This window comes from Cylas formicarius, unplaced genomic scaffold, assembly GCF_029955315.1.
Source record: "Cylas formicarius isolate icCylForm1 unplaced genomic scaffold, icCylForm1.1 PGA_scaffold_26__1_contigs__length_5699629, whole genome shotgun sequence".
NCBI lineage: Eukaryota > Metazoa > Arthropoda > Insecta > Coleoptera > Brentidae > Cylas > Cylas formicarius.
This window is the reverse complement of record NW_026844301.1, coordinates 2,160,625-2,232,713: the sequence shown is the minus strand read 5'-3', so window position 1 is coordinate 2,232,713 and position 72,089 is coordinate 2,160,625. Positions and strand designations below refer to the sequence as shown.

The 72,089-nt window shown below is 37.0% G+C and overlaps 1 protein-coding gene across 1 annotated transcript; it reads left to right on the top strand.

The window, feature by feature from the left end:
• Positions 1-32,271: 32,271 nt before the first annotated feature.
• Positions 32,272-40,766, top strand: LOC132697635 (uncharacterized). The gene is made up of 3 exons (XM_060663178.1): positions 32,272-33,690; positions 40,336-40,498; positions 40,651-40,766. The coding sequence occupies exons 1-3, from the start codon at positions 32,272-32,274 to the stop codon at positions 40,764-40,766; spliced, it is 1,698 nt and encodes a 565-aa protein (XP_060519161.1).
• Positions 40,767-72,089: the final 31,323 nt, after the last annotated feature.

Genomic DNA, 72,089 nt, shown 5'->3' with positions numbered 1-72,089 from the left:
TGAACTTTATATGAAGACGGACATTCTCCTCTTGGCAGACGTTTTTGAGAGGTTTCGGGAAACGTCACATAAGACCTATGGACTTGATCCTGCTCATGCGTACACACTGCCGGGATATGCGTGGAACTGCATGTTGTATAAATTGAAGCAAAAACTCGATCTACTCACTGACGTCGACATGATTTTGTTTATCGAGAAAGGAATGCGGGGAGGCCTTAGTCAGTGCTCCAAGCGATATGCGGAAGCCAACAACAAATATATGCACAGGTACGATCCCTCCAAAGTTGATAAATACTTGATGTATTTCGACGTCAATAACCAATACGGGTGGGCAATGGCTCAATACCTACCGTACGGAGGTTGTAATTGGTTGGATGAACAGCAAATCGAAAATCTTGACATTTTAAATATATCCAACGAGTTGGACGTCGGCTACATCTTGGAGGTCGATTTGGAAATACCCAAGGAGTTGCACGACAAATTTGCAGATTTACCTCCATGTCCCGAACATCGCTGCCCTCCAGGATCTGAAAATCATAAATCACTGACTACCTTATAGGACAAGCAGGAGTATGTCATTCACTATCGTAATCTGAAACAGGCGCTACAACTGGGAGCTAAGTTAAGAAAGGTACATCCAGCCATCTCGTTCAGCCAGTCGCCTTGGTTAAAAGCCTATATCGACCTAAACATTGCACTACTTCAGGCTGCCAAAAACGAGTTTGAAAAGAACTTGTTTAAATTGATGATCAATGCTGTGTTTGGAAAAACAATGGAAAACATACGGAACCATTCCAAAGTTAAGCCTGTGAAAAACTGGGAAGGTCGCTACGGTGCGGAAGCTCTGATTGCCCGACCCGAATTTATAAGTGCAACTATAATAAGTAAAAATCTCGTTCTTATTGAATTAAAAAAATCTGAAATATATTTTAACAAACCTATCTACGTTGGGATGTCAATTATGGAGATAGCCAAGACAACAATTTATGACTTTCACTACAACTACATTCAAGAAAGATTTTCCAATTCCCGAGTTTTATATACCGACACGGATTCTCTTGTTTACGAGATATTATCCATAGACCCGTACGAGATTTTAAAAAAGGATTGTTTCCGGTATTTTGATACATCGGACTATGCGGAGGATAATCCGTACGGTATACCCACAGTCAATAAAAAGGTTCTGGGTATGATGAAGGATGAGAATAATGGGCGAATTATGTCTCATTTTATCGGACTTAGAGCTAAAATGTACGCCACAAAGCTATATAAGACACCGGAGGAAGAGGAGTCCACAAAACAAGAATTGATGGCTGCAGAAACAGATCGAGAAGCATTTGAACGTGAATTTAAAAACTTGGGTGTAACGAAGAGGATCAAAGGAGTTAAAAAATCCTTCATCAAAACTAAGATAACTTTTGAAGATTTCGTCGATTGTTTGCAAAATTTCGACAAAGTGGACGCAAAAAGAAGAAGAAGAAGACCCTCCTCGATAAATATTTGTTATTGTATATAGTTTTCTTTAATTAAACTTGGGCACACCGGGTGTACCTGACTATTAAGACACTATGTATAAGTCACTTGACTTGTTTACCGTCGATCCTATACTCCCGATCACGGCGTCATCCCGTCCTAGGTCCTAGGAGGTGGGGTTAGGGGGGGGGGGCGCATCGCGGTGATGCAGCTGCTGATAGGAATACTGTAGAGAGCGCGCACGTGCGACATCTACTAGCAACGGGACCGACCCGGGGAAAACCGGCGGTACATAATTAGCTCGGCATTAAAGTGACCGTTCAACGACGGACGGGTTTCGGGTTCGATCTTCGACAGGAATAAGATGAGTCATCATTTTCAAGATCAAACACATAATTACACATTGGTTTTAATATGCTCGTTAGCTCGGCGTTAAAGTCTGCGGTGGACAAGCGACGGATCCCGGGTTCGATCCTCGGTAGACGCGAAAAAAAGGTGAGCCACCTGACTACACATCTGTTGAGTGGTTGTGAGAGGGTTGTGAAATGGGTTGGGAGGGTTGAGGGGGATGGGGGGTGATGGTTGTGGGAGGGGTTGCGGGAGGGGTGGGGTTGAAGGAGACGGTAGGTTGGTTGGTGCTAAGAGGGTATGGATCGAATGACCTTGACCGGGACCAATTTCCACTACAATGAACCTTAAATTTTCTTATGGGAATTTACGTGTAAAAACGGCCGAAATTGCTGTTGAAAGCAGGTATTATATCTACTGGCGTCTGACTAGAAATCAGATTCTCTATCACCATAGGTTCGCCTCTGCAAACGACCATTGGTTTGCTTGAAATATAATTTTCGTAAATAGCAGCTTATCCCAGAAAATTTGGTCAATTATGGGGATTGAGTGCATAAATTTAAAACAATATAATGCCCTTATATTTCAAATGGCACATCACCGGAAATAGTTCTACTTTCAAACAGATTTAGCCCTGGTCTGTCGGTTAAGGCGTCTGACTAGAAATCAGATTCTCTATGGCAGCGTAGCTTTGAAACCTACCTGCTGCAAACAACCATTGTTTTGCTTGAAATATAATTTTTGTAATTAGCAGCTCAGATAAGAAAATTTTGTCAATTATGGGGATTGAGTGCATAAATTTATAACAATGTAATGCCCTTATATTTCAAATGGCACAACACCAGAAATAGTTCTACTTTCAAACAGATTTAGCCCTGGTCTGTCGGTTAAGGCGCCTGACTAGAAATCAGATTCTCTATCAGCATAGGTTCGCCTCTGCAAACGACCATTGGTTTGCTTGAAATATAATTTTCGTAAATAGCATCTTATCCCAGAAAATTTGGTCAATTATGGGGATTGAGTTCATAAATTTAAAACAATACAATGCCCTTAAATTTCAAATGGCACATCACCGGAAATAGTTCTACTTTCAAACAGATTTAGCCCTGGTCTGTCGGTTAAGGCGTCTGACTAGAAATCAGATTCTCTATGGCAGCGCAGGTTCGAAACCTAGCTACTGCAAACGACCATTGTTTTGCTTGAAATATAATTTTCGTAAATAGCAGCTTATCCCAGCAAATTTTGTCAATTATCGGGATTGAGTGCATAAATTTATAACAATGTAATGCCCTTATATTTCAAACGGCACATCACCAGAAATAGTTTTACTTCCAAACAGATTTAGCCCTGGTCTGTCGGTTAAGGCGTCTGACTAGAAATCAGATTCTCTATGGCAGCGTAGGTTCGAAACCTACCTACTGCAAACGGCCATTGTTTTGCTTCAAATTTATAATTTTAATTAACAGCTCAGCCCAGAAATTTTTCTTAAATAGGGTGATTGAGTACATAAATTCATAAAAATATAATGGACTTATATTTCAACGCATACCACATCACCAGAAATAGTTCGACTTTCAAACAGATTTAGCTTTGATCTGTCGGTTAAGGCGTCTGACTAGAAATCAGATTCTCTATCAGCATAGGTTCGAAACTTACCTACTGCAAACGGAGATTGTTTTGCTTGAAATATTTATTTTTTAATTAAGAGCTCAGCCCAAAAATTTTTCTCAAATATGGGGATTAACTACATAAATTTTAAAAAAAAATTCCTTATATTTCAACGCATGGCATATCACCAGAAATAGTTCGACTTACAAACAGATTAAGCCTTGGTCTGTCGGTTAAGGCGTCTGACTAGAAATCAGATTCTCCATGGCAGCGTAGGTTCGAAACCTACCTACTGCAAACGGCCATTGTTTTGCTTCAAATTTATAATTTTTAATTAACAGCTCAGCCCAGAAATTTTTCTTAAATGTGGGGATTGACTACATAAATTAAAAAAAAAATGGCCTTATATTTCAACGCATGGCATATCAAAAGAAATAGCTCGACTTTCAAACAGATTAAGCCTTGGTCTGTCGGTTAAGGCGTCTGACTAGAAATCAGATTCTCCATGGCAGCGTAGATTCGAAACCTACCTACTGCAAACGAAAATTTGTTTTGCTTGAAATATAATTTTTGTAATTAGCAGCTCAGCCCAAAAAATGTGGTCAATAATGGGGATTGAGTGCATAAATTTATAACAATAAAATGCCCTTATATTTCAAATGGCACATCACCAGAAATGGTTCTACTTTCAAACAGATTTAGCCCTGGTCTGTCGGTTAAGGCGCCTGATTAGAAATCAGATTCTCTATGGCAGCGTAGGTTCAAAACCTAGCTACTGCAAACGGCCATTGTTTTGGTTGAAATATATATTTTTTAATTAACAGCTCACCCCAGAAATTTTTCTCAAATATGGGGATTGACTACAAAATTTAAAAAAATATAATGGCCTTATATTTCAACGCATGGCATATCACAAGAAATAGTTCGACTTTCAAAGAGATTTAGCTTTGGTCTGTCGGTTAAGGCGTCTGACTAGAAATCAGATTCTATATCAGCATAGGTTCGAAACCTACCTACTGCAAACGACCATTGTTTTGCTTGAAATATAATTTTCGTAAATAGCAGCTTATCCCAGAAAATTTTGTCAATTATCGGGATTGAGTGCATAAATTTATAACAATGTAATGCCCTTATATTTCAAACGGCACATCACCAGAAATAGTTTTACTTCCAAACAGATTTAGCCCTGGTCTGTCGGTTAAGGCGTCTGACTAGAAATCAGATTCTCTATGGCAGCGTAGGTTCGAAACCTACCTACTGCAAACGGCCATTGTTTTGCTTCAAATTTATAATTTTAATTAACAGCTCAGCCCAGAAATTTTTCTTAAATAGGGTGATTGAGTACATAAATTTATAAAAATATAATGGACTTATATTTCAACGCATACCACATCAATAGAAATAGTTCTACTTTCAAACAGATTTAGCTTTGGTCTGTCGGTTAAGGCGTCTGACTAGAAATCAGATTCTCTATCAGCATAAGTTCGAAACCTACCTACTGCAAACGACCATTGTTTTACTTGAAATATTTATTTTTTAATTAAGAGCTCAGCCCAAAAATTTTTCTCAAATATGGGGATTGACCACATAAATTTAAAAAAAAAATGGCCTTATATTTCAACGCATGGCATATCACCAGAAATAGTTCGACTTTCAAACAGATTAAGCCTTGGTCTGTCGGTTAAGGCGTCTGACTAGAAATCAGATTCTCTATGGCAGCGTAGGTTTGAAACCTACCTGCTGCAAACAACCATTGTTTTGCTTGAAATATAATTTTTGTAATTAGCAGCTCAGATAAGAAAATTTTGTCAATTATGGGGATTGAGTGCATAAATTTATAACAATGTAATGCCCTTATATTTCAAATGGCACAACACCAGAAATAGTTCTACTTTCAAACAGATTTAGCCCTGGTCTGTCGGTTAAGGCGCCTGACTAGAAATCAGATTCTCTATCAGCATAGGTTCGCCTCTGCAAACGACCATTGGTTTGCTTGAAATATAATTTTCGTAAATAGCAGCTTATCCCAGAAAATTTGGTCAATTATGGGGATTGAGTTCATAAATTTAAAACAATATAATGCCCTTATATTTCAAATGGCACATCACCGGAAATAGTTCTACTTTCAAACAGATTTAGCCCTGGTCTGTCGGTTAAGGCGTCTGACTAGAAATCAGATTCTCTATGGCAGCGCAGGTTCGAAACCTACCTACTGCAAACGACCATTGTTTTGCTTGAAATATAATTTTCGTAAATAGCAGCTTATCCCAGCAAATTTTGTCAATTATCGGGATTGAGTGCATAAATTAATAACAATGTAATGCCCTTATATTTCAAACGGCACATCACCAGAAATAGTTTTACTTCCAAACAGATTTAGCCCTGGTCTGTCGGTTAAGGCGTCTGACTAGAAATCAGATTCTCTATGGCAGCGTAGGTTCGAAACCTACCTACTGCAAACGGCCATTGTTTTGCTTCAAATTTATAATTTTAATTAACAGCTCAGCCCAGAAATTTTTCTTAAATAGGGTGATTGAGTACATAAATTCATAAAAATATAATGGACTTATATTTCAACGCATACCACATCACCAGAAATAGTTCGACTTTCAAACAGATTTAGCTTTGATCTGTCGGTTAAGGCGTCTGACTAGAAATCAGATTCTCTATCAGCATAGGTTCGAAACTTACCTACTGCAAACGGAGATTGTTTTGCTTGAAATATTTATTTTTTAATTAAGAGCTCAGCCCAAAAATTTTTCTCAAATATGGGGATTGACTACATAAATTTAAAAAAAAAATGGCCTTATATTTCAACGCATGGCATATCACCAGAAATAGTTCGACTTACAAACAGATTAAGCCTTGGTCTGTCGGTTAAGGCGTCTGACTAGAAATCAGATTCTCCATGGCAGCGTAGGTTCGAAACCTACCTACTGCAAACGGCCATTGTTTTGCTTCAAATTTATAATTTTTAATTAACAGCTCAGCCCAGAAATTTTTCTTAAATGTGGGGATTGACTACATAAATAAAAAAAAAAATGGCCTTATATTTCAACGCATGGCATATCAAAAGAAATAGCACGACTTTCAAACAGATTAAGCCTTGGTCTGTCGGTTAAGGCGTCTGACTAGAAATCAGATTCTCCATGGCAGCGTAGATTCGAAACCTACCTACTGCAAACGAAAATTTGTTTTGCTTGAAATATAATTTTTGTAATTAGCAGCTCAGCCCAAAAAATGTGGTCAATAATGGGGATTGAGTGCATAAATTTATAACAATAAAATGCCCTTATATTTCAAATGGCACATCACCAGAAATGGTTCTACTTTCAAACAGATTTAGCCCTGGTCTGTCGGTTAAGGCGCCTGATTAGAAATCAAATTCTCTATGGCAGCGTAGGTTCAAAACCTACCTACTGCAAACGGCCAATGTTTTGGTTGAAATATATATTTTTTAATTAACAGCTCACCCCAGAAATTTTTCTCAAATATGGGGATTGACTACAAAATTTAAAAAAATATAATGGCCTTATATTTCAACGCATGGCATATCACAAGAAATAGTTCGACTTTCAAAGAGATTTAGCTTTGGTCTGTCGGTTAAGGCGTCTGACTAGAAATCAGATTCTCTATCAGCATAGGTTCGAAACTTACCTACTGCAAACGGAGATTGTTTTGCTTGAAATATTTATTTTTTAATTAAGAGCTCAGCCCAAAAATTTTTCTCAAATATGGGGATTGACTACATAAATTTAAAAAAAAAATGGCCTTATATTTCAACGCATACCACATCACCAGAAATAGTTCGACTTTCAAACAGATTTAGCTTTGATCTGTCGGTTAAGGCGTCTGACTAGAAATCAGATTCTCTATCAGCATAGGTTCGAAACTTACCTACTGCAAACGGAGATTGTTTTGCTTGAAATATTTATTTTTTAATTAAGAGCTCAGCCCAAAAATTTTTCTCAAATATGGGGATTGACTACATAAATTTAAAAAAAAAATGGCCTTATATTTCAACGCATGGCATATCACCAGAAATAGTTCGACTTACAAACAGATTAAGCCTTGGTCTGTCGGTTAAGGCGTCTGACTAGAAATCAGATTCTCCATGGCAGCGTAGGTTCGAAACCTACCTACTGCAAACGGCCATTGTTTTGCTTCAAATTTATAATTTTTAATTAACAGCTCAGCCCAGAAATTTTTCTTAAATGTGGGGATTGACTACATAAATAAAAAAAAAATGGCCTTATATTTCAACGCATGGCATATCAAAAGAAATAGCTCGACTTTCAAACAGATTAAGCCTTGGTCTGTCGGTTAAGGCGTCTGACTAGAAATCAGATTCTCCATGGCAGCGTAGATTCGAAACCTACCTACTGCAAACGAAAATTTGTTTTGCTTGAAATATAATTTTTGTAATTAGCAGCTCAGCCCAAAAAATGTGGTCAATAATGGGGATTGAGTGCATAAATTTATAACAATAAAATGCCCTTATATTTCAAATGGCACATCACCAGAAATGGTTCTACTTTCAAACAGATTTAGCCCTGGTCTGTCGGTTAAGGCGCCTGATTAGAAATCAAATTCTCTATGGCAGCGTAGGTTCAAAACCTACCTACTGCAAACGGCCAATGTTTTGGTTGAAATATATATTTTTTAATTAACAGCTCACCCCAGAAATTTTTCTCAAATATGGGGATTGACTACAAAATTTAAAAAAATATAATGGCCTTATATTTCAACGCATGGCATATCACAAGAAATAGTTCGACTTTCAAAGAGATTTAGCTTTGGTCTGTCGGTTAAGGCGTCTGACTAGAAATCAGATTCTCTATCAGCATAGGTTCGAAACCTACCTACTGCAAACGACCATTGTTTTGCTTGAAATATAATTTTCGTAAATAGCAGCTTATCCCAGAAAATTTTGTCAATTATCGGGATTGAGTGCATAAATTTATAACAATGTAATGCCCTTATATTTCAAACGGCACATCACCAGAAATAGTTTTACTTCCAAATCAGATTCTCTATGGCAGCGTAGGTTCGAAACCTACCTACTGCAAACGGCCATTGTTTTGCTTCAAATTTATAATTTTAATTAACAGCTCAGCCCAGAAATTTTTCTTAAATAGGGTGATTGAGTACATAAATTTATAAAAATATAATAGACTTATATTTCAACGCATACCACATCACCAGAAATAGTTCTACTTTCAAACAGATTTAGCTTTGGTCTGTCGGTTAAGGCGTCTGACTAGAAATCAGATTCTCTATCAGCATAGGTTCGAAACCTACCTACTGCAAACGACCATTGTTTTACTTGAAATATTTATTTTTTAATTAAGAGCTCAGCCCAAAAATTTTTCTCAAATATGGGGATTGACTACATAAATTTAAAAAAAAAATGGCCTTATATTTCAACGCATGGCATATCACCAGAAATAGTTCGACTTTCAAACAGATTAAGCCTTGGTCTGTCGGTTAAGGCGTCTGACTAGAAATCAGATTCTCTATGGCAGCGTAGGTTTGAAACCTACCTGCTGCAAACAACCATTGTTTTGCTTGAAATATAATTTTTGTAATTAGCAGCTCAGATAAGAAAATTTTGTCAATTATGGGGATTGAGTGCATAAATTTATAACAATGTAATGCCCTTATATTTCAAATGGCACAACACCAGAAATAGTTCTACTTTCAAACAGATTTAGCCCTGGTCTGTCGGTTAAGGCGCCTGACTAGAAATCAGATTCTCTATCAGCATAGGTTCGCCTCTGCAAACGACCATTGGTTTGCTTGAAATATAATTTTCGTAAATAGCAGCTTATCCCAGAAAATTTGGTCAATTATGGGGATTGAGTTCATAAATTTAAAACAATATAATGCCCTTATATTTCAAATGGCACATCACCGGAAATAGTTCTACTTTCAAACAGATTTAGCCCTGGTCTGTCGGTTAAGGCGTCTGACTAGAAATCAGATTCTCTATGGCAGCGCAGGTTCGAAACCTACCTACTGCAAACGACCATTGTTTTGCTTGAAATATAATTTTCGTAAATAGCAGCTTATCCCAGCAAATTTTGTCAATTATCGGGATTGAGTGCATAAATTAATAACAATGTAATGCCCTTATATTTCAAACGGCACATCACCAGAAATAGTTTTACTTCCAAACAGATTTAGCCCTGGTCTGTCGGTTAAGGCGTCTGACTAGAAATCAGATTCTCTATGGCAGCGTAGGTTCGAAACCTACCTACTGCAAACGGCCATTGTTTTGCTTCAAATTTATAATTTTAATTAACAGCTCAGCCCAGAAATTTTTCTTAAATAGGGTGATTGAGTACATAAATTCATAAAAATATAATGGACTTATATTTCAACGCATACCACATCACCAGAAATAGTTCGACTTTCAAACAGATTTAGCTTTGATCTGTCGGTTAAGGCGTCTGACTAGAAATCAGATTCTCTATCAGCATAGGTTCGAAACTTACCTACTGCAAACGGAGATTGTTTTGCTTGAAATATTTATTTTTTAATTAAGAGCTCAGCCCAAAAATTTTTCTCAAATATGGGGATTGACTACATAAATTTAAAAAAAAAATGGCCTTATATTTCAACGCATGGCATATCACCAGAAATAGTTCGACTTACAAACAGATTAAGCCTTGGTCTGTCGGTTAAGGCGTCTGACTAGAAATCAGATTCTCCATGGCAGCGTAGGTTCGAAACCTACCTACTGCAAACGGCCATTGTTTTGCTTCAAATTTATAATTTTTAATTAACAGCTCAGCCCAGAAATTTTTCTTAAATGTGGGGATTGACTACATAAATAAAAAAAAAAATGGCCTTATATTTCAACGCATGGCATATCAAAAGAAATAGCTCGACTTTCAAACAGATTAAGCCTTGGTCTGTCGGTTAAGGCGTCTGACTAGAAATCAGATTCTCCATGGCAGCGTAGATTCGAAACCTACCTACTGCAAACGAAAATTTGTTTTGCTTGAAATATAATTTTTGTAATTAGCAGCTCAGCCCAAAAAATGTGGTCAATAATGGGGATTGAGTGCATAAATTTATAACAATAAAATGCCCTTATATTTCAAATGGCACATCACCAGAAATGGTTCTACTTTCAAACAGATTTAGCCCTGGTCTGTCGGTTAAGGCGCCTGATTAGAAATCAAATTCTCTATGGCAGCGTAGGTTCAAAACCTACCTACTGCAAACGGCCAATGTTTTGGTTGAAATATATATTTTTTAATTAACAGCTCACCCCAGAAATTTTTCTCAAATATGGGGATTGACTACAAAATTTAAAAAAATATAATGGCCTTATATTTCAACGCATGGCATATCACAAGAAATAGTTCGACTTTCAAAGAGATTTAGCTTTGGTCTGTCGGTTAAGGCGTCTGACTAGAAATCAGATTCTCTATCAGCATAGGTTCGAAACCTACCTACTGCAAACGACCATTGTTTTGCTTGAAATATAATTTTCGTAAATAGCAGCTTATCCCAGAAAATTTTGTCAATTATCGGGATTGAGTGCATAAATTTATAACAATGTAATGCCCTTATATTTCAAACGGCACATCACCAGAAATAGTTTTACTTCCAAACAGATTTAGCCCTGGTCTGTCGGTTAAGGCGTCTGACTAGAAATCAGATTCTCTATGGCAGCGTAGGTTCGAAACCTACCTACTGCAAACGGCCATTGTTTTGCTTCAAATTTATAATTTTAATTAACAGCTCAGCCCAGAAATTTTTCTTAAATAGGGTGATTGAGTACATAAATTTATAAAAATATAATAGACTTATATTTCAACGCATACCACATCACCAGAAATAGTTCTACTTTCAAACAGATTTAGCATTGGTCTGTCGGTTAAGGCGTCTGACTAGAAATCAGATTCTCCACGGTTCGATACCTACCTGCTGCAAACGACCATTGTTTTGCTTGAAATATAATTTTTGTAATTAGCAGCTCAGCCAAGAAAATTTTGTCAAATATGGGGATTGAGTGCATAAATTTATAACAATATAATGCCCTTATATTTCAAATGGCACATCACCAGACATATTTCGACTTTCAAACAGATTTAGCATTGGTCTGTCGGTTAAGGCGTCTGACTAGAAATCAGATTCTCCATGGCAGCGTAGGTTCGAAACCTACCTACTGCAAACGGCCATTGTTTTGCTTGAAATATATATTTTTTAATTAACAGCTCAGCCCAGAAATTTTTCTCAAATAGGGGGATTGAGTACATAAATTTATAAAAATATAATGGACATATATTTCAACGCATGGCACATCACCAGAAATAGTTCGACTTTCAAACAGATTTAGCATTGGTCTGTCGGTTAAGGCGTCTGACTAGAAATCAGATTCTCCACGGCAGCGTAGATTCGAAACCTACCTACTGCAAACGACCATTGTTTTGCTTGAAATATAATTTTCGTAAATAGCAGCTTATCCCAGAAAATTTTGTCAATTATGGGGATTGAGTTCATAAATTTAAAATAATATATTGCCCTTATATTTCAAATGGCACATTACTCGAAATAGTTCTACTTTCAAACAGATTTAGCCCTGGTCTGTCGGTTAAGGCGTCTGACTAGAAATCAGATTCTCTATGGCAGCTTAGATTCGAAACCTACCTGCTGCAAACGACCATTGTTTTGCGTGAAATATAATTTTTGTAATTAGCAGCTCAGCCAAGGAAATTTTGTCAATTATCGGGATTGAGTGCATAAATTTATAACAATGTAATGATATTTCAAATGGCACATCACCAGAAATAGTTCTACTTCCAAACAGATTTAGCCCTGGTCTCTCGGTTAAGGCGTCTGACTAGAAATCAGATTCTCTATGGCAGCGTAGGTTCGAAACCTACCTACTGCAAACCGCCATTGTTTTGCTTCAAATTTATAATTTTTAATAGCAGCTCAGCCCAGAAATTTTTCTTAAATATGGGGATTGACTACATAAATTTAAAAAAAAATGGCCTTATATTTCAACGCATGGCATATCAAAAGAAATAGTTCGACTTTCAAACAGATTAAGCCTTGGTCTGTCGGTTAAGGCGTCTGACTAGAAATCAGATTCTCCATGGCAGCGTAGATTCGAAACCTACCTACTGCAAACGAAAATTTTTTTTGCTTGAAATATAATTTTTGTAATTAGCAGCTCAGCCCAAAAAATGTGGTCAATAATGGGGATTGAGTGCATAAATTTATAACAATAAAATGCCCTTATATTTCAAATGGCACATCACCCGAAATAGTTCTACTTTCAAACAGATTTAGCCCTGGTCTGTCGGTTAAGGCGCCTGACTAGAAATCGGATTCTCTATGGCAGTGTAGGTTCAACACCTACCTACTGCAAACGGCCATTGTTTTGGTTGAAATATATATTTTTTAATTAACAGCTCAGCCCAGAAATTTTTCTTAAATAGGGTGATTGAGTACATAAATTTATAAAAATATAATGGACTTATATTTCAACGCATAACACATCACCAGATATAGTTCGACTTTCAAACAGATTTAGCTTTGGTCTGTCGGTTAAGGCGTCTGACTAGAAATCAGATTCTCTATCAGCATAGGTTCGAAACCTACCTACTGCAAACGGCCATTGTTTTGCTTGAAATATTTATTTTTTAATTAAGAGCTCAGCCCAAAAATTTTTCTCAAATAGGGGGATTGAATACATAAATTTATAAAAATATAATGGACTTATATTTCAACGCATAACACATCACCAGAAATAGTTCGACTTTCAAACAAATTTAGCATTGGTCTGTCGGTTAAGGCGTCTGACTAGAAATCAGATTCTCTATGGCATCGTAAGTTCGATACCTACCTACTGCAAACGGCCATTGTTTTGCTTGAAATATATATTTTTTAATTAACAGCTCAGCCCAGAAATTTTTCTCAAATAGGGGGATTGAATACATAAATTTATAAAAATATAATGGACTTATATTTCAACGCATAACACATCACCAGAAATAGTTCGACTTTCAAACAAATTTAGCATTGGTCTGTCGGTTAAGGCGTCTGACTAGAAATCAGATTCTCCACGGCAGCGTAGATTCGAAACCTACCTACTGCAAACGACCATTGTTTTGCTTGAAATATAATTTTCGTAAATAGCAGCTTATCCCAGAAAATTTTGTCAATTATGGGGATTGAGTTCATAAATTTAAAATAATATATTGCCCTTATATTTCAAATGGCACATCCCTCTAAATAGTTCTACTTTCAAACAGATTTAGCCCTGGTCTGTCGGTTAAGGCGTCTGACTAGAAATCAGATTCTCTATGGCAGCGTAGATTCGAAACCTACTTGCTGCAAACGACCATGGTTTTGCGTGAAATATAATTTTTGTAATTAGCAGCTCAGCCAAGAAAATTTTGTCAATTATCGGGATTGAGTGCATAAATTTATAACAATGTAATGATATTTCAAATGGCACATCACCAGAAATAGTTCTACTTCCAAACAGATTTAGCCCTGGTCTGTCGGTTAAGGCGCCTGACTAGAATTCAGATTCTCTATGGCAGTGTAGGTTCAAAACCTACCTACTGCAAACGGCCATTGTTTTGGTTGAAATATATATTTTTTAATTAACAGCTCAGCCCAGAAATTTTTCTTAAATAGGGTGATTGAGTACATAAATTTATAAAAATATAATGGACTTATATTTCAACGCATGGCACATCACCAGAAATAGTTCGACTTTCAAACAGATTTAGCATTGGTCTGTCGGTTAAGGCGTCTGACTAGAAATCAGATTCTCCATGGCAGCGTAGGTTCGAAACCTACCTACTGCAAACGGCCATTGTTTTGCTTGAAATATATATTTTTTAATTAACAGCTCAGCCCAGAAATTTTTCTCAAATAGGGGGATTGAATACATAAATTTATAAAAATATAATGGACTTATATTTCAACGCATAACACATCACCAGAAATAGTTCGACTTTCAAACAAATTTAGCATTGGTCTGTCGGTTAAGGCGTCTGACTAGAAATCAGATTCTCCACGGCAGCGTAGATTCGAAACCTACTTACTGCAAACGACCATTGTTTTGCTTGAAATATAATTTTCGTAAATAGCAGCTTATCCCAGAAAATTTTGTCAATTATGGGGATTGAGTTCATAAATTTAAAATAATATATTGCCCTTATATTTCAAATGGCACATTACTCGAAATAGTTCTACTTTCAAACAGATTTAGCCCTGGTCTGTCGGTTAAGGCGTCTGACTAGAAATCAGATTCTCTATGGCAGCATAGATTCGAAACCTACCTGCTGCAAACGACCATTGTTTTGCGTGAAATATAATTTTTTTAATTAGCAGCTCAGCCAAGAAAATTTTCTCTATGGCAGCGTAGGTTCGAAACCTACATACTGCAAACGGATATTGTTTTGCTTCAAATTTATAATTTTTAATTAACAGCTCAGCCCAGAAATTTTTCTTAAATAGGGTGATTGAGTACATAAATTTATAAAAATATAATGGACTTATATTTCAACGCATAACACATCACCAGAAATAGTTCGACTTTCAAACAGATTTAGCTTTGGTCTGTCGGTTAAGGCGTCTGACTAGAAATCAGATTCTCTATCAGCATAGGTTCGAAACCTACCTACTGCAAACGGCCATTGTTTTGCTTGAAATATTTATTTTTTAATTAAGAGCTCAGCCCAAAAATTTTTCTCAAATATGGGGATTGACTACATAAGTTTAAAAAAAAAATGGCCTTATATTTCAACGCATGGCATATCACCAGAAATAGTTCGACTTTCAAACAGATTAAGCCTTGGTCTGTCGGTTAAGGCGTCTGACTAGAAATCAGATTCTCTATGGCAGCGTAAGTTCGATACCTACCTACTGCAAACGGTCATTGTTTTGCTTAAAATATATATTTTTTAATTAACAGCTCAGCTCAGAAATTTTTCTCAAATATAGGGTTGCGTGCATAAAGTTATAAAAATATAATGGTTTTATATACCAGAAATATTTTGACATTCAAACAGATTTAGCCTTGGTCTGTCGGTTAAGGCGTCTGACTAGAAATCAGATTCTCCATGGCAGCGTAGGTTCGAAACCTACCTGCTGCAAACGACCATTGTTTTGCTTGAAATATAATTTTTGTAATTAGCAGCTCAGCCAAGAAAATTTTGTCAAATATGGGGATTGAGTGCATAAATTTATAACAATATAATGCCCTTATATTTCAAATAACACATCACCAGACATATTTCGACTTTCAAACAGATTTAGCATTGGTCGGTCGGTTAAGGCGTCTGACTAGAAATCAGATTCTCCATGGCAGCGTAGGTTCGAAACCTACCTACTGCAACCGGTCATTGTTTTGCTTAAAATATATATTTTTTAATTAACAGCCTACTGCAAACGGTCATTGTTTTGCTTAAAATATATATTTTTTAATTAACAGCTCAGTTCAGAAATTTTTCTCAAATATAGGGTTGCGTGCATAAATTAATAAAAATATAATGGTTTTATATACCAGAAATATTTTGACTTTCAAACAGATTTAGCCTTGGTCTGTCGGTTAAGGCATCTGAGTAGAAATCAGATTCTCCATGGCAGCGTAGGTTCGAAACCTACCTGTTGCAAACGACCATTGTTTTGCTTGATATATAATTTTTGTAATTAGCAGCTCAGCCAAGAAAATTTTGTCAATTATGGGGATTGAGTGCATAAATTTATAACAATATAATGCCCTTATATTTCAAATGGCACATCACCAGAAAGAGTTCGACTGTCAAACAGATTTAGCCTTGGTCTGTCGGTTAAGGCGTCTGTCTAGAAATCAGATTCTCCACAACAGCGTAGGTTCGAAACCTACCTACTGCAAACGGCCATTGTTTTGCTGGAAATATATATTTTTTAATTAACAGCTCAGCCCAGAAATGTTTCTCAAATATGGGGATTGAGTACATAAATTTATAAAAATATAATGGACTTATATTTCAACGCATGGCACATCACCAGAAATAGTTCGACTTTCAAACAGATAAAGCCTTGGTCTGTCGGTTAAGGCGTCTGACCAGAAATCAGATTTTCTATGGCAGCGTAAGTTCGAAACCTACCTACTGCAAACGGTCATTGATTTGCTTAAAATATATATTTTTTAATTAACAGCTCAGATCAGAAATTTTTCTCAAATATAGGGTTGCGTGCATAAAGTTATAAAAATATAATGGTTTTATATACCAGAAATATTTTGACATTCAAACAGATTTAGCCTTGGTCTGTCGGTTAAGGCGTCTGATTAGAAATCAGATTCTCCATGGCAGCGTAGGTTCGATACCTACCTGCTGCAAACGACCATTGTTTTGCTTGAAATATAATTTTTGTAATTAGCAGCTCAGCCAAGAAAATTTTGTCAAATATGGGGATTGAGTGCATAAATTTATAACAATATAATGCCCTTATATTTCAAATGGCACATCACCAGACATATTTCGACTTTCAAACAGATTTAGCATTGGTCTGTCAGTTAAGGCGTCTGACTAGAAATCAGATTCTCCATGGCAGCGTAGGTTCGAAACCTACCTACTGCAAACGGCCATTGTTTTGCTTGAAATATATATTTTTTAATTTACAGCTCAGCCCAGAAATTTTTCTCAAATAGGGGGATTGAGTACATAAATTTATATTTCAACGCATGGCACATCACCAGAAATAGTTCGACTTTCAAACAGATTTAGTATTGGTCTGTCGGTTAAGGCGTCTGACTAGAAATCAGATTCTCCACGGCAGCGTAGATTCGAAACCTACCTACTGCAAACGACCATTGTTTTGCTTGAAATTTAATTTTCGTAAATAGCAGCTTATCCCAGAAAATTTTGTCAATTATGGGGATTGAGTGCATAAATTTATAACAATAAAATGCCCTTATATTTCAAATGGCACATCACCAGAAATAGTTCTACTTTCAAACAGATTTAGCCCTGGTCTGTCGGTTAAGGCGCCTGACTAGAAATCAGATTCTCTATGGCAGTGTAGGTTCAAAACCTACCTACTGCAAACGGCCATTGTTTTGGTTGAAATATATATTTTTTAATTAACAGCTCAGCCCAGAAAATTTTCTTAAATAGGGTGATTGAGTACATAAATTTATAAAAATATAAAGGACTTATATTTCAACGCATAACACATCACCAGAAATAGTTCGACTTTCAAACAGATTTAGCTTTGGTCTGTCGGTTAAGGCGTCTGACTAGAAATCAGATTCTCTATCAGCATAGGTTCGAAACCTACCTACTGCAAACGGCCATTGTTTTGCTTGAAATATTTATTTTTTAATTAAGAGCTCAGCCCAAAAATTTTTCTCAAATATGGGGATTGACTACATAAGTTTAAAAAAAAATGGCCTTATATTTCAACGCATGGCATATCACCAGAAATAGTTCGACTTTCAAACAGATTAAGCCTTGGTCTGTCGGTTAAGGCTTCTGACTAGAAATCAGATTCTCTATGGCAGCCTAAGTTCGATACCTACCTACTGCAAACGGTCAGTGTTTTGCTTAAAATATATATTTTTTAATTAACAGCTCAGCTCAGAAATTTTTCTCAAATTTAGGGTTGCGTGCATAAAGTTATAAAAATATAATGGTTTTATATACCAGAAATATTTTGACATTCAAACAGATTTAGCCTTGGTCTGTCGGTTAAGGCGTCTGACTAGAAATCAGATTCTCCATGGCAGCGTAGGTTCGAAACCTACCTGCTGCAAACGACCATTGTTTTGCTTGAAATATAATTTTTGTAATTAGCAGCTCAGCCAAGAAAATTTTGTCAAATATGGGGATTATGTGCATAAATTTATAACAATATAATGCCCTTATATTTCAAATAGCACATCACCAGACATATTTCGACATTCAAACAGATTTAGCATTGGTCGGTCGGTTAAGGCGTCTGACTAGAAATCAGATTCTCCATGGCAGCGTAGGTTCGAAACCTACCTACTGCAAACGGCCATTGTTTTGCTTGAAATATATATTTTTTAATTAACAGCTCAGCCCAGAAATTTTTCTCAAGTAGGGGGATTGAATACATAAATTTATAAAAATATAATGGACTTATATTTCAACGCATGGCACATCACCAGAAATAGTTCGACTTTCAAACAAATTTAGCATTGATCTGTCGGTTAAGGCGTCTGACTAGAAATTAGATTCTCCATGGCAGCGTAGGTTCGAAACCTACCTACTGCAAACGACCATTGTTTTGCTTGAAATATAATTTTCGTAAATAGCAGCTTATCCCAGAAAATTTTGTCAATTATGGGGATTGAGTTCATAAATTTAAAATAATATATTGCCCTTATATTTCAAATGGCACATCACTCTAAATAGTTCTACTTTCAAACAGATTTAGCCCTGGTCTGTCGGTTAAGGCGTCTGACTAGAAATCAGATTCTCTATGGCAGCGTAGGATCGAAACCTACCTGCTGCAAACGACCATTGTTTTGCGTGAAATATAATTTTTGTAATTAGCAGCTCAGCCAAGAAAATTTTGTCAATTATCGGGATTGAGTGCATAAATTTATAACAATGTAATGATATTTCAAATGGCACATCACCAGAAATAGTTCTACTTCCAAACAGATTTAGCCCTGGTCTCTCAGTTAAGGCGTCTGACTAGAAATCAGATTCCCTATGGCAGCGTAGGTTCGAAACCTACCTACTGCAAACGGCCATTGTTTTGCTTCAAATTTATAATTTTTAATTAACAGCTCAGCCCAGAAATTTTTCTTAAATATGGGGATTGAATACATAAATTTAAAAAAAAATGGCCTTATATTTCAACGCATGGCATATCAAAAGAAATAGTTCGACTTTCAAACAGATTAAGCCTTGGTCTGTCGGTTAAGGCGTCTGGTTAGAAATCAGATTCTCCATGGCAGCGTAGATTCGAAACCTACCTACTGCAAACGAAAATTTGTTTTGCTTGAAATATAATTTTTGTAATTAGCAGCTCAGCCCAAAAAATGTGGTCAATAATGGGGATTGAGTGCATAAATTTATAACAATAAAATGCCCTTATATTTCAAATGGCACATCACCAGAAATAGTTCTACTTTCAAACAGATTTAGCCCTGGTCTGTCGGTTAAGGCGCCTGACTAGAAATCAGATTCTCTATGGCAGTGTAGGTTCAAAACCTACCTACTGCAAACGGCCATTGTTTTGGTTGAAATATATATTTTTTAATTAACAGCTCAGCCCAGAAATTTTTCTCAAATATGGGGATTGACTACAAAATTTAAAAAAATATAATGGCCTTATATTTCAACGCATGGAATATCACAAGAAATAGTTCGACTTTCAAAGAGATTTAGCTTTGGTCTCTCGGTTAAGGCGTCTGACTAGAAATCAGATTCTCTATCAGCATAGGTTCGAAACCTACCTACTGCAAACGGCCATTGTTTTGCTTGAAATATAATTTTCGTAAATAGCAGCATATCCCAGAAAATTTTGTCAATTATGGGGATTGAGTTAATAAATTTAAAATAATATAATGCCCTTATATTTCAAATGGCACGTCACTCGAAATAGTTCTACTTTCAAACAGATTTAGCCCTGGTCTGTCGGTTAAGGCGTCTGACTAGAAATCAGATTCTCTATGGCAGCGTAGGTTCGAAACCTACATGCTGCAGACGAACATTGTTTTGCTTGGAATATAATTTTTGTAATTAGCAGCTCAGCCAAGAAAATTTTGTCAATTATCGGGATTGAGTGCATAAATTTATAACAATGTAATGCCCTTATATTTCAAACGGCACATCACCAGAAATAGTTTTACTTCCAAACAGATTTAGCCCTGGTCTGTCGGTTAAGGCGTCTGACTAGAAATCAGATTCTCTATGGCAGCGTAGGTTCGAAACCTACCTACTGCAAACGGCCATTGTTTTGCTTCAAATTTATAATTTTTAACTAACAGCTCAGCCCAGTAATTTTTCTTAAATAGGGTGATTGAGTACATAAATTTATAAAAATATAATGGACTTATATTTCAACGCATAACACATCACCAGAAATAGTTCGACTTTCAAACAGATTTAGCTTTGGTCTGTCGGTTAAGGCGTCTGACTAGAAATGAGATTATCTATCAGCATAGGTTCGAAACCTACGTACTGCAAGCGGCCATTGTTTTGCTTGAAATATTTATTTTTTAATTAAGAGCTCAGCCCAAAAATTTTTCTCAAATATGGGGATTGACTACATAAGTTTAAAAAAAAATGGCCTTATATTTCAACGCATGGCATATCACCAGAAATAGTTCGACTTTCAAACAGATTAAGCCTTGGTCTGTCGGTTAAGTCGTCTGACTAGAAATCAGATTCTCCATGGCAGCGTAGGTTCGAAACCTACCTACTGCAAACGGCCATTGTTTTGCTTGAAATATATATTTTTTAATTAACAGCTCAGCCCAGAAATTTTTCTCAAATAGGGGGATTGAATACATAAATTTATAAAAATATAATGGACTTATATTTCAACGCATGGCACATCACCAGAAATAGTTCGACTTTCAAACAAATTTAGCATTGATCTGTCGGTTAAGGCGTCTGACTAGAAATCAGATTCTCCACGGCAGCGTAGAATCGAAACCTACCTACTGCAAACGACCATTGTTTTGCTTGAAATATAATTTTCGTAAATAGCAGCTTATCCCAGAAAATTTTGTCAATTATGGGGATTGAGTTCCTAAATTTAAAATAATATATTGCCCTTATATTTCAAATGGCACATCACTCGAAATAGTTCTACTTTCAAACAGATTTAGCCCTGGTCTGTCGGTTAAGGCGTCTGACTAGAAATCAGATTCTCTATGGCAGCATAGGTTCGAAACCTACCTGCTGCAAACGACCATTGTTTTGCGTGAAATATAATTTTTTTTATTAGCAGCTCAGCCAAGAAAATTTTCTCTATGGCAGCGTAGGTTCGAAACCTACATACTGCAAACGGCTATTGTTTTGCTTCAAATTTATAATTTTTAATTAACAGCTCAGTCCAGAAATTTTTCTTACATATGGGGATTGAGTACATAAATTTATAAAAATATAATTTACTTATATTTCAACGCATACCACATCACCAGAAATAGTTCGACTTTCAAAGATATTTAGCTTTGGTCTGTCGGCTAAGGCGTCTGACTAGAAATCAGATTCTCTATCAGCATAGGTTCGAAACCTACCTACTGCAAACGGCCATTGTTTTGCTTGAAATATATATTTTTTAATTAACAGCTCAGCCCAAAAATTTTTCTCAAATATGGGGATTGACTACATAAATTTAAAAAAAAAGGCCTTATATTTCAACGCATATCATATCACCAGAAATAGTTCGACTTTCAAACAGATTAAGCCTTGGTCTGTCGGTAAAGGCGTCTGACTAGAAATCAGATTCTCTATGGCAGAGTAAGTTCGAAACCTACCTACTGCAACCGGTCATTGTTTTGCTTAAAATATATATTTTTTAATTAACAGCCTACTGCAAACGGTCATTGTTTGCTTAAAATATATATTTTTTAATTAACAGCTCAGTTCAGAAATTTTTCTCAAATATAGGGTTGCGTGCATAAAGTAATAAAAATATAATGGTTTTATATACCAGAAATATTTTGACTTTCAAACTGATTTAGCCTTGGTCTGTCGGTTAAGGCGTCTGAGTATAAATCAGATTCTCCATGGCAGCGTAGGTTCGAAACCTACCTGCTGCAAACGACCATTGTTTTGCTTGATATATAATTTTTGTAATTAGCAGCTCAGCCAAGAAAATTTTGTCAATTATGGGGATTGAGTGCATAAATTTATAACAATATAATGCCCTTATATTTCAAATGGCACATCACCAGAAAGAGTTCGACTGTCAAACAGATTTAGCCTTGGTCTGTCGGTTAAGGCGTTTGATTAGAAATCAGATTCTCCATGGCAGCGTAGGTTCGATTCCAACCTGCTGCAAACGACCATTGTTTTGCTTGAAATATAATTTTTGTAATTAGCAGCTCAGCCAAGAAAATTTTGTCAAATATGGGGATTGAGTGCATAAATTTATAACAATATAATGCCCTTATATTTCAAATGGCACATCACCAGACATATTTCGACTTTCAAACAGATTTAGCATTGGTCTGTCGGTTAAGGCGTCTGACTAGAAATCAGATTCTCCATGGCAGCGTAGGTTCGAAACCTACCTACTGCAAACGGCCATTGTTTTGCTTGAAATATATATTTTTTAAATAACAGCTCAGCACAGAAATTTTTCTCAAATAGGGAGATTGAGTACATAAATTTATAAAAATATAATGGACTTATATTTCAACGCATGGCACATCACCAGAAATAGTTCGACTTTCAAACAGATTTAGCATTGGTCTGTCGGTTAAAGCGTCTGACTAGAAATCAGATTCTCCATGGCAGCGTAGGTTCGAAACCTACCTACTGCAAACGGCCATTGTTTTGCTTGAAATATATATTTTTTAAATAACAGCTCAGCCCAGAAATTTTTCTCAAATAGGGGGATTGAGTACATAAATTTATAAAAATATAATGGACTTATATTTCAACGCATGGCACATCACCAGAAATAGTTCGACTTTCAAACAAATTTAGCATTGGTCTGTCGGTTAAGGCGTCTGACTAGAAATCAGATTCTCCACGGCAGCGTAGATTCGAAACCTACCTACTGCAAACGACCATTGTTTTGCTTGAAATATAATTTTCGTAAATAGCAGCTTATCCCAGAAAATTTTGTCAATTATGGGGATTGAGTTCATAAATTTAAAATAATATATTGCCCTTATATTTCAAATGGCACATAACTCTAAATAGTTCTACTTTCAAACAGATTTAGCCCTGGTCTGTCGGTAAAGGCGTCTGACTAGAAATCAGACTCTCTATGGCAGCGTAAGTTCGAAACCTACCTGCTGCAAACGACCATTGTTTTGCGTGAAATATAATTTTTGTAATTAGCAGCTCAGCCAAGAAAATTTTGTCAATTATCGGGATTGAGTGCATAAATTTATAACAATGTAATGATATTTCAAATGGCACATCACCAGAAATAGTTCTACTTCCAAACAGATTTAGCCCTGGTCTCTCGGTTAAGGCGTCTGACTAGAAATCAGATTCCCTATGGCAGCGTAGGTTCGAAACCTACCTACTGCAAACGGCCATTGTTTTACTTCAAATTTATAATTTTTAATTAACAGCTCAGCCCAGAAATTTTTCTTAAATATGGGGATTGAATACATAAATTTAAAAAAAAATGGCCTTATATTTCAACGCATGGCATATCAAAAGAAATAGTTCGACTTTCAAACAGATTAAGCCTTGGTCTGTCGGTTAAGGCGTCTGGTTAGAAATCAGATTCTCCATGGCAGCGTAGATTCGAAACCTACCTACTGCAAACGAAAATTTGTTTTGCTTGAAATATAATTTTTGTAATTAGCAGCTCAGCCAAGAAAATTTTGTCAATTATCGGGATTGAGTGCATAAATTTATAACAATGTAATGCTCTTATATTTCAAACGGCACATCACCAGAAATAGTTTTACTTCCAAACAGATTTAGCCCTCTTCTGTCGGTTAAGGCGTCTGACTAGAAATCAGATTCTCTATGGCAGCGTAGGTTCAAAACCTACCTACTGCAAACGGCCATTGTTTTGCTTCAAATTTATAATTTTTAATTAACAGCTCAGCCCAGAAATTTTTCTTAAATAGGGTGATTGAATACATAAATTTATAAAAATATAATGGACTTATATTTCAACGCATAACACATCACCAGAAATAGTTCGACTTTCAAAGATATTTAGCTTTGGTCTGTCGGCTAAGGCGTCTGACTAGAAATCAGATTATCTATCAGCATAGGTTCGAAACCTACGTACTGCAAGCGGCCATTGTTTTGCTTGAAATATTTATTTTTTAATTAAGAGCTCAGCCCAAAAATTTTTCTCAAATATGGGGATTGACTACATAAGTTTAAAAAAAAATGGCCTTATATTTCAACGCATGGCATATCACCAGAAATAGTTCGACTTTCAAACAGATTAAGCCTTGGTCTGTCGGTTAAGTCGTCTGACTAGAAATCAGATTCTCTATGGCAGCGTAAGTTCGATACCTACCTACTGCAAACGGTCATTGTTTTGCTTAAAATATATATTTTTTAATTAACAGCTCAGCTCAGAAATTTATCTCAAATATAGGGTTGAGTGCATAAATTTATAAAAATATAATGGTTTTGTATACCAGGAATATTTTGACTTTCAAACAGATTTAGCCTTGGTCTGCCGGTTAAGGCGTCTGACTAGAAATCAGATTCTCCATTGCAGCGTAGGTTCGAACCCTACCTGCTGCAAACGACCATTGTTTTGCTTGAAATATAATTTTTGTAATTTGCAGCTCAGCCAAGAAAATTTTGTCAATTATGGGGAATGAGTGCATAAATTTATAACAATATAATTCTCTTATATTTCAAATGGCACATCACCAGAAATAGTTCGACTTTCAAACAGATTTAGCCTTGGTCTGTCGGTTAAGGCGTCTCTCTAGAAATCAGATTCTACATGGCAGCGTAGGTTCGAAACATACCTACTGCAAACGGCCATTGTTTTGCTTGAAATATATATTTTTTAATTAACAGCTCAGCCCAGAAATTTTTCTCAAATATGGGGATTGAGTACATAAATTTATAAAAAAATAATGTACTTATATTTCAACGCATGGCACATCACCAGAAATAGTTCGACTTTCAAACAGATTAAGCCTTGGTCTGTCGGTTAAGTCGTCTGACTATAAATCAGATTCTCTATGGCAGCGTAAGTTCGATACCTACCTACTGCAAACGATCATTGTTTTGCTTAAAATATATATTTTTTAATTAACAGCTCAGCTCAGAAATTTATCTCAAATATAGGGTTGAGTGCATAAATTTATAAAAATATAATGGTTTTGTATACCAGGAATATTTTGACTTTCAAACAGATTTAGCCTTGGTCTGCCGGTTAAGGCGTCTGACTAGAAATCAGATTCTCCATTGCAGCGTAGGTTCGAACCCTACCTGCTGCAAACGACCATTGTTTTGCTTGAAATATAATTTTTGTAATTTGCAGCTCAGCCAAGAAAATTTTGTCAATTATGGGGAATGAGTGCATAAATTTATAACAATATAATTCTCTTATATTTCAAATGGCACATCACCAGAAATAGTTCGACTTTCAAACAGATTTAGCCTTGGTCTGTCGGTTAAGGCGTCTCTATAGAAATCAGATTCTACATGGCAGCGTAGGTTCGAAACCTACCTACTGCAAACGACCATTGTTTTGCTTGAAATATAATTTTTGTAATTAGCAGCTCAGCCAAGAAAATTTTGTCAAATATGGGGATTGAGTGCATAAATTTATAACAATTTAATGTCCTTATATTTCAAATGGCACATCACCAGACATATTTCGACTTTCAAACAGATTTAGCATTGGTCTGTCGGTTAAGGCGTCTGAGTATAAATCAGATTCTCCATGGCAGCGTAGGTTCGAAACCTACCTGCTGCAAACGACCATTGTTTTGCTTGATATATAATTTTTGTAATTAGCAGCTCAGCCAAGAAAATTTTGTCAATTATGGGGATTGAGTGCATAAATTTATAACAATATAATGCCCTTATATTTCAAATGGCACATCACCAGAAAGAGTTCGACTGTCAAACAGATTTAGCCTTGGTCTGTCGGTTAAAGCGTCTGTCTAGAAATCAGATTCTCCACGGCAGCGTAGATTCGAAACCTACCTACTGCAAACGGCCATTGTTTTGCTTGAAATATAATTTTCGTAAATAGCAGCTTATCCCAGAAAATTTTGTCAATTATGGGGATTGAGTTCATAAATTTATAACAATATAATGCCCTTATATTTCAAATGGCACATCACCAGAAATAGTTCGACTTTCAAACAGATAAAGCCTTGGTCTGTCGGTTAAGGCGTCTGACCAGAAATCAGATTTTCTATGGCAGCGTAAGTTCGAAACCTAGCTACTGCAAACGGTCATTGTTTTGCTTAAAATATATATTTTTAAATTAACAGCTCAGATCAGAAATTTTTCTCAAATATAGGGTTGCGTGCATAAAGTTATAAAAATATAATGGTTTTATGTACCAGAAATATTTTGACATTCAAACAGATTTAGCCTTGGTCTGTCGGTTAAGGCGTTTGATTAGAAATCAGATTCTCCATGGCAGCGTAGGTTCGATACCTACCTGCTGCAAACGACCATTGTTTTGCTTGAAATATAATTTTTGTAATTAGCAGCTCAGCCAAGAAAATTTTGTCAAATATGGGGATTGAGTGCATAAATTTATAACAATATAATGCCCTTATATTTCAAATGGCACATCACCAGACAGATTTCGACTTTCAAACAGATTTAGCATTGGTCTGTCGGTTAAGGCGTCTGACTAGAAATCAGATTCTCCATGGCAGCGTAGGTTCGAAACCTACCTACTGCAAACGGCCATTGTTTTGCTTGAAATATATATTTTTTAAATAACAGCTCAGCCCAGAAATTTTTCTCAAATAGGGGGATTGAGTACATAAATTTATAAAAATATAATGGACTTATATTTCAACGCATGGCACATCACCAGAAATAGTTCGACTTTCAAACAAATTTAGCATTGGTCTGTCGGTTAAGGCGTCTGACTAGAAATCAGATTCTCCACGGCAGCGTAGATTCGAAACCTACCTACTGCAAACGACCATTGTTTTGCTTGAAATATAATTTTCGTAAATAGCAGCTTATCCCAGAAAATTTTGTCAATTATGCGGATTGAGTTCATAAATTTAAAATAATATATTGCCCTTATATTTCAAATGGCACATCACTCTAAATAGTTCTACTTTCAAACAGATTTAGCCCTGGTCTGTCGGTTAAGGCGTCTGACTAGAAATCATATTCTCTATGGCAGCGTAGGTTCGAAACCTACCTGCTGCAAACGACCATTGTTTTGCGTGAAATATAATTTTTGTAATTAGCAGCTCAGCCAAGAAAATTTTGTCAATTATCGGGATTGAGTGCATAAATTTATAACAATGTAATGATATTTCAAATAGCACATCACCAGAAATAGTTCTACTTCCAAACAGATTTAGCCCTGGTCTCTCGGTTAAGGCGTCTGACTAGAAATCAGATTCCCTATGGCAGCGTAGGTTCGAAAACTACCTACTGCAAACGGCCATTGTTTTGCTTCAAATTTATAATTTTTAATTAACAGCTCAGCCCAGAAATTTTTCTTAAATATGGGGATTGAATATATAAATTTAAAAAAAAATGGCCTTATATTTCAACGCATGGCATATCAAAAGAAATAGTTCGACTTTCAAACAGATTAAGCCTTGGTCTGTCGGTTAAGGCGTCTGGTTAGAAATCAGATTCTCCATGGCAGCGTAGATTCGAAACCTACCTACTGCAAACGAAAATTTGTTTTGCTTGAAATATAATTTTTGTAATTAGCAGCTCAGCCCAAAAAATGTGGTCAATAATGGGGATTGAGTGCATAAATTTATAACAATAAAATGCCCTTATATTTCAAATGGCACATCACCAGAAATAGTTCTACTTTCAAACAGATTTAGCCCTGGTCTGTCGGTTAAGGCGCCTGACTAGAAATCAGATTCTCTATGGCAGTGTAGGTTCAAAACCTACCTACTGCAAACGACCATTGTTTTGCTTGAAATATAATTTTCGTAAATAGCAGCATATCCCAGAAAATTTTGTCAATTATGGGGATTGAGTTAATAAATTTAAAATAATATAATGCCCTTATATTTCAAATGGCACGTCACTCGAAATAGTTCTACTTTCAAACAGATTTAGCCCTGGTCTGTCGGTTAAGGCATCTAAATAGAAATCAGATTCTCTATGGCAGCGTAGGTTCGAAACCTACATGCTGCAGACGACCATTGTTTTGCTTGGAATATAATTTTTGTAATTAGCAGCTCAGCCAAGAAAATTTTGTCAATTATCGGGATTGAGTGCATAAATTTATAACAATGTAATGCCCTTATATTTCAAACGGCACATCACCAGAAATAGTTTTACTTCCAAACAGATTTAGCCCTGGTCTGTCGGTTTAGGCGTCTGACTAGAAATCAGATTCTCTATGGCAGCGTAGGTTCGAAACCTACCTACTGCAAACGGCCATTGTTTTGCTTCAAATTTATAATTTTTAATTAACAGCTCAGCCCAGAAATTTTTCTTAAATAGGGTGATTGAGTACATAAATTTATAAAAATATAATGGACTTATATTTCAACGCATAACACATCACCAGAAATAGTTCGACTTTCAAACAGATTTAGCTTTGGTCTGTCGGTTAAGGCGTCTGACTAGAAATCAGATTATCTATCAGCATAGGTTCGAAACCTACGTACTGCAAGCGGCCATTGTTTTGCTTGAAATATTTATTTTTTAATTAAGAGCTCAGCCCAAAAATTTTTCTCAAATATGGGGATTGACTACATAAGCTTAAAAAAAATGGCCTTATATTTCAACGCATGGCATATCACCAGAAATAGTTCGACTTTCAAACAGATTAAGCATTGGTCTGTCGGTTAAGTCGTCTGACTAGAAATCAGATTCTCTATGGCAGCGTAAGTTCGATACCTACCTACTGCAAACGGTCATTGTTTTGCTTAAAATATATATTTTTTAATTAACAGCTCAGCTCGGAAATTTATCTCAAATATAGGGTTGAGTGCATAAATTTATAAAAATATAATGGTTTTGTATACCAGAAATATTTTGACTTTCAAACAGATTTAATCTTGGTCTGCCGGTTAAGGCGTCTGACTAGAAATCAAATTCTCCATTGCAGCGTAGGTTCGAACCCTACCTGCTGCAAACGACCATTGTTTTGCTTGAAATATAATTTTTGTAATTTGCAGCTCAGCCAAGAAAATTTTGTCAATTATGGGGAATGAGTGCATAAATTTATAACAATATAATTCTCTTATATTTCAAATGGCACATCACCAGAAATAGTTCGACTTTCAAACAGATTTAGCCTTGGTCTGTCGGTTAAGGCGTCTCTCTAGAAATCAGATTCTACATGGCAGCGTAGGTTCGAAACCTACCTACTGCAAACGGCCATTGTTTTGCTTGAAATATATATTTTTTAATTAACAGCTCAGCCCAGAAATTTTTCTCAAATATGGGGATTGAGTACATAAATTTATAAAAAAATAATGTACTTATATTTCAACGCATGGCACATCACCAGAAATAGTTCGACTTTCAAACAGATAAAGCCTTGGTCTGTCGGTTAAGGCGTCTGACCTGAAATCAGATTTTCTATGGCAGCGTAAGTTCGAAACCTACCTGCTGCAAACGGTCATTGTTTTGCTTAAAATATATATTTTTTAATTAACAGCTCAGCTCAGAAATTTTTCTCAAATATAGGGTTGCGTGCATAAAGTTATAAAAATATAATGGTTTTATATACCAGAAATATTTTGACATTCAAACAGATTTAGCCTTGGTCTGTCGGTTAAGGCGTCCGACTAGAAAACAGATTCTCCATGGCAGCGTAGGTTCGAAACCTACCTGCTGCAAACGACCATTGTTTTGCTTGAAATATAATTTTTGTAATTAGCAGCTCAGCCAAGAAAATTTTGTCAAATATGGGGATTGAGTGCATAAATTTATAACAATATAATGTCCTTATATTTCAAATGGCACATCACCAGACATATTTCGACTTTCAAACAGATTTAGCATTGGTCTGTCGGTTAAGGCGTCTGACTAGAAATCAGATTCTCCATGGCAGCGTAGGTTCGAAACCTACCTACTGCAAACGGCCATTGTTTTGCTTGAAATATATATTTTTTAATTAACAGCTCAGCCCAGATATTTTTCTCAAATAGGTTGATTGAGTACATAAATTTATAAAAATATAATGGACTTATATTTCAACGCATGGCACATCACCAGAAATAGTTCGACTTTCAAACAGATTTAGCATTGGTCTGTCGGTTAAGGCTTCTGACTAGAAATCAGATTCTCCATGGCAGCGTAGGTTCGGAACCTACCTACTGCAAACGGCCATTGTTTTGCTTGAAATATATATTTTTTAATTAACAGCTCAGCCCAGAAATTTTTCTCAAATAGGGTGATTGAATACATAAATTTATAAAAATATAATGGACTTATATTTCAACGCATGGCACATCACCAGAAATAGTTCGACTTTCAAACAAATTTAGCATTGGTCTGTCGGTTAAGGCGTCTGACTAGAAATCAGATTCTCCACGGCAGCGTAGATTCGAAACCTACCTACTGCAAACGACCATTGTTTTGCTTCAAATTTATAATTTTTAATTAACAGCTCAGCCCACAAATTTTTCTTAAATAGGGGGATTGAGTACATAAATTTATAAAAATATAATTTACTTACATTCCAACGCATACCACATCACCAGAAATAGTTCGACTTTCAAACAGATTTAGCTTTGGTCTGTCGGTTAAGGCGTCTGAGTAGAAATCAGATTCTCTATCAGCATAGGTTCGAAACCTACCTACTGCAAACGGCCATTGTTTTGCTTGAAATATATATTTTTTAATTAACAGCTCAGCCCAAAAATTTTTCTCAAATATGGGGATTGACTACATCAATTTAAAAAAAAATGGCCTTATATTTCAACGCATGGCATATCACCAGAAATAGTTCGACTTTCAAACAGATTAAGCCTTGGTCTGTCGGTTAAGGCGTCTGACTATAAATCAGATTCTCTATGGCAGCGTAAGGTCGAAACCTACCTACTGCAAACGGTCATTGTTTTATCAAAGATGTTATGCTTTCACGGCCAGAAACTACATTACTAAATATTTCCGGGCTTTTGAGCCGTGGTCCCGAGATTAAACTCGACGTTTCGTCTACAACTGCGGTAGACATTTTCAAGAGCGGCGATGCGGTAACGGTCGAAGTGTTCTTCCGTACTGCTCTCCGATGACTGGTTGGTTGACTGGAAGATCTGCCGTATTTAAGCGCGCTGTAGTGGGCGTGACCTCGGTGGCGGGCTTGGGTTGAGCTTGTCTGGGTAAACACGTTGTTTTGTTGATGACCTGAGTCCATGTTTTACTGATATTGAGACCTTCTTCTTTTCTATTGAAATTATTCTGATGTTTTTGAATTTCAATAGCTTCTCTGATAAGACGTGGATAAAAATGTGGTGTTTTGTCCAGTACCTGCGTGTCTTTGAACATGATACGATGGTCACCTTTGTAAAAAGCATGTTCTGCCACTGCTGATTTTTTCGTGTGTCCAAGCCGGCAGTTCCTTTTATTTTCCTTTAGCCTAGTTTCAATGCTTCTCTTTATGGTACCTATATATACCGAGCCACAGGAACACGGAATGCGGTATATCCCTGGTGAAGAAAAGGCGTCCCTTGTATCCTTGGCAGACCTGAGGCTTTGTCTGATTGTAGTCGTTGGTTTAAAGATGACCCGAACGTTGTGTCGTTCTAAATGTTTACCGATCCTGTCTGTGACGTTCTTAATAAAAGGAAATGATACATTCCCTTGAGGTTCCTTTGTCGTATCTCTTGTCTTAGATCTTCTATTTTTCATAGCTTTTTGTCAACTCTTATGTTCGCTCGCCTTTTTATGTCGTTGTAAAGCAGCTGATCTAACACCAAAATTTCTAAAAATGAAAAGAACACTCAAGTCACCACAAGCCAACAGAATTTATAATCGGATGGAAAAAGCCTTTTTGCGGGAAAGAGTCCATCATACGAGACACAGCATGGCCAACTTAGATAACAACTTGCTAACCCTGAATCTAAAATTAGCAAATTCCATGCATAACGAGGACTGGGACAAAATAGATAGACTTTCTTGTGGAACAATGGAAGCGACAAGGGATTCTGCAACCAGGAGACAAATTAAGAAATTCAATGACCTTCTAACTAAGTCAAGTGAATCTCCCAGCACTGATTTGTCAAGGACTGTGGTAAACCTGTCTCAGCGGAAATTATCAGCAGAAGAAACGAGCATCCTCTCGAAAGGCGGGAATTTCGCAATCACACCGGACTCTGTACCATTTGAAGACATCATTGCAAACATCGAATCAGGAATTCGTAACCTGCAAGCAGATGTCGCAAAGGAAATTCGCACAGAAAGTGCCAGAATTTTACGCCGGGCGAAGCCACCGAAGAGTAATGTCTCATCGAAGGAAAAGAGAGCAATTAGAGACCTCAATAAAGACATAAGCGTTATAGTCCTTCCAGCTGACAAGGGGAACGCGACTGTAGTACTAAATACCGTAGACTACGAAAAGAAAATTGGTGATCTGCTAGACCCCAAAACATACAAAAAGTTGCAACAGGACCCAACCTACCGCATCCTAAAGAAAACAAATACGTTAATCAAGAAGTCATCTATCGAACCAGAAATCCAGCGAAAACTAAGCAATTTGGAGGCATTACCACCAAGATTATACGGATTGCCAAAAATCCATAAAGAGGCAGTACCCTTGAGACCCATAGTTAGCGCTATAGGTTCCCCGACTTACCATCTCGCCAAGCATCTAACCAAACTACTTGAACCACTCATAGGGAGGACAGCATCACACATCAAGGACTCGACTCAGTTTATACAGAAGATCAAAAACATCACATTGTCACCCAAAGACATATTAGTGAGCTTCGATGTTGTTTCTTTGTTCACTATGGTGCCAGTCAAAGAGACTTTGGATTTAATATCTGCACGTTTTCGGAACGATGTCACAGAACTTTTCCAACACTGCTTAACCACCACTTATTTCCAATGGAACAAGGAGTTTTATGAACAAGTTGACGGTGTAGCCATGGGAAGCCCATTAAGCCCGGTCATAGCAAATTTTTTCATGGAAAAGTTTGAACAGCAGGCATTAAATACTGCCCAAAAGAAGCCCAAGTGTTGGTTCCGCTACGTGGACGACACATTTGTAATATGGAGCCACGGCGAAAAGGAGCTTCAAATCTTCTTGGCGCATCTCAATTCCATTAACAATAAAATAAAATTTACCATGGAGACAGAAAAGGACGGCAGGTTGGCATTCTTAGATGTGCAGGTAGAAAGGCGACCAAATGGAAAATTGGGTCATAAAGTTTATCGAAAACCCACTCACACGGAACGTTACCTGAACAAATTATCTAATCACCATCCGAGACAGAAAATGGGGGTAATAAAAACCTTAATGACAAGGGCAAATCGGATTAGCGAACCCAAGTACCTACGTGAAGAAATTATTCACTTGACCGATTCCCTGAAAAATAACGGATATACCACCTCTGAAATACAAAAAGCTATGAAAAATAGAAAATCTAAGACAAGAGATACGACAAAGGAACCTCAAGGGAATGTATCATTTCCTTTTATTAAGAACGTCACAGACAGGATCGGTAAACATTTAGAACGACACAACGTTCGGGTCATCTTTAAACCAACGACTACAATCAGACAAAGCCTCAGGTCTGCCAAGGATACAAGGGACGCCTTTTCTTCACCAGGGATATACCGCATTCCGTGTTCCTGTGGCTCGGTATATATAGGTACCACAAAGAGAAGCATTGAAACTAGGCTAAAGGAACATAAAAGGAACTGCCGGCTTGGACACACGGAAAAATCAGCAGTGGCAGAACATGCTTTTTACAAAGGTGACCATCGTATCATGTTCAAAGACACGCAGGTACTGGACAAAACACCACATTTTTATCCACGTTTTATCAGAGAAGCTATTGAAATTCAAAAACTCAGGTCATCAACAAAACAACGTGTTTACCCAGACAAGCTCAACCCAAGCCCGCCACCGAGGTCACGCCCACTACAGCGCGCTTAAATACGGCAGATCTTCCAGTCAACCAACCAGTCATCGGAGAGCAGTACAGAAGAACACTTCGACCTTTACCGCATCGCCGCTCTTGAAAATGTCTACCGCAGTTGTAGACGAAACGTCGAGTTTAATCTCGGGACCACGGCTCAAAAGCCCGGAAATATTTAGTAATGGTCATTGTTTTGCTTAAAATATATATTTTTTAATTAACAGCTCAGCTCAGAAATTTATCTCAAATATAGGGTTGAGTGCATAAATTTATAAAAATATAATGGTTTTATATACTAGAAATATTTTGACTTTCAAACAGATTTAGCCTTGGTCTGCCAGTTAAGGCGTCTGATTAGAAATCAGATTCTCCATTGCAGCGTAGGTTCCTGCTGCAAACGACCATTGTTTTGCTTGAAATATAATTTTTGTAATTAGCAGCTCAGCCAAGAAAATTTTGTCAATTATGGGGATTGAGTACAAAAATTTATGACAATATAATTCTCTTATATTTCAAATGGCACATCACCAGAAATAGTTCGACTTTCAAACAGATTTAGCCTTGGTCTGACGGTTAAGGCGTCTGTCTAGAAATCAGATTCTACATGGCAGCGTAGGTTCGAAACCTACCTACAGCAAACGGCCATTGTTTTGCTTGAAATATATATTTTTTAATTAACAGCTCAGCTCAGAAATTTTTCTCAAATATAGGGTTGCGTGCATAAAGTTATAAAAATATAATGGTTTTATATACCAGAAATATTTTGACATTCAAACAGATTTAGCCTTGGTCTGTCGGTTAAGGCGTCTGACTAGAAATCAGATTCTCCATGGCAGCGTAGGTTCAAAACCTACCTGCTGCAAACGACCATTGTTTTGCTTGAAATATAATTTTTGTAATTAGCAGCTCAGCCAAGAAAATTTTGTCAAATATGGGGATTGAGTGCATAAATTTATAACAATATAATGCCCTTATATTTCAAATGGCACATCACCAGACATATTTCGACTTTCAAACAAATTTGGCCTTGGTCTGTCGGTTAAGGCGTCTGACTAGAAATCAGATTCTCTATGGCAGCGTAAGTTCGAAACCTACCTACTGCAGACGGCCATTGTTTTGCTTAAAATAAATATTTTTTAATTAACAGCTGAGCTGCAGTGCTGAGTGCATAAATTTATAAAAATATAATGGTTTTATGTACCAAAAATATTTCGACTTTCAAACAGATTTAGCCTTGGTGTGTCGGTTAAGGCGTCTGACTAGAAATTAAATTCTCTATGGCAGCGTAGGTTCGAAACCTACCTACTGCAAACGGTCATTGTTTTGCTTAAAATATATATTTTTTAATTAACAGCTCAGCCCAGAAATTTTTCTCAAATATGGGGATTGAGTACATAAATTTATAAAAATATAATGAACTTATATTTCAACGCATGGCACATCACCAGAAATAGTTCCACTTTCAAACAAATTTAGATTTGGTCTGTCGGTTAAGGCGTCTGACTAGAAATCAGATTCTCTATGGCAGCGTAGGTTCGAAACCTACCTACTGCAGACGACCATTGTTTTGCTTGAAATATAATTTTTGTAATTAGCAGCTCAGCCAAGAAAATTTTGTCAAATATGGGGATTGAGTGCATAAATTTATAACAATATAATGCCCTTATATTTCAAATGGCACATCACCAGACATATTTCGACTTTCAAACAAATTTGGCCTTGGTCTGTCGGTTAAGGCGTCTGACTAGAAATCAGATTCTCTATGGCAGCGTAAGTTCGAAACCTACCTACTGCAGACGGCCATTGTTTTGCTTAAAATAAATATTTTTTAATTAACAGCTGAGCTGCAGTGCTGAGTGCATAAATTTATAAAAATATAATGGTTTTATGTACCAAAAATATTTCGACTTTCAAACAGATTTAGCCTTGGTGTGTCGGTTAAGGCGTCTGACTAGAAATTAAATTCCCTATGGCAGCGTAGGTTCGAAACCTACCTACTGCAAACGGTCATTGTTTTGCTTAAAATATATATTTTTTAATTAACAGCTCAGCCCAGAAATTTTTCTCAAATATGGGGATTGAGTACATAAATTTATAAAAATATAATGGACTTATATTTCAACGCATGGCACATCACCAGAAATAGTTCCACTTTCAAACAAATTTAGATTTGGTCTGTCGGTTAAGGCGTCTGACTAGAAATCAGATTCTCTATGGCAGCGTAGGTTCGAAACCTACCTGCTGCAGACGACCATTGTTTTGCTTGAAATATAATTTTTGTAATTAGCAGCTCAGCCAAGAAAATTTTGTCAATTATCGGGATTGAGTGCATAAATTTATAACAATGTAATGGCCTTATATTTCAAATGTCACAAGACCAGAAATAGTTTTACTTCCAAACAGATTTAGCCGTGGCCTGTCGGTTAAGGCGGCTGACCAGAAATCAGATTCTCCACGGCAGCGTAGATTCGAAACCTACCTACTGCAAACGACCATTGTTTTGCTTGAAATATAATTTTCGTAAATAGCAGCTTATCCCAGAAAATTTTGTCAATTATCGGGATTGAGTTCATAAATTTAAAATAATATATTGCCCTTATATTTCAAATGGCACATCACTCGAAATAGTTCTACTTTCAAACAGATTTAGCCCTGGTCTGTCGGTTAAGGCGTCTGACTAGAAATCAGACTCTCTATGGCAACGTAGGTTCGAAACCTACCTGCTGCAAACGACCATTGTTTTGCGTGAAATATAATTTTTGTAATTAGCAGCTCAGCCAAGAAAATTTTGTCATTTATCGGGATTGAGTGCATAAATTTATAACAATGTAATGCCCTTATATTTCAAATGGCACATCACCAGAAATAGTTCTACTTCCAAACAGATTTAGCCCTGGTCTCTCGGTTAAGGCGTCTGACTAGAAATCAGATTCTCTATGGCAGCGTAGGTTCGAAACCTACCTACTGCAAACGGCCATTGTTTTGCTTCAAATTTATAATTTTTGATTAACAGCTCAGCCCAGAAATTTTTCATAAATATGGGGATTCAGTACATAAATTTATAAAAATATAATTTACTTATATTTCAACGCATACCACTTCACCAGAAATAGTTCGACTTTCAAACAGATTTAGCTTTGGTCTGTCGGTTAAAGCATCTGACTAGAAATCAGATTCCCTATCTGCATAGGTTAGAAACCTACCTATTGCAAACGGCCATTGTTTTGCTTGAAATATATATTTTTTAATTAACAGCTCAGCCCAAAAATTTTTCTCAAATATGGGGATTGACTACATAAATTTAAAAAAAAATGGCCTTATATTTCAACGCATGGCATATCACCAGAAATAGTTCGACTTTCAAACAGATTAAGCCTTGGTCTGTCGGTTAAGGCGTCTGACTAGAAATCAGATTCTCTATGGCAGAGTAAGTTCGAAACCTAATTACTGCAACCGGTCATTGTTTTGCTTAAAATATATATTTTTTAATTAACAGCTCAGCTCAGAAATTTATCTCAAATATAGGGTTGAGTGCACAAATTTATAAAAATATAATGGTTTTATATACCAGAAATATTTTGACTTTCAAACAGATTTAGCCTTGGTCTGTCGGTTAAGGCGTCTGAGTAGAAATCAGATTCTCCATGGCAGCGTAGGTTCGAAACCTACCTACTGCAAACGGCCATTGTTTTGCTTGAAATATAATTTTTGTAATTAGCAGCTCAGCCAAGAAAATTTTGTCAAATATGGGGATTGAGTGCATAAATTTATAACAATATAATGCCCTTATATTTCAAATGGCACATCACCAGACATATTTCGACTTTCAAACAAATTTAGCCTTTCTTACCTCTCCATCTCAGGGTCGTGAAAAAGAAACGCATTAATTAATTAAATTCGTAATTTAATAGTGAGGTAAGACAATGCCTAGGCTAGCTCATTAACAACCGAGAAAAATTAATAAAGAAGAAAAGAAAATATATATATATATATATATATATATATATATATATATATATATATATATATATATATATATATATATATATATATATATATATATATACTAAACCAAAGCCAGGTTGGAAGGCGGTGAAGGGCACCTCGGTCAGTCCCGGAAGGTGGTAGGTAGGCGCCACGTGATTCGAAAAAGGTAGACTTATCAACCCGAGGTTCCAACCCGTAAAGGAAATAAACAAGTGAATCACGAACAATAATTTATTTCCTTCAACCTGGTGGTAGGTGTGAGTGTCAAATCTCACCTTCAAGGCGGTGCAAAAGACACTATAATTTAAGGCTATAAGTTCCGCAAACCGTTCTTGAAGAGAACAGGCCACTTAAGCTACCCAAACCTCAAGATGTCCCGAACGTTACACAGCTGTCTGTCACTATCCCGGGAACCAAGCCAAGATGGAATGGTGGCTCAATGAGACAGCCGCAGGTGGGCAGTCTCACTTAACCCAGCAAAGTCCGTCCGGAAAGCCGGCTGCTCGATAGGGGAAACTCCACAACTAAACATGTACCCAAGAGACAGCATACACTGCAAGACACCAAGTCTGGTCTGGTATTCCGGTGAAAGAAGAAACCACGCGGAAGGTTTGCGGGAAACGGAGCAACAATACGTACAATACTCGATTCGAGGGTTTTCTGGAAATATGGGGCAATGACAATTCTTTTCAAAATCCCTCGTTGAGGAAGATTCCCATTCCAAACTCCAAATAGATCCAAAAGTATGGGAAATCATAAATTAGTGACCAATTTACATATCCCCCTCTTATTGGGGTAGCACTACCGGCTCAAAAAGAAATCGGTCACACAAAAGAAAATCTGCCACAACCCCAAGCTTCAAAAGCTAGCGTACAAAATGCCGGACGATTCAGACAACTAGTTTTATTAAAAGGCTAAACGGGCACAAAAAATTAGAGGGAAAACGCCACTCTTGCCAACCTAGTCGACGGTACGCCGCCAGTAGAAAGAACAACCGAACTATATCTGTGGTGATGGCCGTATGGCCCGTGCCAAAGAATCGAGGTTGCGTCAACGAGATCGAATTACCCTAACGCTATCTATGGTGGCGACCGGACGGCCAGTCACAGAAAATCGAGGAAGAATAGGTTAAGAAACAAAACAATGTTTACCAGGCTCGCCAAGGAATACCGAAGCAATGAAAAGCAAATGCGGTCCCTAGTCTCATAGAGTGACAGATGGTAATGGTTATGACTCCTTCTAATGCGCAACTAATACTCTGTTTTTTGCATTAGTATCTCTCAGTAAAGCGGTGTCACTTAAGAGAAAACCAAGCGAACAAGGGGCCACGCACACAGCCGTTGCAGCATAAAATATTTATGGTTCGGCAACACAATCGGCCGGGGAGTACAAGTCCGAAACTAAAGGAACCGAGTCTACAAAAGAACGTGTGTTCAAATTGCAAAATCGATATGAACCTATTAAACAAGAATTTTAATTGTTAAGAAGCACTCGCCAAACAGCAAAAGGTGAAGGAAATGGACAGTACAATTAATTCTACAAGGTACTAATAAAATAAACCCGTTACTTCGCAAATGTGCCAGCACTCTCACTTTAAAAATGCTAAATTTTACCATTGAAATATGAAACCGTCACACTCCCCCGTTCCTTCGTCAGAGGTGAACACCGATCGACACGCGGACTTCCACCAGAACAGCAAAATAGCGTACAACTTGCCGAAACGCCCGAAAAAAAAACTTAAATATTAGTAAAAGAGCAGCAATATCACCCGAAAACTCGGTAAAGCACGAAGGAAAAAAAACAAGAACTTACAACTAGTGAAACAGCAGTATCGCGCGCTCTCTTGTTGCGCTCGACACTACCTAGTGGAGCCTGCGCATCCACTAATACCAATTGAATAATTTTGACAGGTTAATCCCTAACCCACTACTGTCGCACATCAGACACTACCACATCTAAGGCGGGCCACTTGAATACCAGTAGCCGAGACCTCCCATAAATTGATTGGCTCGCCGAAGCTACCATTCGGGCCAATCTCGAGCCCCCCAATACTAAGCTCCACGCCAAAGACATCCATCGCACTCACCAACACATACCTGCGAGACGCAGCAGTGAAACCGCACGACACCCATTGGGCCAGAGAGCCGTATAAGAAGCCGAAAAAAAAAATTTTTAAAAGAGGTTAGCTATACCCAAGTGATCCCCAACAACAGCGCAACGACGAATCCACCGGAAGCAGAAGGGAAAACCTCCAGACTAGAGTGGTAACACTAGGCCGTCGGTAATCTATATACCGCGATGTTAAGTCGACCTAGTAGGCTAAAATTGCACAGGTTACTACAGCGGTAAACAAGTCTCGTGTATTAGCCCTCACAACAGCCCACAGGATTACACCTCCACCACCAAGCGAAACCGACGCACGCGGCCGCGCAAGATCAACCTGGCATAACAAGACCAAAGACACTAATCGGGAAAGAAAAGGTGAGAGCTCGCAGGAGCCCTACCTTGTTGGTGATAACTCTCCAACACTCTCAATATGATTTAGTATATAAAAAAGCTTACCAAATCTGTCAAAAGAATAACAGACTGGTGAGGCATCGATGTACGGCCTTCAAACAGCAACTGAAAAGTTTAGAGACAGAAAATTCATAAACTTCAGTGCTTATTAATAAGTAAGTAACCCACCTCTAACCCACGAAAACAACTGTCTGAAGAATAGATTGTAAATCCAAACCAGTTGTTCACCAAAACTAAATCAATCGTCATCAGAAGCAAAATAAGTAGGTTTTAAATCTTTAACATGCCAAACACCCGACGACCTACCCTGACTATTCGTCAACTCATACGTCCAACCTCCTATTCTACGCTAAACCGTGAAGGGGCCTATAAATTTTGGACAAAGTTTAGCATTGAGGTTTTTCGACGCGTCGGAGAGAATTTTATTTTTCCTCCAAACCCGATCTCCGACCTACGGGATCGGTCCGCCATTCTAGCTATACGGGCTTTGACATCCTCAAAAAGTTTTCTATAACCTATTACGCGTGCTTTCATCTCGGTCTGTACTTCAACTCGATCATCATTACCATTGTTAAACATATAACGATACTCGGTACCATCTCCGACATACTCTCGTCCAAAATTGACAAAGTACGGGGTATAACCTGTGGTTTCACTTCGAGAAGTTCTTATAGCGCATCCAATTGCAGCAAGATTTTTGTCCCATTCTTTGTGATTCTCTCCCAAATAGATGGAAACCATGGTTTTCACAATCTTGTTGTACCGCTCAACAGGGTCCGCCTGCGCGTGGTAATATGCGGTATACGAGATTTTCACATGATATCTGGAACACAAGGCTTTAAATTCCTTGCTTCTCATTTGTTTGCCATTGTCGCAAATGAGGAACTGAGGCACTCCATACACCAGAAATATTTGCTCTTCCACGAAACGACACAGGGCGCTTGAAGTAGCGCTCCGTAATGGACACAGAGCAACGAACTTGCTGAAGTAATCGCATACTGTAAGGAGGTAGGAGTAACCCTTCTTGCTTCTAGGATATGGTCCCATAAAGTCAAGGCTTATCATTTGCCATGGGCGGTTTATCTCAGGTCGTGTACCCATATGACCTGCTGAGGCCTTTTGCTCCGGCTTGTGTTGGGCACAAATGCGACAACTACGAACATACTTCCTTACATCTGCTCTCATCTTCGGCCAAAAATATTTATTATGAATTTTCCAATAAGTCTTATAAGTTCCAACATGACCGGAAACGGGCTCGTCATGATACTTCCTAAGGATTTTATTTCGGTGATCCTTGGGTACTACAATCTTCCAATAGTCAGACTGCGCAGTAAGTTCTGGAATCGGACACTTTACATATTTATATACAATATTATTCTCCACACGCCATTGAGGAAATTGCTCCGGTCGACTCTCAATATTACTTATCATCTTCCTATACCACGCATCAGTACTACTGCCAAAATCAAGGACTTGCTCAGGGCTCGTACTAACAACTTCCACGTTGATCGGGACACTTCTCGAAAGAAAATCCGGAACGACATTATCTTTCCCTTTTCGGTGTACGATGTCAAAATCATAGGGTTGCAAACGAAGAGCCCATCTGGCCAATCTTCCGGTTGGGTCTTTCAGATTATTAAGCCAAATGAGTGAAGCATGGTCCGTGACAATAGTAAAATGGCTCCCTTCAAGATAATTGCGCAGTTTTTCGACAGCCCAAATGACACCTAAACACTCACGCTCAGTAGTGGAATAATTACGCTCCTGTTTTGTCAACGAACGTGACAAGAAGCAGATTACCTTTTCTCCGTCGCCCGATTCTTGGGTCAGAACAGTGCCAAGTCCATAAGCAGAAGCGTCGGTCTGAAGGACAAATGGTTTCGAGAAATCTGGACACGTTAATATAGGAGCTGAGGCAAGTGCATTTTTAATATGATTAAAGGCAGCCTCGCAATTGCTATCCCAGACGAAAGAGGCATTCTTGTGGGTCAATTTGGTTAACGGCGCGATCAGGGTGGAAAAATCTGGCACAAATCTTCGGTACCAACCAGCCATACCTAGAAATCTCCTAATCTCTGTAATGTTCTTGGGCGGAGGAACCGTCATTATGGCTTCAACTTTTCTGACATCTACATGAAGACCTTTAGAGTCAACTACAAATCCTAAATAATTAAGGAAAGGCATATAAAACTTACACTTCCCAGGGCTTAATGTTAAACCTGCTTTCATTAGGCGATCAAATACCTTACCCAAAATGATTAAATGCGTTTCAAAGTCGGGAGAAATTATTATAATATCGTCCAGATACACCAAAACATACTGTTGTAAATCTGAGCCGAGGACTTCATCGATAAGTCTCTGCCAAGTTGCCGGTGCGTTAGTAAGCCCGAACGGCATTCGCTTGAACTGAAAAAGTCCCCGTTGTGGTACTGTAAATGCGGTATACTCTCGACACTCCTTCTTCACTCCCACTTGCCAAAATGCCGACTTAATGTCCATGGAACTTAAATATCTGGCTCCACGCAGCCTGTCCAAAATTGATGAAACGTATGGTAAAGGGTATGCGTCTTTCTTAGTAACCTTATTAAGTGCCCTGTAGTCTACACAAAATCGATAGGCGTTGTCCTCTTTGGGCACAAGAAGTACTGGTGAAGACCAAGCGCTCTTAGAAGGCTCGATGACGTCCATTTCAAGCATTTTTTTAACTTCTCAATCAAGGATCTTCTGCTTGAAGGGTGAAACGGGATAATATCGCTGTTTAATGGGCTTAACGTTCTCCTCTAAGACAATCTCATGAGTCGCCACTGTAGTATACCCCAAACCTTTGCTCATTCTTTCAAATTTTTCATCCACTAAAGAGTTCAATCTTTCTCGTTGGTCCTCAGTCAAAGTGCTCTCGTCCGTAATACCACAAACCTCCACCATAGGGTATTCTCCAAAACGCCACTCGTTCCTTTTCAAATTCGGTACTACATCCATTGAAATCCAAAAATCGGTTCCCAAAATTAAGTTATTTGATAGCTCCGGTACCACTAAAACATCTATAATAGACACCCTCCCCATCAGGGACATTGGCGTCTTTACGGATCCAATACTCCGACAAGTATTTCCGTTCGGAACAGAGCACAACGTTTTCCGAGAGGTATCCAACTTCAAACCTAAATGCATCAATGTCATATAACCTGACTTCCCAACTAAAGTGGCACTACTCCCAGAGTCTAACAAACCCAGAATGGGATGTCCCAAAACGGTAACCTCTATATGCGGTCTCTGATCCTGATTTGAATGGGATATTACGTAATCAATCAATGCTCGCTTCTGAAGAAAAGCAGAAGTGTGTACATTATCGGTCGTCGAAACATTCACAGGGGACACTAACCGACCACTTAATTCCCCTGAGTCTCGTTTTTTGAGCACTCTGGACAGTTTCTAATAGTATAACCTGGCTGCTTGCATCGAAAACAAAGTAAACGACGTGATTGAGGACAACTGGATCGTCTGTGACCCGTCTGGCCGCAATTCCAACACTCAATTGGTCTCTTTGGGAAATCATAGCGAGGCTGCGCTCTAGGACTTTGGACTGCCGTCTCCACCGCTCTGACCTGAACAGGACGGTTTGCAGTTTGGTGACGATACGCCAAATGAGGTTCCTGCACTAGACGAGGATGCGCAGGTGGGGGACAGTATTGTTGTGCGCGCCAGTGTATCTCCTCGGCAGCTCTTCCCCTTTCCAAAAGACTCTCGATGGTGGCGATTTCTTGAAAGCTCAAGGCTACCTGTAAGTGTGGTAATAGATTTCTTTTAATAATGTTAACTTGCTCGCTCTCGGACGGTTTGCTAGAAGACAATTTCATAAAAAGATTTTGCATCCTTGTAACGTATAATAGCAATCGTTCATCTTGACCCTGAGTACGTCTCTTAATATCGTCCAACAAATCTTCGTCGTAGTTCAGAGGCAGAAATGCATCGCGGAGCTTTTGTCTTAAATCGGGCCAGTCAAGGAACGACCGCCTTCGGGGCGTATACCAATCTCGTGCATCTCCTCTCAAGATTTCGTAAGCTGAATGGAACAACTGATCTTCAGTCACTCCTCTTGACTCCGCCAAATGCTCTATATCTTCAATAAATGAAGTGACACTGCCACTACCATTAAAGAAAACGTTCCATTTGTGTATTGATACGAATGATCCTGAGGATCGAGGCACATCTCTCTCATTAGACAAGCCTGCATGAGACGGTGCACCAATGTGACTCACTGGGTTTGTAATTAACGATATGCTGCCATTTGGCCTAGAAGTACTGTTTCCTCCGGATTGAGAGCACGTTTGGATCATTGGTACCGCGCTTGAGTCAGGATTAGTCGCAAATGATACTCGACGAGTACTAGAAGTTGCCTCCTCAGTCATAAAAGGAATCGGACAAATTGTAAATGCGGCCAACCGATCGGCCAACTGGGTACAGGCTCGACGGTTGATTGTTTGAGCTAAATTCTGCAATTCAAATTCCGTTATTCGCCTCCTTGCATCTCCAAACGAGGTCCCTGTAAGGTTGGAATCTACATCATTATTGAGCGATCGTGATAATCCAGAGTCTACCGGCCTCTCCAAAGTAGGATTATGATCAGGTGCTGCACCTCCCAGATCTATCAAATTACCCACAGGAGCATCCATTCTCTCCGGATGAATAAATTCATTTTGTGTGCACATTGCTCCAACACTAGTCTGGCAAAGGCTGGCGATGTGATTCGCGTCCTGCAAGGCGTCAAAACACCCACTCAATAAAAACATCAGGTTTTGTTTCTTTGATTTCAAGTCCTGACCCTCAGCTACCACTCTGTGCAATCTGCTTTTGACATGCATTAGCCTGCTGTAAATTTTCTTGAATTCATTCTCTCTATTCTCCGCATCAAACTCTTGAATAAGGCCCACCAATTCATCCAACTTAGATGCACATATGCCCAATTCAGAAGATGGCTCAAAATGAATGTTAATATCCTCCCGAATGTTCCGCTGAAATGCTTCCCGCAACTGAGCTCTCTTTTCATCCACTGTAGACCCCACATCACAACCTCTAGCAGCTAACTCCCAAGTCAATTCATCACTCCTAAGCCGATTAATCTCCATTTAAAATTTAAATAATTAAATTCCCCACCCCTTCCTGGTATGAGGAAAATAGAAAAGAAAAACGGGAGAACGATAGCGCAATAGAAGCAACCAAATAATGGACCAACACAATACCACCCGCACACAACTCGCGATGCACTAGGCCACCTGTGGCTGATCAAAGAAGCCGCAAATTGAAAATAATAATAATAGTAATAATCAAATAAGATCCATGAAAAATAAACTGAAAACGTGGCAAAGTACACAGAACTATCGGTAATTACATCCAAAAGCTTTTAAATAAATTTCCAAATCACGGAAGAGGTCGGAGGATTGCAATCACACTGCTCCCTCAATTTTGAAGTCACCGTTATAACCACCAGCCAAGTACTAGAATTTTGTGAAATTTGACACCTCCAAAAAAAAATTCTTAACAATAATAGTTTTCCAATGCAAACATAAATACAACTTTACCGATATTGAATATACAAAAAAATTCCGCAGTGCTCCGATTTGAAAAAAATAGCAACAGTTATACTCCACAAGTAAAGGGATATATACCAAAAAATGTATCCACCTGGTATGGATATCGTTCAAATATCACACAATCAAAAATTAATAAATAACAATATATCGCAACTGTATATGTAGAACACTAATTAATTAAACCGCAAAAATGAAATGCATTGCATAGTAAAACGGCAATATATACAAACTTGTTATAAAAGAACCACCGAAACTTGAAGAGAATCAAATATTTTGAACACTCAGAAAAAAATATTCAGTTGGGCGCCAGTTTCTTACCTCTCCATCTCAGGGTCGTGAAAAAGAAACGCATTAATTAATTAAATTCGTAATTTAATAGTGAGGTAAGACAATGCCTAGGCTAGCTCATTAACAACCGAGAAAAATTAATAAAGAAGAAAAGAAAAAAAAAAAATATATATATATATATATACTAAACCAAAGCCAGGTTGGAAGGCGGTGAAGGGCACCTCGGTCAGTCCCGGAAGGTGGTAGGTAGGCGCCACGTGATTCGAAAAAGGTAGACTTATCAACCCGAGGTTCCAACCCGTAAAGGAAATAAACAAGTGAATCACGAACAATAATTTATTTCCTTCAACCTGGTGGTAGGTGTGAGTGTCAAATCTCACCTTCAAGTTTTGGCGGTGCAAAAGAATGTAAGACACTATAATTTAAGGCTATAAGTTCCGCAAACCGTTCTTGAAGAGAACAGGCCACTTAAGCTACCCAAACCTCAAGATGTCCCGAACGTTACACAGCTGTCTGTCACTATCCCGGGAACCAAGCCAAGGTGGAATGGTGGCTCAATGAGACAGCCGCAGGTGGGCAGTCTCAGTTAACCCAGCAAAGTCCGTCCGGAAAGCCGGCTGCTCGATACGGGAAACTCCACAACTAAACATGTACCCAAGAGACAGCATACACTGCAAGACACCAAGTCTGGTCTGGTATTCCGGTGAAAGAAGAAACCACGCGGAAGGTTTGCGGGAAACGGAGCAACAATACGTACAATACTCGATTCGAGGGTTTTCTGGAAATATGGGGCAATGACAATTCTTTTCAAAATCCCTCGTTGAGGAAGATTCCCATTCCAAACTCCAAATAGATCCAAAAGTATGGGAAATCATAAATTAGTGACCAATTTACATATCCCCCTCTTATTGGGGTAGCACTACCGGCTCAAAAAGAAATCGGTCACACAAAAGAAAATCTGCCACAACCCCAAGCTTCAAAAGCTAGCGTACAAAATGCCGGACGATTCAGACAACTAGTTTTATTAAAAGGCTAAACGGGCACAAAAAATTAGAGGGAAAACGCCACTCTTGCCAACCTAGTCGACGGTACGCCGCCAGTAGAAAGAACGACCGAACTATATCTGTGGTGATGGCCGTATGGCCCGTGCCAAAGAATCGAGGTTGCGTCAACGAGATCGAATTACCCGAACGCTATCTATGGTGGCGACCGGACGGCCAGTCACAGAAAATCGAGGAAGAATAGGTTAAGAAACAAAACAATGTTTACCAGGCTCGCCAAGGAATACCGAAGCAATGAAAAGCAAATGCGGTCCCTAGTCTCATAGAGTGACAGATGGTAATGGTTATGACTCCTTCTAATGCGCAACTAATACTCTGTTTTTTGCATTAGTATCTCTCAGTAAGCCGGTGTCACTTAAGAGAAAACCAAGCGAACAAGGGGCCACGCACACAGCCGTTGCAGCATAAAATATTTATGGTTCGGCAACACAATCGGCCGGGGAGTACAAGTCCGAAACTAAAGGAACCGAGTCTACAAAAGAACGTGTGTTCAAATTGCAAAATCGATATGAACCTAATAAACAAGAATTTTAATTGTTAAGAAGCACTCGCCAAACAGCAAAAGGTGAAGGAAATGGACAGTACAATTAATTCTACAAGGTACTAATAAAATAAACCCGTTACTTCGCAAATGTGCCAGCACTCTCACCTTAAAAATGCTAAATTTTACCATTGAAATATGAAACCGTCACACCTTGGTCTGTCGGTTAAGGCGTCTGACTAGAAATCAGATTCTCTATGGCAGCGTAAGTTCGAAACCTACCTACTGCAAACGGCCATTGTTTTGCTTAAAATATATATTTTTTAATTAACAGCTGAGCTGCAGTGCTGAGTGCATAAATTAATAAAAATATAATGGTTTTATATACCAAAAATATTTCGACTTTCAAACAGATTTAGCCTTGGTGTGTCGGTTAAGGCGTCTGACTAGAAATTAGATTCTCTATGGCAGCGTAGGTTCGAAACCTACCTACTGCAAACGGTCATTGTTTTGCTTAAAATATATATTTTTTAATTAACAGCTCAGCCCAGAAATTTTTCTCAAATATGGGGATTGAGTACATAAATTTATAAAAATATAATGGACTTATATTTCAACGCATGGCACATCACCAGAAATAGTTCGACTTTCAAACAGATTAAGCCTTGGTCTGTCGGTTAAGGCGTCTGACTAGAAATCAGATTCTCCATGGCAGCGTAGATTCGAAACCTACCTACTGCAAACGAAAATTTGTTTTGCTTGAAATATAATTTTTGTAATTAGCAGCTCAGCCCAGAAATTTTTCTCAAATATGGGGATTGACTACAAAATTTAAAAAAATATAATGGCCTTATATTTCAACGCATGGCATATCACAAGAAATAGTTCGACTTTCAAAGAGATTTAGCTTTGGTCTGTCGGTTAAGGCGTCTGACTAGAAATCAGATTCTCTATCAGCATAGGTTCGAAACCTACCTACTGCAAACGAAAATTGTTTTGCTTGAAATATAATTTTCGTAAATAGCAGCTTATCCCAGAAAATTTTGTCAATTATGGGGATTGAGTTCATAAATTTAAAATAATATAATGCCCTTATATTTCAAATGCACATCACTCGAAATAGTTCTACTTTCAAACAGATTTAGCCTTGGTCTGTCGGTTAAGGCGTCTGACTAGAAATCAGATTCTCTATGGCAGAGTAAGTTCGAAACCTACCTACTGCAACCGGTCATTGTTTTGCTTAAAATATATATTTTTTAATTAACAGCTCAGCTCAGAAATTTTTCTCAAATATAGGGTTGCGTGCATAAAGTAATAAAAATATAATGGTTTTATATACCAGAAATATTTTGACTTTCAAACAGATTTAGCCTTGGTCTGTCGGTTAAGGCGTCTGAGTAGAAATCAGATTCTCCATGGCAGCGTAGGTTCGAAACCTACCTACTACAAACGGCCATTGTTTTGCTTGAAATATATATTTTTTAATTAACAGCTCAGAAATTTTTCTCAAATATGGGGATTGAGTACATAAATTTATAAAAATATAATGGACTTATATTTCAACGCATGGCACATCACCAGAAATAGTTCGACTTTCAAACAGATTTAGCCTTGGTCTGTCGGTTAAGGCGTCTGTCTAGAAATCAGATTCTACATGGCAGCGTAGGTTCGAAACCTACCTACTGCAAACGGCCATTGTTTTGCTTCAAATTTATAATTTTTAATTAACAGCTCAGCCCAGAAATTTTTCTTAAATAGGGTGATTGAGTACATAAATTTATAAAAATATAATGGACTTATATTTCAACGCATAACACATCACCAGAAATAGTTCGACTTTCAAACAGATTTAGCTTTGGTCTGTCGGTTAAGGCGTCTGACTAGAAATCAGATTATCTATAAGCATTGGTTCGAAACCTACGTACTGCAAGCGGCCATTGTTTTGCTTGAAATATTTATTTTTTAATTAAGAGCTCAGCCCAAAAATTTTTCTCAAATATGGGGATTGACTACATAAGTTTAAAAAAAAATGGCCTTATATTTCAACGCATGGCATATCACCAGAAATAGTTCGACTTTCAAACAGATTAAGCCTTGGTCTGTCGGTTAAGTCGTCTGACTATAAATCAGATTCTCCATGGCAGGGTAGGTTCGAAACCTACCTACTGCAAACGGCCATTGTTTTGCTTGAAATATATATTTTTTAATTAACAGCTCAGCCCAGAAATTTTTCTCAAATAGGGGGATTGAATACATAAATTTATAAAAATATAATGGACTTATATTTCAACGCATGGCACATCACCAGAAATAGTTCGACTTTCAAACAAATTTAGCATTGATCTGTCGGTTAAGGCGTCTGACTAGAAATCAGATTCTCCACGGCAGCGTAGATTCGAAACCTACCTACTGCAAACGACCATTGTTTTGCTTGAAATATAATTTTCGTAAATAGCAGCTTATCCCAGAAAATTTTGTCAATTATGGGGATTGAGTTCCTAAATTTAAAATAATATATTGCCCTTATATTTCAAATGGCACATCACTCGAAATAGTTCTACTTTCAAACAGATTTAGCCCTGGTCTGTCGGTTAAGGCGTCTGACTAGAAATCAGATTCTCTATGGCAGCATAGGTTCGAAACCTACCTGCTGCAAACGACCACTGTTTTGCGTGAAATATAATTTTTTTAATTAGCAGCTCAGCCAAGAAATTTTTCTTAAATATGGGGATTGAGTACATAAATTTATAAAAATATAATTTACTTATATTTCAACGCATACCACATCACCAGAAATAGTTCGACTTTCAAAGATATATAGCTTTGGTCTGTCGGTTAAGGCGTCTGACTAGAAATCAGATTCTCTATCAGCATAGGTTCGGAACCTACCTACTGCAAACGGCCATTGTTTTGCTTGAAATATATATTTTTTAATTAACAGCTCAGCCCAAAAATTTTTCTCAAATATGGGGATTGACTACATAAATTTAAAAAAAAAGGCCTTATATTTCAACGCATGGCATACCACCAGAAATAGTTCGACTTTCAAACAGATTAAGCCTTGGTCTGTCGGTAAAGGCGTCTGACTAGAAATCAGATTCTCTATGGCAGAGTAAGTTCGAAACCTACCTACTGCAACCGGTCATTGTTTTGCTTAAAATATATATTTTTTAATTAACAGCCTACTGCAAACGATCATTGTTTTGCTTAAAATATATATTTTTTAATTAACAGCTCAGTTCAGAAATTTTTCTCAAATATAGGGTTGCGTGCATAAAGTAATAAAAATATAATGGTTTTATATACCAGAAATATTTTGACTTTCAAACAGATTTAGCCTTGGTCTGTCGGTTAAGGCGTCTGAGTATAAATCAGATTCTCCATGGCAGCGTAGGTTCGAAACCTACCTGCTGCAAACAACCATTGTTTTGCTTGATATATAATTTTTGTAATTAGCAGCTCAGCCAAGAAAATTTTGTCAATTATGGGGATTGAGTGCATAAATTTATAACAATATAATGCCCTTATATTTCAAATGGCACATCACCAGAAAGAGTTCGACTGTCAAACAGATTTAGCCTTGGTCTGTCGGTTAAAGCGTCTGTCTAGAAATCAGATTCTCCACGGCAGCGTAGATTCAAAACCTACCTACTGCAAACGACCATTGTTTTGCTTGAAATATAATTTTCGTAAATAGCAGCTTATCCCAGAAAATTTTGTCAATTATGGGGATTGAGTTCATAAATTTAAAATAATATAATGCCCTTATATTTCAAATGCACATCACTCGAAATAGTTCTACTTTCAAACAGATTTAGCCTTGGTCTGTCGGTTAAGGCGTCTGACTAGAAATCAGATTCTCTATGGCAGAGTAAGTTCGAAACCTACCTGCTGCAAACAACCATTGTTTTGCTTGATATATAATTTTTGTAATTAGCAGCTCAGCCAAGAAAATTTTGTCAATTATGGGGATTGAGTGCATAAATTTATAACAATATAATGCCCTTATATTTCAAATGGCACATCACCAGAAAGAGTTCGACTGTCAAACAGATTTAGCCTTGGTCTGTCGGTTAAAGCGTCTGTCTAGAAATCAGATTCTCCACGGCAGCGTAGATTCAAAACCTACCTACTGCAAACGACCATTGTTTTGCTTGAAATATAATTTTCGTAAATAGCAGCTTATCCCAGAAAATTTTGTCAATTATGGGGATTGAGTTCATAAATTTATAACAATATAATGCCCTTATATTTCAAATGGCACATCACCAGAAATATTTTGACATTCAAACAGATTTAGCCTTGGTCTGTCGGTTAAGGCGTTTGATTAGAAATCAGATTCTCCATGGCAGCGTAGGTTCGATACCTACCTGCTGCAAACGACCATTGTTTTGCTTGAAATATAATTTTTGTAATTAGCAGCTCAGCCAAGAAAATTTTGTCAAATATGGGGATTGAGTGCATAAATTTATAACAATATAATGCCCTTATATTTCAAATGGCACATCACCAGACATATTTCGACTTTCAAACAGATTTAGCATTGGTCTGTCGGTTAAGGCGTCTGACTAGAAATCAGATTCTCCATGGCAGCGTAGGTTCGAAACCTAATTACTGCAAACGGCCATTGTTTTGCTTGAAATATATATTTTTTAAATAACAGCTCAGCCCAGAAATTTTTCTCAAATAGGGGGATTGAGTACATAAATTTATAAAAAAAGGCCTTATATTTCAACGCATGGCATATCACCAGAAATAGTTCGACTTTCAAACAGATTAAGCCTTGGTCTGTCGGTAAAGGCGTCTGACTAGAAATCAGATTCTCTATGGCAGAGTAAGTTCGAAACCTACCTACTGCAACCGGTCATTGTTTTGCTTAAAATATATATTTTTTAATTAACAGCCTACTGCAAACGGTCATTGTTTTGCTTAAAATATATATTTTTTAAATAACAGCTCAGCCCAGAAATTTTTCTCAAATAGGGGGATTGAGTACATAAATTTATAAAAATATAATGGACTTATATTTCAACGCATGGCACATCACCAGAAATAGTTCGACTTTCAAACAGATTTAGCATTGGTCTGTCGGTTAAAGCGTCTGACTAGAAATCAGATTCTCCATGGCAGCGTAGGTTCGAAACCTACCTACTGCAAACGGCCATTGTTTTGCTTGAAATATATATTTTTTAAATAACAGCTCAGCCCAGAAATTTTTCTCAAATAGGGGGATTGAGTACATAAATTTATAAAAATATAATGGACTTATATTTCGATGCATGGCACATCACCAGAAATAGTTCGACTTTCAAACAAATTTAGCATTGGTCTGTCGGTTAAGGCGTCTGACTAGAAATCAGATTCTCCACGGCAGCGTAGGTTCGAAACCTACCTACTGCAAACGGCCATTGTTTTGCTTCAAATTTATAATTTTTAATTAACAGCTCAGCCCAGAAATTTTTCTTAAATAGGGTGATTGAGTACATAAATTTATAAAAATATAATGGACTTATATTTCAACGCATAACACATCACCAGAAATAGTTCGACTTTCAAACAGATTTAGCTTTGGTCTGTCGGTTAAGGCGTCTGACTAGAAATCAGATTATCTATAAGCATTGGTTCGAAACCTACGTACTGCAAGCGGCCATTGTTTTGCTTGAAATATTTATTTTTTAATTAAGAGCTCAGCCCAAAAATTTTTCTCAAATATGGGGATTGACTACATAAGTTTAAAAAAAAATGGCCTTATATTTCAACGCATGGCATATCACCAGAAATAGTTCGACTTTCAAACAGATTAAGCCTTGGTCTGTCGGTTAAGTCGTCTGACTATAAATCAGATTCTCCATGGCAGGGTAGGTTCGAAACCTACCTACTGCAAACGGCCATTGTTTTGCTTGAAATATATATTTTTTAATTAACAGCTCAGCCCAGAAATTTTTCTCAAATAGGGGGATTGAATACATAAATTTATAAAAATATAATGGACTTATATTTCAACGCATGGCACATCACCAGAAATAGTTCGACTTTCAAACAAATTTAGCATTGATCTGTCGGTTAAGGCGTCTGACTAGAAATCAGATTCTCCACGGCAGCGTAGATTCGAAACCTACCTACTGCAAACGACCATTGTTTTGCTTGAAATATAATTTTCGTAAATAGCAGCTTATCCCAGAAAATTTTGTCAATTATGGGGATTGAGTTCCTAAATTTAAAATAATATATTGCCCTTATATTTCAAATGGCACATCACTCGAAATAGTTCTACTTTCAAACAGATTTAGCCCTGGTCTGTCGGTTAAGGCGTCTGACTAGAAATCAGATTCTCTATGGCAGCATAGGTTCGAAACCTACCTGCTGCAAACGACCACTGTTTTGCGTGAAATATAATTTTTTTAATTAGCAGCTCAGCCAAGAAATTTTTCTTAAATATGGGGATTGAGTACATAAATTTATAAAAATATAATTTACTTATATTTCAACGCATACCACATCACCAGAAATAGTTCGACTTTCAAAGATATATAGCTTTGGTCTGTCGGTTAAGGCGTCTGACTAGAAATCAGATTCTCTATCAGCATAGGTTCGGAACCTACCTACTGCAAACGGCCATTGTTTTGCTTGAAATATATATTTTTTAATTAACAGCTCAGCCCAAAAATTTTTCTCAAATATGGGGATTGACTACATAAATTTAAAAAAAAAGGCCTTATATTTCAACGCATGGCATACCACCAGAAATAGTTCGACTTTCAAACAGATTAAGCCTTGGTCTGTCGGTAAAGGCGTCTGACTAGAAATCAGATTCTCTATGGCAGAGTAAGTTCGAAACCTACCTACTGCAACCGGTCATTGTTTTGCTTAAAATATATATTTTTTAATTAACAGCCTACTGCAAACGATCATTGTTTTGCTTAAAATATATATTTTTTAATTAACAGCTCAGTTCAGAAATTTTTCTCAAATATAGGGTTGCGTGCATAAAGTAATAAAAATATAATGGTTTTATATACCAGAAATATTTTGACTTTCAAACAGATTTAGCCTTGGTCTGTCGGTTAAGGCGTCTGAGTATAAATCAGATTCTCCATGGCAGCGTAGGTTCGAAACCTACCTGCTGCAAACAACCATTGTTTTGCTTGATATATAATTTTTGTAATTAGCAGCTCAGCCAAGAAAATTTTGTCAATTATGGGGATTGAGTGCATAAATTTATAACAATATAATGCCCTTATATTTCAAATGGCACATCACCAGAAAGAGTTCGACTGTCAAACAGATTTAGCCTTGGTCTGTCGGTTAAAGCGTCTGTCTAGAAATCAGATTCTCCACGGCAGCGTAGATTCAAAACCTACCTACTGCAAACGACCATTGTTTTGCTTGAAATATAATTTTCGTAAATAGCAGCTTATCCCAGAAAATTTTGTCAATTATGGGGATTGAGTTCATAAATTTAAAATAATATAATGCCCTTATATTTCAAATGCACATCACTCGAAATAGTTCTACTTTCAAACAGATTTAGCCTTGGTCTGTCGGTTAAGGCGTCTGACTAGAAATCAGATTCTCTATGGCAGAGTAAGTTCGAAACCTACCTGCTGCAAACAACCATTGTTTTGCTTGATATATAATTTTTGTAATTAGCAGCTCAGCCAAGAAAATTTTGTCAATTATGGGGATTGAGTGCATAAATTTATAACAATATAATGCCCTTATATTTCAAATGGCACATCACCAGAAAGAGTTCGACTGTCAAACAGATTTAGCCTTGGTCTGTCGGTTAAAGCGTCTGTCTAGAAATCAGATTCTCCACGGCAGCGTAGATTCAAAACCTACCTACTGCAAACGACCATTGTTTTGCTTGAAATATAATTTTCGTAAATAGCAGCTTATCCCAGAAAATTTTGTCAATTATGGGGATTGAGTTCATAAATTTATAACAATATAATGCCCTTATATTTCAAATGGCACATCACCAGAAATATTTTGACATTCAAACAGATTTAGCCTTGGTCTGTCGGTTAAGGCGTTTGATTAGAAATCAGATTCTCCATGGCAGCGTAGGTTCGATACCTACCTGCTGCAAACGACCATTGTTTTGCTTGAAATATAATTTTTGTAATTAGCAGCTCAGCCAAGAAAATTTTGTCAAATATGGGGATTGAGTGCATAAATTTATAACAATATAATGCCCTTATATTTCAAATGGCACATCACCAGACATATTTCGACTTTCAAACAGATTTAGCATTGGTCTGTCGGTTAAGGCGTCTGACTAGAAATCAGATTCTCCATGGCAGCGTAGGTTCGAAACCTAATTACTGCAAACGGCCATTGTTTTGCTTGAAATATATATTTTTTAAATAACAGCTCAGCCCAGAAATTTTTCTCAAATAGGGGGATTGAGTACATAAATTTATAAAAAAAGGCCTTATATTTCAACGCATGGCATATCACCAGAAATAGTTCGACTTTCAAACAGATTAAGCCTTGGTCTGTCGGTAAAGGCGTCTGACTAGAAATCAGATTCTCTATGGCAGAGTAAGTTCGAAACCTACCTACTGCAACCGGTCATTGTTTTGCTTAAAATATATATTTTTTAATTAACAGCCTACTGCAAACGGTCATTGTTTTGCTTAAAATATATATTTTTTAAATAACAGCTCAGCCCAGAAATTTTTCTCAAATAGGGGGATTGAGTACATAAATTTATAAAAATATAATGGACTTATATTTCAACGCATGGCACATCACCAGAAATAGTTCGACTTTCAAACAGATTTAGCATTGGTCTGTCGGTTAAAGCGTCTGACTAGAAATCAGATTCTCCATGGCAGCGTAGGTTCGAAACCTACCTACTGCAAACGGCCATTGTTTTGCTTGAAATATATATTTTTTAAATAACAGCTCAGCCCAGAAATTTTTCTCAAATAGGGGGATTGAGTACATAAATTTATAAAAATATAATGGACTTATATTTCGATGCATGGCACATCACCAGAAATAGTTCGACTTTCAAACAAATTTAGCATTGGTCTGTCGGTTAAGGCGTCTGACTAGAAATCAGATTCTCCACGGCAGCGTAGATTCGAAACCTACCTACTGCAAACGACCATTGTTTTGCTTGAAATATAATTTTCGTAAATAGCAGCTTATCCCAGAAAATTTTGTCAATTATGGGGATTGAGTTCATAAATTTAAAATAATATATTGCCCTTATATTTCAAATGGCACATCACTCTAAATAGTTCTACTTTCAAACAGATTTAGCCCTGGTCTGTCGGTTAAGGCGTCTGACTAGAAATCACATTCTCTATGGCAGCGTAGGTTCGAAACCTACCTGCTGCAAACGACCATTGTTTTGCGTGAAATATAATTTTTGTAATTAGCAGCTCAGCCAAGAAAATTTTGTCAATTATCGGGATTGAGTGCATAAATTTATACCAATGTAATGATATTTCAAATGGCACATCACCAGAAATAGTTCTACTTCCAAACAGATTTAGCCCTGGTCTCTCGGTTAAGGCGTCTGACTAGAAATCAGATTCCCTATGGCAGCGTAGGTTCGAAACCTACCTACTGCAAACGGCCATTGTTTTGCTTCAAATTTATAATTTTTAATTAACAGCTCAGCCCAGAAATTTTTCTTAAATATGGGGATTGAATACATAAATTTAAAAAAAAATGGCCTTATATTTCAACGCATGGCATATCAAAAGAAATAGTTCGACTTTCAAACAGATTAAGCCTTGGTCTGTCGGTTAAGGCGTCTGGTCAGAAATCAGATTCTCCATGGCAGCGTAGATTCGAAACCTACCTACTGCAAACGAAAATTTGTTTTGCTTGAAATATAATTTTTGTAATTAGCAGCTCAGCCCAAAAAATGTGGTCAATAATGGGGATTGAGTGCATAAATTTATAACAATAAAATGCCCTTATATTTCAAATGGCACATCACCAGAAATAGTTCTACTTTCAAACAGATTTAGCCCTGGTCTGTCGGTTAAGGCGCCTGACTAGAAATCAGATTCTCTATGGCAGTGTAGGTTCAAAACCTATCTACTGCAAACGGCCATTGTTTTGGTTGAAATATATATTTTTTAATTAACAGCTCAGCCCAGAAATTTTTCTCAAATATGGGGATTGACTACAAAATTTAAAAAAATATAATGGCCTTATATTTCAACGCATGGAATATCACAAGAAATAGTTCGACTTTCAAAGAGATTTAGCTTTGGTCTCTCGGTTAAGGCGTCTGACTAGAAATCAGATTCTCTATCAGCATAGGTTCGAAACCTACCTACTGCAAACCACCATTGTTTTGCTTGAAATATAATTTTCGTAAATAGCAGCATATCCCAGAAAATTTTGTCAATTATGGGGATTAAGTTAATAAATTTAAAATAATATAATGCCCTAATATTTCAAATGGCACGTCACTCGAAATAGTTCTACTTTCAAACAGATTTAGCCCTGGTCTGTCGGTTAAGGCGTCTGACTAGAAATCAGATTCTCTATGGCAGCTTAGGTTCGAAACCTACATGCTGCAGACGACCATTGTTTTGCTTGGAATATAATTTTTGTAATTAGCAGCTCAGCCAAGAAAATTTTGTCAATTATCGGGATTGAGTGCATAAATTTATAACAATGTAATGCCCTTATATTTGAAACGGCACATCACCAGAAATAGTTTTACTTCCAAACAGATTTAGCCCTGGTCTGTCGGTTAAGGCGTCTGACTAGAAATCAGATTCTCTATGGCAGCGTAGGTTCGAAACCTACCTACTGCAAACGGCCATTGTTTTGCTTCAAATTTATAATTTTTAATTAACAGCTCAGCCCAGAAATTTTTCTTAAATAGGGTGATTGAGTACATAAATTTATAAAAATATAATGGACTTATATTTCAACGCATAACACATCACCAGAAATAGTTCGACTTTCAAACAGATTTAGCTTTGGTCTGTCGGTTAAGGCGTCTGACTAGAAATCAGATTATCTATCAGCATAGGTTCGAAACCTACGTACTGCAAGCGGCCATTGTTTTGCTTGAAATATTTATTTTTTAATTAAGAGCTCAGCCCAAAAATTTTTCTCAAATATGGGGATTGACTACATAAGTTTAAAAAAAAATGGCCTTATATTTCAACGCATGGCATATCACCAGAAATAGTTCGACTTTCAAACAGATTAAGCCTTGGTCTGTCGGTTAAGTCGTCTGACTAGATATCAGATTCTCTATGGCAGCGTAAGTTCGATACCTACCTACTGCAAACGGTCATTGTTTTGCTTAAAATATATATTTTTTAATTAACAGCTCAGCTCAGAAATTTATCTCAAATATAGGGTTGAGTGCATAAATTTATAAAAATATAATGGTTTTGTATACCAGAAATATTTTGACTTTCAAACAGATTTAGCCTTGGTCTGCCGGTTAAGGCGTCTGACTAGAAATCAGATTCTCCATTGCAGCGTAGGTTCGAACCCTACCTGCTGCAAACGACCATTGTTTTGCTTGAAATAAAATTTTTGTAATTTGCAGCTCAGCCAAGAAAATTTTGTCAATTATCGGGAATGAGTGCATAAATTTATAACAATATAATTCTCTTATATTTCAAATGGCACATCACCAGAAATAGTTCGACTTTCAAACAGATTTAGCCTTGGTCTGTCGGTTAAGGCGTCTCTCTAGAAATCAAATTCTACATGGCAGCGTAGGTTCGAAACCTACCTACTGCAAACGGCCATTGTTTTGCTTGAAATATATATTTTTTAATTAACAGCTCAGCCCAGAAATTTTTCTCAAATATGTGGATTGAGTACATAAATTTATAAAAATATAATGGACTTATATTTCAACGCATGGCACATCACCAGAAATAGTTCGACTTTCAAACAGATTAAGCCTTGGTCTGTCGGTTAAGGCGTCTGACTAGAAATCAGATTCTCCATGGCAGCGTAGATTCGAAACCTACCTACTGCAAACGAAAATTTGTTTTGCTTGAAATATAATTTTTGTAATTCTCAGCTCAGCCCAAAATATGTGGTCAATTATGGGGATTGAGTGCATAAATTTATAACAATATAATGCCCTTATATTTCAAATGGCACATCACCAGAAATAGTTCTACTTTCAAACAGATTTAGCCCTAGTTTGTCGGTTTAGGCGCCTGACTAGAAATCAGATTCTCTATGGCAGCGTAGGTTCGAAACCTACCTACTGCAAACGTCCATTGTTTTGCTTGAAATATATATTTTTTAATTAACAGCTCAGCCCAGAAATTTTTCTCAAATATGGGGATTGACTACAAAATTTAAAAAAATATAATGGCCTTATATTTCAACGCATGGCATATCACAAGAAATAGTTCGACTTTCAAAGAGATTTAGCTTTGGTCTGTCGGTTAAGGCGTCTGACTAGAAATCAGATTCTCTATCAGCATAGGTTCGAAACCTACCTACTGCAAACGAAAATTGTTTTGCTTGAAATATAATTTTCGAAAATAGCAGCTTATCCCAGAAAATTTTGTCAATTATGGGGATTGAGTTCATAAATTTAAAATAATATAATGCCCTTATATTTCAAATGCACATCACTCGAAATAGTTCTACTTTCAAACAGATTTAGCCTTGGTCTGTCGGTTAAGGCGTCTGACTAGAAATCAGATTCTCTATGGCAGCGTAGGTTCGAAACCTACCTGCTGCAGACGACCATTGTTTTGCTTTTAATATAATTTTTGTAATTAGCAGCTCAGCCAAGAAAATTTTTTCAATTATCGGGATTGAGTGCATAAATTTATAACAATGTAATGGCCTTATATTTCAAATGGCACACCACCAGAAATAGTTTTACTTCCAAACAGATTTAGCCCTGGCCTGTCGGTTAAGGCGTCTGACTAGAAATCAGATTCTCCACGGCAGCGTAGATTCGAAACCTACTGCAAACGACCATTGTTTTGCTTGAAATATAATTTTCGTAAATAGCAGCTTATCCCAGAAAATTTTGTCAATTATGTTGATTGAGTTCATAAATTTAAAATAATATATTGCCCTTATATTTCAAATGGCACATCACTCGAAATAGTTCTACTTTCAAACAGATTTAGCCCTGGTCTGTCGGTTAAGGCGTCTGACTAGAAATCAGACTCTCTATGGCAGCGTAGGTTCGAAACCTACCTGCTGCAAACGACCATTGTTTTGCGTGAAAAATAATTTTTGTAATTAGCAGCTCAGCCAAGAAAATTTTGTCAATTATCGGGATTGAGTGCATAAATTTATAACAATGTAATGCCCTTTTATTTCAAATGGCACATCACCAGAAATAGTTCGATTTCCAAACAGATTTAGCACTGGTCTCTCGGTTAAGGCGTCTGACTAGAAATCAGATTCTCTATGGCAGCGTAGGTTCGAAACCTACCTACTGCAAACGGCCATTGTTTTGCTTCAAATTTATAATTTTTAATTAACAGCTCAGCCCAGAAATTTTTCTTAAATATGGGGATTGAGTACATAAATTTATAAAAATATAATTTACTTATATTTCAACGCATACCACATCACCAGAAATAGTTCGACTTTCAAACAGATTAAGCCTTGGTCTGTCGGTTAAGGCGTCTGACTAGAAATCAGATTCTCTATGGCAGAGTAAGTTCGAAACCTACCTACTGCAACCGGTCATTGTTTTGCTTAAAATATATATTTTTTAATTAACAGCTCAGCTCAGAAATTTTTCTCAAATATAGGGTTGCGTGCATAAAGTAATAAAAATATAATGGTTTTATATACCAGAAGTATTTTGACTTTCAAACAGATTTAGCCTTGGTCTGTCGGTTAAGGCGTCTGAGTAGAAATCAGATTCTCCATGGCAGCGTAGGTTCGAAACCTACCTACTACAAACGGCCATTGTTTTGCTTGAAATATATATTTTTTAATTAACAGCTCAGCCCAGAAATTTTTCTCAAATATGGGGATTGAGTACATAAATTTATAAAAATATAATGGACTTATATTTCAACGCATGGCACATCACCAGAAATAGTTCGACTTTCAAACAGATTTAGCCTTGGTCTGTCGGTCAAGGCGTCTGTCTAGAAATCAGATTCTACATGGCAGCGTAGGTTCGAAACCTACCTACTGCAAACGGCCATTGTTTTGCTTCAAATTTATAATTTTTAATTAACAGCTCAGCCCAGAAATTTTTCTTAAATAGGGTGATTGAGTACATAAATTTATAAAAATATAATGGACTTATATTTCAATGCATAACACATCACCAGAAATAGTTCGACTTTCAAACAGACTTAGCTTTGGTCTGTCGGTTAAGGCGTCTGACTAGAAATCAGATTATCTATCAGCATAGGTTCGAAACCTACGTACTGCAAGCGGCCATTGTTTTGCTTGAAATATTTATTTTTTAATTAAGAGCTCAGCCCAAAAATTTTTCTCAAATATGGGGATTGACTACATAAGTTTAAAAAAAAATGGCCTTATATTTCAACGCATGGCATATCACCAGAAATAGTTCGACTTTCAAACAGATTAAGCCTTGGTCTGTCGGTTAAGTCGTCTGACTAGAAATCAGATTCTCCATGGCAGCGTAGGTTCGAAACCTACCTACTGCAAACGGCCATTGTTTTGCTTGAAATATATATTTTTTAATTAACAGCTCAGCCCAGAAATTTTTCTCAAATAGGGGGATTGAATACATAAATTTATAAAAATATAATGGACTTATATTTCAACGCATGGCACACTACCAGAAATAGTTCGACTTTCAAACAAATTTAGCATTGATCTGTCGGTTAAGGCGTCTGACTAGAAATCAGATTCTCCACGGCAGCGTAGGTTCGAAACCTACCTGCTGCAAACGACCATTGTTTTGCTTGAAATATAATTTTTGTAATTAGCAGCTCAGCCAAGAAAATTTTGTCAAATATGGGGATTGAGTGCATAAATTTATAACAATATAATGCCCTTATATTTCAAATGGCACATCACCAGACATATTTCGACTTTCAAACAAATTTGGCCTTGGTCTGTCGGTTAAGGCGTCTGACTAGAAATCAGATTCTCTATGGCAGCGTAAGTTCGAAACCTACCTACTGCAGACGGCCATTGTTTTGCTTAAAATAAATATTTTTTAATTAACAGCTGAGCTGCAGTGCTGAGTGCATAAATTTATAAAAATATAATGGTTTTATGTACCAAAAATATTTCGACTTTCAAACAGATTTAGCCTTGGTGTGTCGGTTAAGGCGTCTGACTAGAAATTAAATTCTCTATGGCAGCGTAGGTTCGAAACCTACCTACTGCAAACGGTCATTGTTTTGCTTAAAATATATATTTTTTAATTAACAGCTCAGCCCAGAAATTTTTCTCAAATATGGGGATTGAGTACATAAATTTATAAAAATATAATGGACTTATATTTCAACGCATGGCACATCACCAGAAATAGTTCCACTTTCAAACAAATTTAGATTTGGTCTGTCGGTTAAGGCGTCTGTCTAGAAATCAGATTCTCTATGGCAGCGTAGGTTCGAAACCTACCTGCTGCAGACGACCATTGTTTTGCTTGAAATATAATTTTTGTAATTAGCAGCTCAGCCAAGAAAATTTTGTCAATTATCGGGATTGAGTGCATAAATTTATAACAATGTAATGGCCTTATATTTCAAATGTCACACCACCAGAAATAGTTTTACTTCCAAACAGATTTAGCCGTGGCCTGTCGGTTAAGGCGGCTGACCAGAAATCAGATTCTCCACGGCAGCGTAGATTCGAAACCTACCTACTGCAAACGACCATTGTTTTGCTTGAAATATAATTTTCGTAAATAGCAGCTTATCCCAGAAAATTTTGTCAATTATCGGGATTGAGTTCATAAATTTAAAATAATATATTGCCCTTATATTTCAAATGGCACATCACTCGAAATAGTTCTACTTTCAAACAGATTTAGCCCTGGTCTGTCGGTTGAGGCGTCTGACTAGAAATCAGATTCTCTATGGCAGCGTAGGTTCGAAACCTACCTGCTGCAGACGACCATTGTTTTGCTTGAAATATAATTTTTGTAATTAGCAGCTCAGCCAAGAAAATTTTGTCAAATATGGGGATTGAGTGCATAAATTTATAACAATATAATGCCCTTATATTTCAAATGGCACATCACCAGACATATTTCGACTTTCAAACAAATTTGGCCTTGGTCTGTCGGTTAAGGCGTCTGACTAGAAATCAGATTCTCTATGGCAGCGTAAGTTCGAAACCTACCTACTGCAGACGGCCATTGTTTTGCTTAAAATAAATATTTTTTAATTAACAGCTGAGCTGCAGTGCTGAGTGCATAAATTTATAAAAATATAATGGTTTTATGTACCAAAAATATTTCGACTTTCAAACAGATTTAGCCTTGGTGTGTCGGTTAAGGCGTCTGACTAGAAATTAAATTCTCTATGGCAGCGTAGGTTCGAAACCTACCTACTGCAAACGGTCATTGTTTTGCTCAAAATATATATTTTTTAATTAACAGCTCAGCCCAGAAATTTTTCTCAAATATGGGGATTGAGTACATAAATTTATAAAAATATAATGGACTTATATTTCAACGCATGGCACATCACCAGAAATAGTTCCACTTTCAAACAAATTTAGATTTGGTCTGTCGGTTAAGGCGTCTGACTAGAAATCAGATTCTCTATGGCAGCGTAGGTTCGAAACCTACCTGCTGCAGACGACCATTGTTTTGCTTGAAATATAATTTTTGTAATTAGCAGCTCAGCCAAGAAAATTTTGTCAATTATCGGGATTGAGTGCATAAATTTATAACAATGTAATGGCCTTATATTTCAAATGTCACACCACCAGAAATAGTTTTACTTCCAAACAGATTTAGCCGTGGCCTGTCGGTTAAGGCGTCTGACTAGAAATCAGACTCTCTATGGCAACGTAGGTTCGAAACCTACCTGCTGCAAACGACCATTGTTTTGCGTGAAATATAATTTTTGTAATTAGCAGCTCAGCCAAGAAAATTTTGTCATTTATCGGGATTGAGTGCATAAATTTATAACAATGTAATGCCCTTATATTTCAAATGGCACATCAACAGAAATAGTTCTACTTCCAAACAGATTTAGCCCTGGTCTCTCGGTTAAGGCGTCTGACTAGAAATCAGATTCTCTATGGCAGCGTAGGTTCGAAACCTACCTACTGCAAACGGCCATTGTTTTGCTTCAAATTTATAATTTTTGATTAACAGCTCAGCCCAGAAATATTTCATAAATATGGGGATTCGGTACATAAATTTATAAAAATATAATTTACTTATATTTCAACGCATACCACATCACCAGAAATAGTTCGACTTTCAAACAGATTTAGCTTTGGTCTGTCGGTTAAAGCATCTGACTAGAAATCAGATTCCCTATCAGCATAGGTTCGAAACCTACCTATTGCAAACGGCCATTGTTTTGCTTGAAATATATATTTTTTAATTAACAGCTCAGCCCAAAAATTTTTCTCAAATATGGGGATTGACTACATAAATTTAAAAAAAAATGGCCTTATATTTCAACGCATGGCATATCACCAGAAATAGTTCGACTTTCAAACAGATTAAGCCTTGGTCTGTCGGTTAAGGCGTCTGACTAGAAATCAGATTCTCTATGGCAGAGTAAGTTCGAAACCTACCTACTGCAACCGGTCATTGTTTTGCTTAAAATATATATTTTTTAATTAACAGCTCAGCTCAGAAATTTATCTCAAATATAGGGTTGAGTGCACAAATTTATAAAAATATAATGGTTTTATATACCAGAAATATTTTGACTTTCAAACAGATTTAGCCTTGGTCTGTCGGTTAAGGCGTCTGAGTAGAAATCAGATTCTCCATGGCAGCGTAGGTTCGAAACCTACCTACTGCAAACGGCCATTGTTTTGCTTGAAATATAATTTTTGTAACTAGCAGCTCAGCCAAGAAAATTTTGTCAAATATGGGGATTGAGTGCATAAATTTATAACAATATAATGCCCTTATATTTCAAATGGCACATCACCAGACATATTTCGACTTTCAAACAAATTTAGCCTTGGTCTGTCGGTTAAGGCGTCTGACTAGAAATCAGATTCTCTATGGCAGCGTAAGTTCGAAACCTACCTACTGCAAACGGCCATTGTTTTGCTTAAAATATATATTTTTTAATTAACAGCTGAGCTGCAGTGCTGAGTGCATAAATTTATAAAAATATAATGGTTTTATATACCAAAAATATTTCGACTTTCAAACAGATTTAGCCTTGGTGTGTCGGTTAAGGCGTCTGACTAGAAATTAGATTCTCTATGGCAGCGTAGGTTCGAAACCTACCTACTGCAAACGGTCATTGTTTTGCTTAAAATATATATTTTTTAATTAACAGCTCAGCCCAGAAATTTTTCTCAAATATGGGGATTGAGTACATAAATTTATAAAAATATAATGGACTTATATTTCAACGCATGGCACATCACCAGAAATAGTTCGACTTTCAAACAGATTAAGCCTTGGTCTGTCGGTTAAGGCGTCTGACTAGAAATCAGATTCTCCATGGCAGCGTAGATTCGAAACCTACCTACTGCAAACGAAAATTTGTTTTGCTTGAAATATAATTTTTGTAATTAGCAGCTCAGCCCAAAAAATGTGGTCAATTATGGGGATTGAGTGCATAAATTTATAACAATATAATGCCCTTATATTTCAAATGGCACATCACCAGACATATTTCGACTTTCAAACAAATTTAGCCTTGGTCTGTCGGTTAAGGCGTCTGACTAGAAATCAGATTCTCTATGGCAGCGTAAGTTCGAAACCTACCTACTGCAAACGGCCATTGTTTTGCTTAAAATATATATTTTTTAATTAACAGCTGAGCTGCAGTGCTGAGTGCATAAATTTATAAAAATATAATGGTTTTATATACCAAAAATATTTCGACTTTCAAGCAGATTTAGCCTTGGTGTGTCGGTTAAGGCGTCTGACTAGAAATTAGATTCTCTATGGCAGCGTAGGTTCGAAACCTACCTACTGCAAACGGTCATTGTTTTGCTTAAAATATATATTTTTTAATTAACAGCTCAGCCCAGAAATTGTTCTCAAATATGGGGATTGAGTACATAAATTTATAAAAATATAATGGACTTATATTTCAACGCATGGCACATCACCAGAAATAGTTCGACTTTCAAACAAATTAAGCCTTGGTCTGTCGGTTAAGGCGTCTGACTAGAAATCAGATTCTCCATGGCAGCGTAGATTCGAAACCTACCTACTGCAAACGAAAATTTGTTTTGCTTGAAATATAATTTTTGTAATTAGCAGCTCAGCCCAAAAAATGTGGTCAATTATGGGGATTGAGTGCATAAATTTATAACAATATAATGCCCTTATATTTCAAATGGCACATCACCAGAAATAGTTCTACTTTCAAACAGATTTAGCCCTAGTTTGTCGGTTAAGGCGCCTGACTAGAAATCAGATTCACTATGGCAGCGTAGGTTCGAAACCTACCTACTGCAAACGTCCATTGTTTTGCTTGAAATATATATTTTTTAATTAACAGCTCAGCCCAGAAATTTTTCTCAAGTATGGGGATTGACTACAAAATTTAAAAAAATATAATGGCCTTATATTTCAACGCATGGCATATCACAAGAAATAGTTCGACTTTCAAAGAGATTTAGCTTTGGTCTGTCGGTTAAGGCGTCTGACTAGAAATCAGATTCTCTATCAGCATAGGTTCGAAACCTACCTACTGCAAACGAAAATTGTTTTGCTTGAAATATAATTTTCGTAAATAGCAGCTTATCCCAGAAAATTTTGTCAATTATGGGGATTGAGTTCATAAATTTAAAATAATATAATGCCCTTATATTTCAAATGCACATCACTCGAAATAGTTCTACTTTCAAACAGATTTAGCCTTGGTCTGTCGGTTAAGGCGTCTGACTAGAAATCAGATTCTCTATGGCAGCGTAGGTTCGAAACCTACCTGCTGCAGACGACCATTGTTTTGCTTTTAATATAATTTTTGTAATTAGCAGCTCAGCCAAGAAAATTTTTTCAATTATCGGGATTGAGTGCAAAAATTTATAACAATGTAATGGCCTTATATTTCAAATGGCACACCACCAGAAATAGTTTTACTTCCAAACAGATTTAGCCCTGGCCTGTCGGTTAAGGCGTCTGACTAGAAATCAGATTCTCCACGGCAGCGTAGATTCGAAACCTACTGCAAACGACCATTGTTTTGCTTGAAATATAATTTTCGTAAATAGCAGCTTATCCCAGAAAATTTTGTCAATTATGGGGATTGAGTTCATAAATTTAAAATAATATATTGCCCTTATATTTCAAATGGCACATCACTCGAAATAGTTCTACTTTCAAACAGATTTAGCCCTGGTCTGTCGGTTAAATCGTCTGACTAGAAATCAGTCTCTCTATGGCAGCGTAGGTTCGAAACCTACCTGCTGCAAACGACCATGGTTTTGCGTGAAAAATAATTTTTGTAATTAGCAGCTCAGCCAAGAAAATTTTGTCAATTATCGGGATTGAGTGCATAAATTTATAACAATGTAATGCCCTTATATTTCAAATGGCACATCACCAGAAATAGTTCGATTTCCAAACAGATTTAGCACTGGTCTCTCGGTTAAGGCGTCTGACTAGAAATCAGATTCTCTATGGCAGCGTAGGTTCGAAACCTACCTACTGCAAACGGCCATTGTTTTGCTTCAAATTTATAATTTTTAATTAACAGCTCAGCCCAGAAATTTTTCTTAAATATGGGGATTGAGTACATAAATTTATAAAAATATAATTTACTTATATTTCAACGCATACCACATCACCAGAAATAGTTCGACTTTCAAACAGATTTAGCTTTGGTCTGTCGGTTAAAGCATCTGACTAGAAATCAGATTCCCTATCAGCATAGGTTCGAAACCTACCTACTGCAAACGGCCATTGTTTTGCTTGAAATATATATTTTTTAATTAACAGCTCAGCCCAAAAATTTTTCTCAAATATGGGGATTGACTACATAAATTTAAAAAAAAAATGGCCTTATATTTCAACGCATGGCATATCACCAGAAATAGTTCGACTTTCAAACAGATTAAGCCTTGGTCTCTCGGTTAAGGCGTCTGACTAGAAATCAGATTCTCTATGGCAGAGTAAGTTCGAAACCTACCTACTGCAACCGGTCATTGTTTTGCTTAAAATATATATTTTTTAATTAACAGCTCAGCTCAGAAATTTTTCTCAAATATAGGGTTGCGTGCATAAAGTAATAAAAATATAATGGATTTATATACCAGAAATATTTTGACTTTCAAACAGATTTAGCCTTGGTCTGTCGGTTAAGGCGTCTGAGTAGAAATCAGATTCTCCATGGCAGCGTAGGTTCGAAACCTACCTACTGCAAACGGCCATTGTTTTGCTTGAAATATAATTTTTGTAACTAGCAGCTCAGCCAAGAAAATTTTGTCAAATATGGGGATTGAGTGCATAAATTTATAACAATATAATGCCCTTATATTTCAAATGGCACATCACCAGACATATTTCGACTTTCAAACAAATTTAGCCTTGGTCTGTCGGTTAAGGCGTCTGACTAGAAATCAGATTCTCTATGGCAGCGTAAGTTCGAAACCTACCTACTGCAAACGGCCATTGTTTTGCTTAAAATATATATTTTTTAATTAACAGCTGAGCTGCAGTGCTGAGTGCATAAATTTATAAAAATATAATGGTTTTATATACCAAAAATATTTCGACTTTCAAACAGATTTAGCCTTGGTGTGTCGGTTAATGCGTCTGACTAGAAATTAGATTCTCTATGGCAGCGTAGGTTCGAAACCTACCTACTGCAAACGGTCATTGTTTTGCTTAAAATATATATTTTTTAATTAACAGCTCAGCCCAGAAATTTTTCTCAAATATGGGGATTGAGTACATAAATTTATAAAAATATAATGGACTTATATTTCAACGCATGGCACATCACCAGAAATAGTTCGACTTTCAAACAGATTAAGCCTTGGTCTGTCGGTTAAGGCGTCTGACTAGAAATCAGATTCTCCATGGCAGCGTAGATTCGAAACCTACCTACTGCAAACGAAAATTTGTTTTGCTTGAAATATAATTTTTGTAATTAGCAGCTCAGCCCAAAAAATGTGGTCAATTATGGGGATTGAGTGCATAAATTTATAACAATATAATGCCCTTATATTTCAAATGGCACATCACCAGACATATTTCGACTTTCAAACAAATTTAGCCTTGGTCTGTCGGTTAAGGCGTCTGACTAGAAATCAGATTCTCTATGGCAGCGTAAGTTCGAAACCTACCTACTGCAAACGGCCATTGTTTTGCTTAAAATATATATTTTTTAATTAACAGCTGAGCTGCAGTGCTGAGTGCATAAATTTATAAAAATATAATGGTTTTATATACCAAAAATATTTCGACTTTCAAGCAGATTTAGCCTTGGTGTGTCGGTTAAGGCGTCTGACTAGAAATTAGATTCTCTATGGCAGCGTAGGTTCGAAACCTACCTACTGCAAACGGTCATTGTTTTGCTTAAAATATATATTTTTTAATTAACAGCTCAGCCCAGAAATTGTTCTCAAATATGGGGATTGAGTACATAAATTTATAAAAATATAATGGACTTATATTTCAACGCATGGCACATCACCAGAAATAGTTCGACTTTCAAACAAATTAAGCCTTGGTCTGTCGGTTAAGGCGTCTGACTAGAAATCAGATTCTCCATGGCAGCGTAGATTCGAAACCTACCTACTGCAAACGAAAATTTGTTTTGCTTGAAATATAATTTTTGTAATTAGCAGCTCAGCCCAAAAAATGTGGTCAATTATGGGGATTGAGTGCATAAATTTATAACAATATAATGCCCTTATATTTCAAATGGCACATCACCAGAAATAGTTCTACTTTCAAACAGATTTAGCCCTAGTTTGTCGGTTAAGGCGCCTGACTAGAAATCAGATTCACTATGGCAGCGTAGGTTCGAAACCTACCTACTGCAAACGTCCATTGTTTTGCTTGAAATATATATTTTTTAATTAACAGCTCAGCCCAGAAATTTTTCTCAAGTATGGGGATTGACTACAAAATTTAAAAAAATATAATGGCCTTATATTTCAACGCATGGCATATCACAAGAAATAGTTCGACTTTCAAAGAGATTTAGCTTTGGTCTGTCGGTTAAGGCGTCTGACTAGAAATCAGATTCTCTATCAGCATAGGTTCGAAACCTACCTACTGCAAACGAAAATTGTTTTGCTTGAAATATAATTTTCGTAAATAGCAGCTTATCCCAGAAAATTTTGTCAATTATGGGGATTGAGTTCATAAATTTAAAATAATATAATGCCCTTATATTTCAAATGCACATCACTCGAAATAGTTCTACTTTCAAACAGATTTAGCCTTGGTCTGTCGGTTAAGGCGTCTGACTAGAAATCAGATTCTCTATGGCAGCGTAGGTTCGAAACCTACCTGCTGCAGACGACCATTGTTTTGCTTTTAATATAATTTTTGTAATTAGCAGCTCAGCCAAGAAAATTTTTTCAATTATCGGGATTGAGTGCAAAAATTTATAACAATGTAATGGCCTTATATTTCAAATGGCACACCACCAGAAATAGTTTTACTTCCAAACAGATTTAGCCCTGGCCTGTCGGTTAAGGCGTCTGACTAGAAATCAGATTCTCCACGGCAGCGTAGATTCGAAACCTACTGCAAACGACCATTGTTTTGCTTGAAATATAAT

Excerpts from the sequence above, each read along its gene's own strand:
- LOC132697635 (XM_060663178.1), top strand. The coding sequence starts at position 32,272 with ATGGCCAACTTAGATAACAACTTGCTAACCCTGAATCTAAAATTAGCA. Across the intron at positions 33,691-40,335 it reads ATCCGAGACAGAAAATGGGG|CTACCATTCGGGCCAATCTC; the intron begins GTAATAAAAACC and ends GGCTCGCCGAAG. Across the intron at positions 40,499-40,650 it reads AAAAAAAATTTTTAAAAGAG|GTTACTACAGCGGTAAACAA; the intron begins GTTAGCTATACC and ends AAAATTGCACAG.